We start from the raw sequence: 72,089 nt of genomic DNA on the forward strand, positions 1-72,089 counted from the left end.
TTTTCTGTGCCAACTTCCACACGGTGATGAGAAAGAAGAAGATGTTAACCTGGAAGAATAACAACGTTTTGAACAGAAATGGTTTGGTTCCCAAAATAATTTTTAAGTAAACAATTCATTCGTTTTTTTGGTGATACTTACAATAATGATGACACAGGCAGGGCCAAAGAAAACCAAATGGAATCCAAGTTTAGCCAGCAACTGGAATGCAAAATGAGAGTTTATTGAGAAGACCGTAGGTTAATGTGATCTGAGTTTAAAGCATGGTTACAAAATTGGGGAAAAAAATGAAAATAGAGTAATATTAGCTGATAGAACAAGAAAACTCACTATTTGCAGTCCCGTATCCATTTGCATTAACCAATGCGGTGATAGCAACAATTACTGCTGGGACTCCGTAGCCCCCTGCCATCATGTAGACAGTTCTGAAGTTGGTGTTGAAGACCAGACTACCATCCTGAAGGCTGATTCCCTCCAGACACATCCAGCAGAATGCAGCCAGGTAGAATAAGTGCAGCAGCCCAGCCACTACTGCACAGCCAACCTATTGGAGATGAAGCTCAGCATGTGAAACGAGACAAGGCATAACGTTTCAAGGCAGGCTCAAGATACAGGGAAAGCGCACTTGAATCTGTTAAGGACTAAAAACACAAATAACCTCGGTATAATTCAATACTTGCTTCTCTGGTGTTTTTTTTAAAGTTGCAAAAACCTTCAAGACATTTTTTTTTGCAAACAACAACAAGTGAAAGCATTTACCCTGTTCTGTGTCTGAGAGATCCCTACGAGAAAGATGAGGGTCGCAATAAAGAGGCTGATGCAGGAGGTGCAGGTGAATGTTGTTCTTGGGCTTTTGATGGACCGAATCATCGAGAATGTCAGTATGCAGAGGAACAGACAGGTCAGTGAAAAGGGATAGGCCTACCCCAGGAGAGATCAGCTGCAACTCAAAATGGCCCTGTACGGAGACAGAATGGGAGCAACAGACAAGTAAAGGACGTCAAGATGAAGCTCTGCATTCTGGAGTGTTAGTCGCTTTATGTTTTTAATCACTGTGTATAGTTAGGGATGTATAACCTCTATCTCATAGAGTGCCATGAGCACAGCAAAGCTGCTCAGGTGGTTACAGGAACACACGGTGTATTTTGGGTTGGAATCCACAACGCTGCAGCCACGAGCTGACCATGCACCTCCTTCCTTAGAGGCATCCCAGAACACGCAATGCTGGGTAGCTTGACTTGACTGTAAAACAGATACATGCCATGCTTTATCAATTATCCTAACAAAGTGAATGTTATGGGAAAAAAAAGAGATTTTTCTCTTTACCTGATCAAGGTGGTACAAAGTTATGTTGACTGGTTGTTTGAGGTGTTCTGTGTCTCTGTTACTGACGCTGATAGTCACAACTTTGGAGTTCAGCTTAAAGCTCTGGTTCTCTGTCTTTTCCATCCCACTGAAGAAATGATCTGCAAATTCTTCCAGGTTTGAATAGCTCAGCAGTGAAACCGTTGTAAATCCTTTGATGAGAGGACAAAACGGGGTCAGCGTTTCATATGGATGTGCTTTAAATGTGTTATTTATAGACATCATTGTTACCTGGATAAGATGAGGGATCTCCTGCAGCTTCCTCCAACTTCATGTCCAGTTTGGCATGCTTTGATGACAAAGTATGCAGTCCTTGGGGTATAGACATCCCGGTATGCACCAGCAGGTCCATCTCTGGTGGAAAATTGTTATTTAACTCAAATTACTTGTGCTAAAGTAAAAATCAGCAGGTAGAAAGTAACACTGAAATTTGGACTTTGAAGAAGCAGGTTGATGCAATAAATAATAAAAAGGAAGTCTAAGGAGTATTCATTTCTGTTTTACCTGTGTGACTGGTGGATCTATTCGTCCCTGGTGTTTTAATAAAAGGTCCTATGACCCTTAGACTTTGCTCCACCAAATCCAGAAAGATGGAGATTTTACTGTTATCATTGAGGAATCCAGTGGACAAGAGCTTGTCGATCAAAGAGAGCAGACTCTACAGTCAGAAGAGGAAAGAAAAGGAAACAACATGCATGTATGAAAAGCTGAAACAAAAAGAAAAGTCAGACTAAGTCAGCTTGCTGAACACTTCCTGACAGCATGCAGAGGAGAGGACTTCCTCTCGTCTTTTTCTTGTCACATAAACTAAAACTATTTGTACCTTTAGTAAGCCTTCTCCATTGAGCTCTGCTGGATCCTCATTTTCTATGAGATTCATACAGCTATCACTCAATTCCTTCACATGATCCTGTACGCTGTAAATGTTCTGAAAACAAGCAAACAAACAAATAAAAAATGGGCAGTTGACAAAAATGTCCAATGATAACAAAAATTTAAGGAAGATCGCATTTAGAAAACAACAAACAGTTTTTGCTGTGAATTTACCTCTGTTAGAGTTTTTACATCTTTGAAAACTCCACAGTCCAGGGCTAAACAAAAAAGAGAAAGATTTCTATGACTTTCTAAAAATCATTTTATAGGTGCTTTGTTTATCATCAACAAAAAATACATTTTAGTATTGGCCGTTCAGAAAAAGTAAAAGCTGCTCTATGCTTACCAGTACAGCGAGATGTTTTGTTGCCGTAGTTAGTAAACCCTGCAAAGCATGCACAGTAATGTCCACTGGGTCTCTGATGACAGGACCCATTTCCACAGATTGTCTTATCAAGCTTACATTTGCCTGAAATGGAAACAAATCAAAGACGGAAAAATTATTACAGTGTGATACACTCAGTGTTCAACTAATATGTCTGATTTCAATGTAATTCTTGAATAGTTGATTTGGCTAAACAATTTTTAATATATCATTTCCTATTATGTCATAGTCATCACCTTCACATTGCTCTCCTTTCCCTGTAAAGTTTGGTTTTCCAGATTTCAGTTCATAGCCAGCCTCGCAGATGCAATAATACAGTCCTTGTGTGTTCATGCATGTTGCATTCGGACCACAAATATTTTCCTCTTTACACTCGTCTATGTCTGTATGCGCAAAAGGGGAAGGGATGTAAAAGATACTTGAGAAAACAAACTGACACGGAGCCATCAGCCTAAATGCAGAGCAACGCAAACTAAACCCACTGTACAGGAAGTGACTGTGTTACCTATGCATGTAACGTTGTCTTTGCCATGAAATGTTTCTACTCCAGTAGAAGAGGCAAATCCCTGTTTACAGGTGCAATTGTAGTTGGGAATTGTGTTGGTACAAATGGCATTTGGTCCACAGACGTCTCGGTTCTCCAGACATTCATTGATATCTTTGTTTTAACAGGTAAGAAAAGAACAATGATGCATGAGTAAATGACAGATGAACTCAGATTGTCTGTTATGTCTAATTAAAAACTATTTACCATTACACTCTGCAGGTTGTCCCAGTGTAAAATTCACAGTTGTTGTTGACCTGAAACCATCATTGCACTGGCAGTAGTGGCTGCCAACTGTGTTGAAACATCTTGAATTTTCACCGCATCCTTCATCGTACTCTTCACATTCATTTACATCTTTGTAAAGGAAAGACAATTGTGAAAAGTTATGTTAGGAAGAAATTATTCTTGGCCTAATATTTATTCGAAACTGATGACAAGAAAAATAACAAGGAAATGGTAAAAAAAACAACAACAACAATAATTTCAATATATCAACTGTTAGGTAGAATTTTTTTTAATAAAGATTGAACACTATGAGTATGATAAAGAACAATTAAGTATATTTTATGTTTAAAAGAAAGTTGCATTATGCTAAATTTATATCTGTCACTTTAAAAAAGTTTATGCTTTTTTACATACCAACACAGCCTTTTGCCAAACTACTTTCAAACCCCTCAGAGCAGTCTTGTTCTGCTTGAGCAGTGAAAAGAGGACTGATCAAAGCTGTAAAATAAACAGAAAGTGTCACTGTTTTCTGCACCCTATTACATTTTGGCCAATAATCTGTTATGAATGATTATTAAAATCAATAAAAGATACAGGCTATTTGTATTGCATGGTTACAATATTGAATGGTTGTTTGTCCTGTCTGTCTCTGTGTCGCCCTTTGACAGCTGGAGATAGGAACCAGCACCCCTCGCGACCCCAGCAGGGATAAGTGTGTCGGAAAATGGATAGATGGATGGTTATAATATTCGATAAGCCAAATTATTAAAGCCAGAGATATAATGAACTTTGAGAAGAGCCTGCTTAAAAAAACCCTCAAAAACAAATATTTAGTTTTTATAGTCTAGATTGTGTTGCCACCATATGTAATGTAATTCACAAAAATCACCACGAGTGTCTGGTAAAACCATATTTAGAACGATCAGCTGGTGTTAAAGTAAGAGTAGCACTATAAACATCTAGGCTCAGACTGTGGATCTCCTGAAAACGTTCAGTGGTTTTCAGAAGTCAGGATGTGTCAGTGTTGTTTCTTGTTGCTAGTAGCAGAAAAACAGAGCGTTTCTACTGAGGTCAGCTGACGACCCGTGTGGTTAGTCAGTGGTAAGAACTAATGTGGGTGCAGGCAGATGAGGTCATAGCGTATAAATATTGCCTTTAAGTCAAATTAACAATATACAGATTGTTCACAAAATGTGTTTTGAGCTCTTTTCCAAACTAAAGCTGTGATGGAACTCTGACATAATTAAAATACAGATACCAAATCAAATGTATAGTTTACAGGTTATTTTTCCAGTGAGAGGTGGATAATTAAATGAAAAAATAAATAAAAATACGGCTGAACTGATTTGAAGATAACTCATTAATCCCATTATGCATGAATAAATAGCTAATCACAAAAGTTACAGCACTGGCATATAAATTAGGTTTCTTTTAACAAACCATTAGAATACATATATTTTTTCAAATTATTTTTTCCACTCATTTTTTAATTAATGACAGATGTGACTCACCCAGTAACAGGAGAGTCGACTTGGCTCTCATGGCGCAGAGGCAAGCAATGTCCAGATCAGTATTCAAAAAGTAAAAAAAACCAAAACTTTCTTCCACATTCAAATGGTCTGGCGCTCTTCTCTGTGTTCCCACAAGCCTTGCGAACTGGAAAAAAAATGAAAAAAAGGTCTTAAGTGTACAAGTTAATGTCTATCACAAAAGCAGAGTTGCTAGCTTTTATGCCAGCTCTGTTTCTGTGAGTTTATCGATGCCTCATTGTTTAAAACTGCATCTTGATTTAGTCTCTCTTCTACGCCTAGCCTGATCTCTCTCTGTTGATGTGAGCTGCCAGGGATTACTAGACCTTCAAAAAACTCTCTCTCTCTCTCTCTCTCTCTCTCTCTCTCTCTCTCTCTCTCTCTCTCTCTCTCTCTCTCTCTCTCTCTCTCTCTTTCAAATCCCGCCTCTGACAAACTCTGGGGTTTGTACAACCAGCAAGTTTTCAGGAACTAATGTACTTGTTGGGGTGGGGTGGCTGAGACAGGATGTAGCTATGACAGCTTACTGACATTTTAATACCAGATAACAAAGACCTCACCTAAAAGTGTGTGTGCACAGATCATTTCTATCTGTCTTTGTCTGGAACTCTCTTCCCTCTTTGCCGATGTGGACTCTGATTAGGGGACACACAGGGTTAAAAAAGCTGATACTTTCACACGGTTCATTGTTTTATGGAGCCCAGCTGTCTGACTTAATCTCCCAAAGGCACACAGCCTCCTGACTATGATGATGACACGTATATGGCTCTTGCCTTAAAGTACTTCTGATTTAGACAAAGAAACAGCAAAAATAAAGAAAAAAAAGAAAAAGATGTACACATCTGTGTTCCCCGCATCGTGGGAATTCTCCGTTCCTTACAGAATAAAACACACCAACAACTTGTGTAATCACAAGCTGCGTATATCTCACTTGACTTCAGTTTATGAGGTTTTTATACGCCTAAGTGATCATTGCAAACTGGTCTTGTTGATTGGCTTCAGATGAAATATTGATACAATAAAGTTTGAATAAGAAGAAAGTTGATGTGATAAATGTTGTGTTGCATGAATGACCAATGAAATCAAACTCAAAGAGGTTTTAAAACAAACAGAAGAGAAGCAAATAATATGTGACAAAGATTGGTTGTATGTGGTCACTATAAAATGATACGGAGAATTTTAGGACACAGTAAATCTCTATTAATGTTTAAACTATAGGTTTCCTTGTTTGGTGTTTTGCTACAGATAGCATTAGTATTATTTGAAATATTGTTTTCTTTTTGCGCTGTCCACTGTGGCTACGCTCTCTTTCAGGAGATGTGAATGCTCCAGGTCAATGACCCAATGCAATCCGCTAGGCTTCCTTAGATACAGCACTTTTTAACCAATCTGTCTGTATGACTTGAATTAATTGTGTTGTGAATTGGTGCTATATAAATAAAACTGGATTTAATAAAATTTCATTTATATTCTTAAATATCACTTGACAACAAACTTTTTCTCTTTGGGTTTTAACATAATGTGGGTCTGATATTGATTGCACTCTTGCGTCTGATTAGTGTACCACGTTGATACGTTTAGGATTTAAATTGTTTTTCTTTGTGTCTCATGTGCTATATAAAACAAAAATGCTATGCTATTGCAACTATAATTCAACTTGGCATAAAATAGCATGTTAACACCATCAAGGTGAGATTCACAAGGAGCTCTTAGCTTAAAACATGATCAACTAAAGGATGGTGGACAGCTTAGGTTTTCTTCAAGACAAGACTTTAGGATACGGTTAGATTATTCTCAGATACTTTCAGATTTGATGTACATACACTGCTCACAAAATTAAAGGGAACACTAAAATAATATCCTAGATCTGTCATGTTTGTCTATGTGAACCCGTACAGAGCACACACACACATAGTTTGTTCTATTGCAGTTTATTGAAAGTAATGAGTAGGATGATGATCAGAGTTAATAACCGGACTGGAGATGATGGGTGCAGGAGCAGGCTGACTGGAAAAGACTGGAGAGAGTTCTAGGATTGCAGGACTGCTATCAGACCAGAGATGCAGAGTGAGACAGTTCTAGGGAGAGCAGGGCTGCTGGAGTACAGGGGCACAGGAGATCCAGGCAACAAAGCAGCGAGCAAAGTTGGAGCACAGGGGTGGCAGGAAATCCAACAGTTAGCAGAGGCCTTACTTGAGGCACAGAGGAGGCAGAAAATCCAGCAGCTAGCAGAGGCTTTACCTGGAGCTGAGTGGTAGCAGGAGATCCAGCAACTAAACAGGGAGCAAACTAGGCTGACAGACATGGAGTGAGTGGAGACTGATGAAAACAGGACTAGACAGGCGTGGTGTTGGTAGAGACTGAAGACAAGCCAGCAGGGAAGAGAAAACTGAGGGAGGCTTATGTAGGGAGGCTGGCAGGTGGAGTAAATTCTGACTAATTAGTGCCTAACAAGTGTGACTGATTGCTGAGGGAGTGGAGGGTAAGCAGAGTGAGAGGAGGAGGAACTGAAAAATTACAGGGAAAAAAGCCAGACTGAAACTAAACCATGACACGATCTCAATTAATTTAAAATTCTCATTGAAAATTTTTATCATTAACACAGTGGGAATGATTGAGATGAAAATAACACAAACATTATGAATGTAAATTTAAATTATTGCACAGTGGAGATCTGGATTTTGATTCAGACTCAATGTGAAAGTGGAAAATAACATATTTCTCCAATTTTAGCTTCCCTTCATTGGCTTCCTGTTAAATCAAAAATAGAATTTAAAAATTTCCTTCTCACGTATAAAGCCTTTAATAATGAAGCTCCATCATATATCAGTGCACTGATTACATCGTATGTTTCTTACAGAGCACTTCACTCTCAGACTGCAGGTCTACTTGTGGTTCCTAGAGTCTCTAAAAGTAGAATGGGAGGCAGATCCTTTAGTTATCAGGCTCCTCTCCTGTGGAACCAACTCCCAGTTTTAGTCCGGTCGGCAGACAACCCGTCTACTTTTCAGACTAGGCTTAAAACTTTCCTTTTTGACAAAGCTTATAGTTAGAGTGGCTTATGTTACCCTGAGCTATCTCTGTAGTTATGCTGATATAGGCTTAGGCTACTGGAGGACATCAGGGTCTATTTTTCTCACTCTGCTGAGTTATCCTACTGTTCTCCAATATGCATTGCTTAATTGTTATTTCATCTTTTACCTTTTTGTAATTTTTTTTCACCTGCACCTGGTCTGGCGTTCTGTTACCTGTGACATCATCTAGGGAAAATAGATCACCCGCTATTACCATCTAATGTAGAAAAGATTCCTTGATCAATGTGTGCTTCTGTGCTTTTTTGTCTCTCTTATTGTGTGTCTGCTCTGTCTTTCCTAACCCCCAGTTGGTCGAGGCAGAGGACTGTTCATACTGAGCCTGGTTCTGCTGGAGGTTTTTCCTTCCCGTTAAAGGGGAGTTTTCCTCTCCGCTGTCGCTTCATGCTTGCTCAGTATGAGGGATTGCTGCAAAGCCATCAACAATGCAGACGACTCTCCCTGTGGCTCTACGCTCTTTCAGGGGGAGTGAATGCTGTTTGTCAACACTTGATGCAATCTGCTGGGTTTCCTTAGATAGGAAACCTTTTGACCAATCTTTATAATCTGATTGAAATTGACTTTGGAAAGTGCCTTGAGATGACATGTATCATGAATTGCTGCTATATAAATAAAATTTAATTGAAATTTTAATTGAAAATGACAGGCTGATTCAACATCAGTGAATATTCCTCAAGACAAGTTTATGAAGCTCAATAGTGTGTGTGGCCTCCACATGCCTGTAGAACCTCCTGACCATGCCTGGGCATGCTCCTGATGAGACAGCGGATGTTCTCCTGAGGGATCTCTCCCTATACCTGTATTTGAGCATCAGTTAGCTCCTCAACAGTCTGTGCTGGCGTTGGTGGATTGACCGAAACATGATGTCCCAGATGTGCTCAATTGGTTTCAGGTCTTGGGAATAGGCGGGCCAGTCCATCAATGCCCTCATCATGCAGGGACTGCTGACACATTTCAGCCGCATGAGGCCTAGCATTGTCATACATAAGAAGTAACCCAGGGCCTACTCATATGGTCTCAAAACGGGGTCTAAGGATCTCATACCGGTACCTTATGGCAGTCAGGACACCTGGAGGACTGTGTGGCCATACAAAGAAATGCTTCCGCACATCATGAATGACCCACCACAAAACCGGTCACGCTGGAGCATGTTGCAGGCAGCATAACATTCTTCACGGTGTCTCCAGACTCTGTCACATCGGTCACATGTGCTCAGTGTGAACCTGCTTTCATCTGAGTACAGGGTGCCAATGGCGAGACTGCCAATTTTGGTGTTCCCTAGCAAACGACAATCGTCCTGCACTCTGTTGTGCTGTAAGCGCAGGCCCCATATATGGATGTCGGGCCCTCGTAACACCCTCATGGAGTCTGTTTCTGACCAATTTAGTAGAAACACACACATTTGTGGCCTGTTGGAGGTCATTTTTACAGGGCTCTGGCAGTGGACCTCTTGTTCCTCCTTGCACAAAGGAAAAGCGGTCCTGCTGCTGGGTTGTCGCCCTCCTACGACCCCCTCCATGTCTCCTGGTTTACTGGCCTGTCTCCTGGTACCTATTCCATGCTTTGGACCGCCTGCAGAATCACTATTTTGTAGAGGTTGTCTTGCTAATTGCCTCTCATTTCCATCTGTTGTATGTTCCATTTGCACAGCAGCAGGTGAAATTGATTCACAATAAGTGTTACAACCTAAGTTGTGACAATTCCACAAATGTGTAAGTGATTTGGAGTTACATTACTTTGTTGAGGTATTCCCTTTATCTATTTGAGCAGTGTAGTTCTTTAGGCCTCACCCATCTGCTTATATTTCTCCCTTTTCCATTTCCTCTTTTAAAGAGAAGACAACACAGTGTGCGATCATGTTTGAGTTGAAAGACTGCATAGAAAAATATAAACCTTTACCAGACAGAAAGTTTGAAGACCTATTGATTGAGACTACTGAAAATGATCACAAGGAAAAAAGACTAATAGCCAGAACAAACATTCAGTTAGTAAAAAAAAAAGAAAAGCAAAACACTGTGTAAGGAAAGATACACTTTGCTTTACTTCACAGCTCACCTTAGTTATTTAAAATCCGAAAATAGGAGAATGCTGCTCTTTAGGAATCCTTAGATTCTGTGGCCCACAATGTATTTTCACACCCTTTTACATTGCTTCACAGAAAAATTATCCATACCAAAATAGCTGTTTAACTTTACTCCATTTAAAGAGCAAAGCACTACTGCAGTGTGGTTAAAATGCTAGCGCAAGCGTGCTCAGTGCCCGTGAGAACCGCACAGAGGTGAGAAAAAAATGTTTCTATACTCGTCCTTAATCTGAAACCAGAATTCAAATTGGCTGAAGAAACATCTGAGGATTTAGGCAGTAAAAGTGCATGGCTAACTTGTTTTTACAATGCGTGACAAAAAGCAGAACGCACTAAAAGCTGAAAATGGTGAACAGATAAAATGGGGGGGGGGGCACTCTCTCTTTCCAGCTGTAAACCGTTGAATATCCTCATGGTGGGTTTACACAGCTGAGCAGCCACAGTAACATTGCATGCCCTGCAAAAAGGCAAATGATGTATCCTGGTTGAGTATAATAAAAATTATACATATATCTGTCTCCTTAAAAAAGTTTGTAAATGCTTTTTTACATACTATGCAAACTCAACCCATCAGAAAGTTTCACTCTTTACCGCTGCTTATGAGCTTTTGATCATTTAAGATATTACTCCTGATTGCTACAATCATTAAAAGTTCCAGGGTGCTTGTTTTCTAAGTTACAGGATTCAGTATGTCAAATTAGTAAAGCCCGAGATATGAATTTTTTAGAAGGCTCTGCTGAAAAAGCAAACCCAAACATTTTGTTTTCATTTTTTTAAATTGTATTGCCAACTTGTGTAATGTAAGGACTGTGTTTGGAAAGATCAGCTGGTGTTAAAAGTACAGAATGCCATTAGATGAATAAAGGCTCTGACTGTGCATTATCAATTCGATTCAATTAAATTTTATTTATATAGTGCCAATTCACAACACGTAATCTCAAGGCACTTTTCAAAGTCAAATTCAATCAATTTGTGTTGCTAAGCTGGAGTTCAGTTTAGCAACACTTTTTTTACCCTTTCCATTCCTTTGATAGCAGTCCAGCTGTACATCTGCTTAGAGGAAGCTAACCCACTGAGTATTAAAGGAAACTGAAGACAAAAAAGTAACAATGATGGGCCTCATGGTTTCAATAGATTAGTATGAGTAATTCTAGGAGGACCGTCATTGTTTATTGTGTTGTAAATGCGGGCATGCTTTGTTTGATTCACTGCGGCTGGATACGTTTTTACATATGGGCCCATTTTTTATTTTTTTCTTGATTGGTGGGAATATTTGCCCATGCTTGTTCTGTGTGGATGTAAGTAGATTAAAAACTAAATAATGTAAGGGAATTTAAATTAGGGAGACATGAAGATGAGCTCTGGTTGAGTGAGCTAAAAGATGAATTATTTGAGATGAGTTGAGACTGGAAACCAGTTTCTACATGATTGCATCTAAAGAGCAAATAAACATCTACAAAAGTTGGTAAGTCCCATTTTAGTAAAAATTATGTATTCAGCTGGCTTGTTTTTCTCAGTTTTTATGCAATGTAGCTTATTTGCAGCATCATTCTCGGCCACTCTACCTGCTGAGGAAAGAATGTGTCCTGAGGAGATTAACTCATCTTGCAGACCCAGAGAGTCAATCACATGTCAGCATGCTGTTTACTAAAATACCATGGGGTTATTTTATTTTCTATTCCAAGCAAAGGCTAGCATGACAAGATCTACACTGGATGGAGATGCTGGTGCAGACAGTTTTTTTTTTATTTTATTTGCAAGGATGCCCCTCATTTCTGTGTAAATATAAAGACATTTCATAATGGAAAATACCATTAATATTTGAAAAATATCAAAATGTATCTGGGTAAGATCTTTGACAGCTCCCTGAAGGATGCAGCGGCATTGCAGCAAACCAAGAGTGACTTGTCATCCTGGCTCACAGCCATTGACAAATCAGATCTCCCAGGAAAGTACAAGGCCTGGATGTACCAGCACGGAGTCCTGCCTAGAATACTCTGGCCCCTGTTAGTCTACGAGGTACCAGTGACAACGGTAGAAGCACTAGAGAAGACCATTAGCCAGTTTCTCAGAAGATGGCTTGGGCTCCCTCGGTCCTTGAGCAGCATTGCCCTGTATGGCCATTCCACCAAGCTGCACTTCCCTTTCAGTGGACTAATGGAGGAGTTCAAAGTCACCCGCTCAAGAGAGGTGATGATGTACAGGGACTTGGCGGACGCTAAAGTGGCATCGGCAGGAATCCTTGTCAAGACTGGAAGGAAGTGGCAGGCACAAGAAGCTGTCAGTAGAGCGGAGGCAAGGCTGAGGCATAAAACCTTGGTCGGAGCCGTGGCAGTGGGGAGGGCAGGCCTGGGTAGCTCTCCCAAGCTGCGCTAAGACCGTGCCAGCGGAAAGGAGAAGCGCCAACTGGTCCAAGATGAGATCCGTGCAGAGGTAGAGGAAGAACGTCACATCAAGATGGTTGGCATGTCCAAGCAAGGGGCATGGACTAGGTGGGAGCATGTGGACCCTCGTAAATGCACGTGGGCAGAGCTCTGGAAAGCCGAACCTCTTCGCACAAAGTTCCTTATACAATCTGTTTGCGATGTCCTCCCAAGTCCGGCCAACCTTCACACCTGGGGCCTGGAGGATAGTCCAGAGTGTAAACTGTGCCAGAGAAGGGGCACCATAGAGCACATTCTGAGCTGCTGCCCGAAGGCTTTAGGAGAGGGGCGGTATCGTTGGCGCCACGACCAGGTTCTAAAATCCTTGGCGGATTCACTCAGCACAGCGATACAGAACAGCAAGACCCAGGTTGCTCCGAAGCAGTCAATCACCTTTGTTAGAGCGGGGCAAAAGGCAAACCACCAGCCCAATTCCTCAGGGTGGCTCCTCGTTACCGCCCGTGACTGGCAGCTCCAAGTTGACCTAGGACGGCAACTCAAGTTCCCAGTTAACATAGCTACCACTTCACTCCGCCCAGATTTGGTGTTAACATCGGAGAGCACCAGGCAAGTGGTCTTACTGGAACTGACTGTACCATGGGAGGACCGTATTGAGGAGGCTAACGAGCACAAGAGGGCTAAATACTCGGAGCTCACCACAGAGTGCCGGAGCAATGGCTGGAAGGCCCGCTGTGAACCTGTCGAAGTCGGTGCTGAGGTTTTGCAGGTCACTCATTACAGAGAGTGTTCAAACTCCTTGGTGTTAGAGGACTGCAGTTGAGGAAAGCCACCAAGAACATTCCTGAGGCCGCAGAAAAGGCCTTTGCGGTGGCTGTGGGGGGGGGGGGGGGGGGGAGATCCGTGGTGCCCTACTTGGACACAAGCCGGGTAGTGATCGTCCCCAGCTGGGTCGCCCGGGTGAGGGTGTCTGATTATTAAAGACCCGAAACACCCCGTAACCCCGGGTAAATCACAGATGACGTGACGTATTATAGTTCCGTTCTGTCGTTCATTTAACTTGGACTTAGACAAACTTTATTGTCATTTTGTATGCACAGAGTGCGTACAGAACGAAATTTAGTTTGCACACAGCTTGAGAATTTCAGTGAATTGCAGTGGATTTCAGAATAAAGTAACTTTGCAGGATAGTTACAGGATAAAGTGCAGCAGTGATTTAACAGTACAACAATTGAAATGTAAATAATGCAGGACACATGTGGTACAAAGTCCAGTTATAGCTGTCAGTCTGATGGCCACTGGGAAAAAGCTTTTACAGAACCTGGTGGACCTGCAGCGAATGCTGCAGAACCTCTTCCCAGAAGGTAGCAGGGAGAACAGTCCATAGTGGGGGTGTGTGGGGTCTCTGATGATGTTATGGGCTCAGGACACACGTCGCTGTGATGAAAGGTCCTTAATGGAGGGAAGAAGAGCCCCGATGAGCCCTTCTGCTGTCCTCACCACTCTCCTCATGTTCTTTCAGTGGGCGGCACTGCAGCCTAACACTAAATGACCGACATCCCCACCTCTTCCCCTTTCATATTCACTGCCACCGCCGCTAGAAGCAGATGGTTTTGAATACTTATATAAAGTTGCACAAGGTCAAAGGAAATGTTTAACCTGAGTGTGAACTCACTGGCCAAAGCTCTTTGGCATGGAGGCAGCTTGCAAAAACATTTCACACTTTAAAAACAATGCATTAGACTTTTGGCTTTGTGATTATAGTTAAATGGAGGTGACAGATCACAGGCCCTTGGGGCTGTGTGGTGAACAGGGCAGGGCAACAGAGATAAAAAACAACAACAAAAAACGCTGAATAAGTGTTATATGAATAAGCTCTTTAGCATAAACAGCAGATATTTCATAAATATGATGTGATCAACCTGGGTTTTAGAAATTTGAGAAAGTAAAAAACCAGTAAAAGCCCCTGGCCTATTAAAAACAATTCACCTCTGAAACCTAAAAGAACATTCAGTCTCGGTGCATGCGTTGAATCGTACAGTTTTTATACAGGAGATTTTTAATGAATGACATAATCACTTGTAAGTTTGGAGCAGAAGCTTTATAACACATACTCAGAGATTAAGTGCAAATAGCACGAAACCTAAGCTGTTTTATAGAAGTGGCTTTGAATAGAACCATGCATCTTACTTTATCGCCAGTCAGCAGTGACCATCTTTATACAAACAGTGTTTTTGTACTGAGCAAAACAAAAAGAGGAACTCTAGTTTGCCCATGAGGTTTCAGCTTTTCACAGGAACATAAGAACTTGCTGCACAATGCGCACCAAGCTAAACAGGCTGTCATTTCTATATTTTGTTCTCTGGCGGCTCCCTTAGGTGAGAAGAAAATCCAAAAATAAAGAACAATATCTGCACTACCTCAGTTTTAATTCATTCGTTAATTTCCTAGTACTTTTAACTTGTGATTTTTCTGCTCGATTCTTCTGTTCGTCTACCCAGAACCAGCTTTCTAATACTAGGTAACATCTTTCACTTGTAAACACTTGTGGGGAGGTCTTGCTTTGTCTCCTACTTACTAAAGAACAGATTCTTACAAATATGGAAACATTTGTTTAACTGTTTACAACAGAATGGACTTGAATAGAATACAATAGAAATGTGCTTTATTGTCCCACAGTGAGGAAATTCTGGTGTATGAGCAGCAAAATGAAAGGGTAAAATCTATAAAAAAATCAACAGTAAGAATAAGAGACTAAACAGTAAGGGCAAATTTACAACAAATTAAACATAGCATACCTAGGTAAAGAAATGTGCAACTGTGGGGTGTGGATTAAAAAAATCATGTATGTATGTTTATGTACAAAAACAACAATAGACATTAAAAAAGGGCTCTGACATTAACGCTTACGTTTATTGGGAGGATTGATGGTTCCAAAGTCTAACAGCTGGATGGAGGCAGGATCTGTGATAGCGCTCCTTAGTACACCTAGGATGTAGCAGTCTGTCACTGAAGAAGCTCTCCAGCTCCGTAACAACTTCATGCATGGGCTGGGAGATGTCCGACAGTGATGTTCATTTTACTAGAGTTTGTCTCCCACCACCTGCACTGGGTTGAGGGGGAGTCCTAATAGGACACCGCTGATGAGCTTACTGAATTTAATCGCTTCCTCTCAGTTGTAATTAAGATGCTGCTCCAACAAACCACACGATATAAGATGGGTGATGCCACCACAGAGTCAAAAAAGATCTTAAGGAGCATCACCTGCACTCCAAAAGACCTCAGTGTCCGTAGCAGGTAGAGTCATGTTTGACCCTTCCTGTAAAAGTCATCAGTGTTTTGACTCCAGGCCAGTTTATTGTTTTGGTGAACACCCAGGTACTATGGCAGAGTCATCTGAGACCTTTTGAGGAAGGCCAACTCGGGTGTTGATGGGGAGTTAACTTCTTCAGATTCACGTTGGGACTCTGGTTGCGCCACACCAAACTATCAATGGTAGTTTCAGTCAGGGACTGCTCAGTGTTCCCTTGCTGCAAGAATCTTTGTAGAATAAGTGTTGTTATATTTGGAGGGTGCTGTTCGTGGGTGAAAAGGAAACAAATAACCTGAGTTCAAATCCGGGCGTGGGAGAGTGCATGTTCTCCACATATATACGTATGTGTCATCTATGACTAGTAAAGTTTCCTCTCACAATCCCTAAACATAAATCAGCATATTTGTTTTTTCTCTGGAATGGACTGGGAACCTGTCCATGACCCTGCAAGGACAAGCGGGCATTGACAAGTGATGGATAGACTGTCAGTCAGGAGAAAAATATTGTTAAAACTAAGATTACTTTAAATTTGAATCATCATGAACATTTTAGGAATAACTAGGTAATTTCCAGCATTGTGCAACCTTTCGCACAGTGTGACCAAAAAGCTCCTCATCTCTACCTGCTGCCTGGACCAACCTAGGACTGAACTCTCCACTATGGGAGACAGGGCCTTCCAGGCAGTCGCCCTACGTACATGGAATGCCCTCCCGGAGATCCTGAGGGCCCCACAAACTGTGGGGGTGTTTAAAAAGCACCTAAATACATTCTTATTTCAAATGGAATTTTAATACTTATGATTTCAATTTTGCTTTTTTGGTGTTTATTATTGTGTTTCTGTTTTTATTATACTTTGGGAGCTGTTTTTAACCCCCTGCTATTGTAGCACTTTGAGATTTTATTTGAAATGTAAAGGCCATTATAATTAAAATGTGTTATGATTATGATTATGATTATGATTATGATTATGATTATTATTATTATTATTATTATTATTATTATTATTATTATTATTATTAATGCAGCTATTTTCTAATTGCTATTTTTCAAAAACAATACCCCTTGTGTATTGTGTTCTTATTTTTTAGGAGATGCCTGTGTCACTTTCAATCACATACACAATTCTGATTAAAATAACTTTAGATCGTTATATACATATATTTAAATGTCCTGTCTCAGCATGTCAGACATACTGCCTGCTGCTTACATGAGCCAGCACATGTGCTCCACTAAAAAGTAGATCTCAATATGGTACCTTAAAAGCATGACTGACTATTAAAATAAGACTGCATCAAAGTAGAAGTGGAAAGATGCTTCATGCACATGACAGCATTGTCATACAGGCTGTCCAAGTTTTACTCTTTCAGGTTATCTTATTTGAAAAGATAACTCAATGGTTTTTATTTTGTATTTTGTTTTTACACATTTAGCTAGATTTTATTATCTCGTTTTTTCCTCAGTTTTGTTTAGTAATGCTCCGCCATGTTTTATTTCTGAGCACATTTCAGTCTGCTTCCTCTCTCCTTGCCTTTAACCTCTTAAGACCTGAGAATCTGGTCCAAACATAGGCTTAGGCCTGTGCCAATTTCCATATTAGACATATTTTAGACATTTCTGTACCTCAACTCATAAACTCTCTACAAAGTAATGAGGTCAGACCAAAAACACCAATAATCGTTTTTTTCTTTTTGTACATTAGGTTAATTAATATGTTTTATTTGATCATGTTGTCTATCATATTACAGCTTAGTTCACTTCAAAAAAAGCAACTTCCAGCCTGATCGTGGCAGGCCTCCAGGACATATCCTGTTATCTTACAACTTTCTTCCTGATCAAACCAAGATAGTGTACACAGAGTTTTGGTGTTTTGTGCCGCCCCGGTTGTTTCCTTTTTATAGTTTCTTTCAGAGATCTCAAACAATAAGGAGGGACATGGATGTAGCCTTGCTGTCTCAACAACTTCCTGTAGAATCCAAAACACAAAGGTCAAAACAGCGTCTTGTCTGACTGCTCTATATCGGTTTGCACACAGATGACTGAACTCAGTTATTATTTTTCTGTTTCCTGTTCTGAGGCGGCTCATGCCCAGACCTGGTTATTATTGCCTCTGCTTTGGAAATGGTGCTAATTTCTTATATACTCAAATTCATGTAGTACCTATTTCTCAGCAATAATATTAACTTTTGTTTAAAAGTACCACTAGAAGTGGGGTTTTCAATGGGATCTGTTGGAAAGTGCTGGCCATTCACCCCATATGTGAATCATTCCCTGTACAGGAGTTGGCTTGTGGTTTACCAAACTGCTAGCTTCTTAGTTTACGAGCCAGAAAGGAATATTGCTGACAGAGCTATAAGAGCTCAGAGACCGTGTGTGTGTTTTTTGGATTAGTGAGGCGGGAGGGTAACAAAAAGCAAAGCAGTAATACAGTTAAACTCAAAGTTATTCATACTTCAGACATATTTAGAGTTACAGGTCTTATCATTCAACCCAGAAATTAGCTTTAGACTGGAAAAAAATGCACAGGGATGTCCCAAAAGATAATAAGACAACACACAAGATCTGGCACCACCACCACTACTACTACTACTACTACTACTACTACTACTTCTTCTACTACTACTTCTACTACTTCTACTTCTTCTTCTACTACTACTACTACTACTACTACTACTACTACTGCTACTGTTACTACTACTAATTTCCATGTTTTCATTAACATTCTTACAATACAGTCTTGTTAAAATACTTCAGTTTTACTTCCAGTGAGAAGAAAGATGTTGGTAAAATTACAGGACTACTTGAAGAATATATCTGTCAAGGGTATGAATAATTCTAGGCTTAACTGTGTATATTTGTTTTCTTTTCTGTTTTTTTCAATGAGAAACATTTCATTTCATAGAGGCTCCAGACCAAAATGCATTGCCTTGTGTTTTTCTAAACCGACACTTTAGACCTGTCTTCTAATGACAGGTAGATTCACACATTTAGTGACTAATGTCTGTGTTTTAGCAATTCTAACATTTGCAGCATGTTTTTGTCACTTAGACTACATTACATTTTTTAGTAAATCATGATTTGCTAAAGTTTTCTTTGTGAACCCTTTGAAATATATTTTTTTCTATTCATATTCTTAGTTTAACTAAGAGTGGCCATTTTAGTGAACAACTTTGATATTTTGAATGTTTATGGAGTCACAAAAGTTCATGGCTTTTTTGTTCTCAGTCAACATAGGCTCCCAGTTTTTGTTGATCAAAATTGTAAATGTAACACATTTTTTCTCTTTCATAAAATCATGGTCTGTTTCTTTCAAAGTATCTAAAAGTATGACAAGAAGGGCTCTGCGCATTTATAAGACACGAAAATGCCTTTTACGGTTCGTTAAACAGGCATTCAGCATGCTGCCTGTGCTGAACGTTGTTTCACTGTGTGTCAAAAGAGCATTTCCTTTATATAGCTGTCACAAAATAGCTCTCGAATATACAGGAAATGTGTAGTCTCCGTTTGTCACACTTTGAAAATTCTGCTGAAGTCACAATGGAAAAAAACACTCTTGTGTTTGTGCTTGAAATGTGCTGCTAGGCGATGTAATTATATGTTAGATATTATCTGTATGAGAAATATTTTCTGTGGTATGAGTAATATATTTTATTAAAGAAAGCATTCAAGATTATTATTTTTTATTTTTTTTCATTCAGGGTGTGAAACGGAAATGTGTTAATGTCCGAAGGAAGTTGCAGTTTATTGAGCACACTTCTTCTTTTTCTTTCAGTGGTTTGAAATAGGCCTCTGATATGTGTAATAACGTTTACAACAAACACTATACAGAACAATGGACAAGACATATTGCTCTAAGCTTAAGTCAAACGTCCTGTTATATTTACATTCTTTTAGAAAATAAGTTGCAAACAAGAGTTTTCCTCCACTGGATCAATCAATTTTGATTATCAGTAGTCATTTAAAGAGTGTTTTTTACAGTCAGTGTCTACAATACTGCAAAGATTTTACTTTGGCACGAAATAGAACCGTGTTCGTATTTCATCAAAGGTTGAGCATGGAAAAATTGCATGACCTAGTGGACAATAATGTTATTACATTAGCGGTTTGTAAAATTTTAATTAATTCAGTGATTTATTCATTCACTTCAAAGCTAATTGTAATGCTGGTAAAGCCTGAGGAGACATTATCTATCTATCTATCTATCTATCTATCTATCTATCTATCTATCTATCTATCTATCTATCTATCTATCTATCTATCTATCTATCTATCTATCTATCTATCTATCTATCTATCTATCTATCTATCTATCTATCTATCTATCTATCTATCTATCTATCTATCTATCTATCTATCTATCTATCTATCTATCTATCTATCTATCTATCTATCTATCTATCTATCTAAAGGTGAGAATTTATATTTTGCAATTTTCTTGGTAATGCTGAGCAAGGTCATCAGTGTGAATTTCACAATTTTTACTGCTAAAAATGAGTCTGCTTAGATGCAATATAGAACAAGAATTACCTCATGTTATTGGCTTCGAAATTTCAAGCGGAACCACAAACTCAGCAATTTTTGTAAGTTTGAGGGAAACTCCTAAAGATGCTGATATAAGCCCTCTAAGTGGCCTTTTTGCGCGTTTTCATGTACACCACTGAACCCAGAGGGCTGCTTTTGGCTAAATGATCAAATATGTTTCATGTTAGCAGCAAAATATTTTCACTGCACACCATCTTTTATCCCTAAGGTTTAAAAAGAGATGGTATAGTGTTGAATGCAACCCACTACTAGATAAAACATAATCTTAGATTTTACATGATAATCCCCATGATGTTTCCGATACATTTAATAATTTATAACATGTATATAAAATCGAAAGAAAAAACAACAATATTTTAGCTATTAATCAAAAAGTCACATAAATCATGTTGTTCTTGGAGGTTTCATTCATTAAGATGTTATCTTAGTCATGTTTGTACACTTTTTAGGTTTTGAAAAAGACAATGGGTTAGCCACTTTCTGTGATTAAATATACTCCTTGAGATGATTGGTTTCAGGCATTTGTAAAACATGCATACATAACATCATGTTTTTAAAATTTTTATTTACTGAACCTTTAATTCAAGAGTTTTTTTTCTACTAATAGACTAATGTTTTTTTTATGTATCCTTTATTTCACTCGGTTGTTCCATTGAGATTAAATATATTTTATTAGAGAGACCTGGCCAGGAAGGCAGCAGAACAGTTACATTTCTATAAACAATAGGGAAATACAATTTACAATGAAAACATTGGTCATACAAAACACTTGCACAAACAAATGTGGCGGACTGCAATGATCTTTAATCTTTCTGTGTGCCTGTTCCTTTTAAAACATTACTTTTAATGCAGTCAATCTTAGGGCTTTTGAAAATGTATCTCAGTTGAGAAATTTTTACATTGCTTGCTCACAGAAAGAAGGAAATGAGCATACTGTATCTAAGTTTCCCCAAAGCTGATTTCCTCCCTCTTAAAACGTGTGTATGTGTGTATTTTGTGTGACAGTGCAGTCCTTGCTTGATTGAGGATTCACCATGATAATCTGGAGACTTACTGCAGTTTATTGTCCCTAAATAGTGTGGGGTGTTATAACACCCCACCAAACGGCATCATAACAAGAAATATTGAGCTCATTCGTAGTCATAATACAGAAGGGAGGTACTCCCGGAACAATGCAAATAAAGGTTGTGCTAATAAGCCATCTAATTTGAGTGCTATTGCATTTTTCAGATTTGCGGCATCCACTACACTATTTCTATTGTTTTTTTTTTTGGGCATTCTGCTTTGGTCTGAAAGTTATTTCCAGCAAGTTAAGGCATCAAAGTATGCTTTTAAAATCTGAAAAATCAGGTCTTTGCATCCAAAGAAGTGAATTATGAAATAAATGTTTTATCGACTGATTGATCTATTACATAATATTCCTGGATGTAATAATATCTGATAAAATATTAGCCGCATGATCTAACAGACTTTGATGCCCTATAAAACCTGTTTGATCCACAGTGGTTAATGTTGTTAATAGGAATTGGGAAAGTTATTGTTTTACTGGACCAGCAAATATTTTGCCAGACATTTTATTCAAGTAAGAGTAACACTATTTTTTTTAAATAACATCACTCAAGTACAAGTTAAAAGTGCAGTGCAGTAAAACTACTCCTAAAAGCACATTTTGTTCAAAACGTTACTCAAGTAAATGTAACTGAGTAAAGGTAACCAGTTACTACTAGAAGTTAAATGATACATCGGCTGGCCGAAATTAGCATTTTTTTTTCTGTATCTGCATTGGCTGATACATGCATCTGTTCGCCGATCAATTATATAAAAACCCACGTCTGATCTCCAGCTGGTTAGCAGCCAAGCTGCCATCGCTGTGTATGTGTTTGTTCCCATGAAGAACCATGTATGCACATGAAAACTATTACCAATCACTATGTGTACAGCATCTAACTATAAATCAAATAATGTCCGTACACTGCAACTGTGGTCAGTGTTTTTTTTTCTCCTTCTCGCCACTGAACTAAAGAAGCGCTTTTGTCGCTTTTACACATTCATTAACTATGAGCAATGCGCTGCTCCAACAGTGGTGATGCAGGTTTATTTTGGTGTGCCTTTCAAACTGCGGTCTGAAGCTGGTTGTTAATATTAGCTGGTTTAAATACAGGTTTGGACACTTGTGTAACACTTGTTATCATGTGTCAATACCGGCTTCAAGAATCGTCCCCCAAAAAATCGGCAGCGCATATCGGGTTTTGGTTAGACTGATGTCGAATAGAATCGGCTTTGGCCTTCAAAAAATTCTGTATTGGTCGATCTCTATATACTATCGACCTCTGAGTTTAAGCGTTCACTGCTGTAAAACTCAATAATGTGTTTGTCTTAAATTTAACCTATCTGGATCAATTTAACAACACTGAGTTGATAATTATTGATAGGTCTCCTGCATACTGCATGAATCACATGCAGTATGAAAAATATAAAGTGGATTCTGGTCCCTAAAGAGAACAAAATCCAAAAAGCTGCAGGTTTGTTGAAGTTATCTTCTACATGATAATGTAATAACATCAGGATCATTGCACTAGCTGCCCTGACTTGTGTTTACCTTACCCCCTCCCATAGACATTATAGAAATGTAAAAAGGAAAAGCTGCACCCTCAGGACATTCAGGAGTCATAAATGCAAAAGTGTTAAGATCGACAAGAGTGCTCAGGCTAAAAATTTCTGCTTGTGCCATGAAAACTGAAGTAAGAAGTTAAAGTAGGCTAAAAATGTGTGAGAAAACGGAACTTACTGCCTATGTGCACGAACCAGTTCATAGGTTTGTTTTTTATTTAGTACAAAAGAAAAAACATTTTTTCTTTTTAACATTTTAAAAATATTTTGTTACAAAATTGTATATTTCTAGTGTTTGACCAGGATTTTTTATTTTACACGCAGATACTCCCAAATCCCTGTGCTCAGCTGGAAACTTTGTTAACGAACTGTCAGAGTTAGCATTTTATACATTTTCTGCACATCAATGCGAGTTTATGGTTATTTGTTTATAGCTTACACTTTGCACATTCATCTCCACTGTGTTTCAACTGCTGTGTGGAGAACTGTGCGTACTTGTCTGCAAGAAAATAATTAATTAATCATGGATGTTTCATTCAGACTTCACATTTAACGCAAGGAAATCAAAAAAGAACAATAAAAGCTGTGACTCCTCCACGAGGGAGGTTCTCTTTGGTGTGAAAAGCACTCACATGGTTCAAGCAAGTTTTGAAGCTGCAAAACTCTACAAGGCATTGATCGGATAGGAAATCACAAAAAAAAAGCTTCAGAGTTTTATTAGTCCTGCTCAAAATCAGTCCGTGAGGAGCTCAAGTTTAGTGTCAACTAGGGCAAAGTTAGCAAAGTGCTAGAGCTGTAAACGAGAATCCTAAAGCAGAAGTTTATCACCTGACCATAGCAGTGAAGGATGTGAAACATGTTGTGCTCTTGTTCAGCCAGCAGGATGCACTGCAGCCCCATCATCACCAGCTTTGATGTCAGGACAAAGGGAAACTATCAAGCTGAAAAGCATCATTACGCTGGCTCCGAGACGAATATTTGTGTATGTGGGAAAATTAATACCATTTTTCACATAAATGAATATCTGCACTCAAATTAGCGGCTGGAGAAATGGCTGGAGATTATCTGGTTTCTTAATACTTAATTGAAGCCAGCTTCTAATTAGCTTGCCATTATCATCCAACTTAGAAACAATTCCTGATTTCTAAAACTTTTCAGGGCAATGAGAATAGAAGCTGGCCCCTAGAAATAAAAATTTAAAGATACTGCATAGAGCAAGATAGTAAATTGTGTCCTCTTGTCACAGCCTCACTCACTGCGACCTCTTTTTAATTGTCATCCCACTCAACATTAATTTAGCTAAGAGCACAACCTCTGAATTAATGTTCCTTTATCCCTTTCTCTTACTGAGTCACTCTCATTACATGGTGTGTGAGTTCTGGGTATATTAGCCCCTTACAGGCCAAATAGAAGTTCAGTATGTTCAACCTAAAGCAAATTTCCTCCGCTTTAATTCTGAAGCCTGAGCCGACCGAGAAAAAAAAATTACCCCGTGTTTTCTGTGCAGAATGGAGATGTGCTTTGAGTGTTGGGACTCTGAACGGCCCCCACGTGGTTATTGTAAGGGCATAATTCCTTTGCTTGTGTCCCCACCGCAGGCTGGCGGCAGCTTTGATTGTGGCCTAACTGAGTCGCTGCCAGTCTGAATGAATTGTTCCAAAGTGATGTCCTGCATAGAGAGCGTACCTGGGAACAAAGCCTGGTGGTGGCGGATTTCGTTGGTCGGTAATTGGCCCGGAAATTCTGCCTCTGGTCCACAAGTGTTGGCACACCTGCATGCTGTAGACTGGCATGTCTGACATCCAAACTCACACCAGTGGCGCTGAAGAGGGTTGACAAATTAGAATTTGTGGGCAAGCAGCAGTGAACCCCCCCCCCCCCCCCACGCACACACACACATACACACACACACATACACACCCTAGCGATCTCAGATTTTCTAAATACATGTCTGCCAGAAGCTCTGCTCCTGTCACCTTCTTCCCGTGTACGTTCTCTTTTTCCACCTTCCTTTGAATTATTGAACTCTTTCTTTCAAGCGGACCAGTTCCCCTCATCAGATTTGTAGGCCATCAAGTTTGCTTCACCGCTCCTTCACCCGAGGCTGCAGCAGCCACCATGTTGCCTCATGACATTGAAGAAATCACTCACAAGTCCCTCACTTACATCTCAATGACTCCAGTGCTTGTTCCTTCTCAATCTTTTTTTTCCCCCCTCTCTCACAGCCTGCCCTCCTAACCCTGACTTTAAAATGTTCCCTTTTGGCTCTACAATCTCTATTTCTCTTTTTCTGCAATGTTCTCCACTCTATTTCCTTCCGTGCAGCCTCCCTCTTTCTGCCCTCTCCCTCTCCCTGTTTTTCTGTAATGTCACGGCCCACTGCTGGGTGTCACCGAATTGATGGAGGGAAAAAAAATGAAAGCTGAGGTAGGGGAGGGGTTTTGTAAGGGTGCAGAGATGTCTTGGTATGTGAGATGGGAAGTATGAAAGGCAGACAGGCAGGTAGGCAGAGTGACAGACATTATGCCTACAAGTGTGTTTCCTGTAAAATGTTCTGTCCCAATGAAATGCATTACACAGTAAGAGCTTCACCATTTGCAATAAAGCCATGCAGCTTGATGCTTGTCACACCTTTAATGGTATGCCATTACAGTTTTTCTTAGGCGCTCTTTCCGTACATACAGTGAATGTACTTTCAGTTTACCTGAAGCCATTTTCATTGTCTGGTGCTGATGTGTACACTCTGAAAATGTATTTATCAACATGACCTGCTCGGATTGTTTTCAAAGGAAGTTCTTTGAAATTAAAATTGGCAATGGTTCCTAAAGCTGTTTTAGAAAGATGTCAAGTCACTGTGAGCTTTTGGAAAAGTAAGTACATCCTCAGACGAGAAATTAGGACATTTTGGTTGACATCCCAAAAAATTTCCAACGAACAGAACAAATATAGCTGTTTGTTCTGCTCAGGGGTTTCATTTCTCGTTACACAGTATGTGTTTTTTTTTTTTTTCCTTTTCTTTTTTGTTCAACATCTCTAGACAGGGCCAGACACTAGAAAGGGCTTATTTAGGCAACAGCCCAGGGCCCCTCGTGTTTGACGCCCCCACCCCCTCAAAAAGGTTCAAAAACTAAACCCATGTTTTGCAAACATTGTTCATTATATAAAACTCATAGGCCCATAGATTATGTTTTCTAAATCATTGTATTTTTATGAATACAAGCAACACGAATATTTGAAAATGACTAGTTCATAACAACAGCAACATTTAAAGCTGCAGAAGGGAGTTTTGAGACAACCGTGGACTTAGCCTGACATATGAACAAACACACCTTACAGGTTCCCCCCTCTTGCTCTCTGCTGTGTTACCGCCGTCCCCTCCACAGCTTCTCCCCCACAGTGGAGCCTGCCGTGCTGCTCCAGTGTTCACCGACTTTGTTTTCTGTGCAGGTGCCACTCCAGAAACTGTCAGTTTTCCTGTAAAGCAGGTTGTTTCTTCACACTTTCTCTGTGCACCTGTGGCCAGCAATACTGAGCTCAATTAATGGTAGCACTGTGCGAGGGAGGGGGTGCGAATAGGGTGCACAAGAGTGACTGACACTGCTAACAACCAATCAGAGCCAGACATTCCTCATGGCTCTGATTGGTTGTTTCTGACCGGGGAGCGGTGAATTTCTGCAAATTAAAAGATCATGACAGTTTTAATCAAATTTTTTTTGGAACAAGATGAAGCTGTCTGTTAGGGGCCATTCGTACTGCCAGTGCATCAGTTCTTAGCCACTGACGCTGAGGCCCACTTGACCATCGGTCTACTGTAATTTCCATGAGTAAAAGCGATTTGTGTGGGGTAGGACACTAGAAACTGACTTCAGCACAGGGACCCACGTCTTTCTAAGTCTGTCTGTGTCTCCAGGACATAAGTTGGCCAAAGCACAGCATTTTGTAAAGGAACCTAATTTTCTGACCATCACATTGCAGGACCAAAGTGATGTGTGCCTGCCTACTTACACTTCATTGTGAATTCTGATGATAAGATTTGTGAGCTAAATTAAAAGATGAGCAAACCTCTATGAATCCTCGCATCTTTGACCCTCAACTGACAATATCATCAAGTAAATGCAGATGTTGGGATCTGCCAGTTATACAGACAGATACTTCTTCTTTTTTTGGTTTTTGCTCAGTTCCTTATTCCTTCCCCCGCTACCTTTTTAAATCTCTTTCTTTAAGCCTCTGTCTTTGTCACTCTGTGTACATCACTTGTGCCACTACAGTTGGTGTCTTTGGAGTGTCTGCCTCTCTCTCTCTTTGCGTTTCAAAACTTGACCCCTGTCTGCATGGCCTGCACAGAGCCGGTCAGGAGTGGCTAAAGATTTGGTTCCCTCTGAAGGGAGTTGGGCTGCATGTCACAAGACAAAAACGCAAAGGCAACCTCAACAGCATCTCCATGTCAATTTACCCCTTCGCCAATTTGTACCCTCAGTTTGTGCCTTTGGCTTCCTTCCACTTTGTGCTTGAAAATAAACCATTGGACACACACATATAATTTTACCATCGCTTAACTTTCTGTTATAATTGAGTAATTGCATGACCCATGGTGATGCCTGGGTATAAAAATGCTCATATCTCTTCTGAAAATGGATTGTAACACCTGATGTGGCCAAAACAACAATAAATCTGCTTTTGATGGTAGATATTATTTTGGTTTCATATATGCTCAACTGCTTACTGTAAAGTTTGAGTAAAATGTAGAAGAATGCTTGAAACAATGGTCAAAGGTGGTGAAAAGATGTATCCTGGCATATATATGAATTGACACATTGTTGGTGTGCCATGTCCCATAGTAAACTGTGCAGTTTAGTATCATTAAAAATAGGTTAACCAAGACTTCCACGGTACAAATGGTGAAGGGGTAAAATTATCAGAATAATCTCTTTGTTAATGATGATATTGTTGTCAAGAGTGAATTGTTCAGGTAAAAGGGGACACATTTCCCAAAATCTACTTTTTTTTTAGCACTAAATACATTTTGATGTGTACTTGGAGTCTCTAGGAGTGCAGATAATTCAAACATAGTCTATCCAGGTGCTATGTAGATATCTTTATATTCTGTTTGAGTTCCATTCAGTTTTCTCTATTCTCTATTTTGTTTTTTTTTATTTTTTAACAATTATGTCACATCATTTGCTGCAGAGCTGCTAAACAAGGTCACGAGCATCCAGTTAACCAAATCCGCCATTTTAATTTTCTTCGTCTTGATTTTAAACTCCTTGTTAAAGGATGCCGAAGGTACAAGTGAATACGTGAAAATGTTTGGTTGTGGGATGTATTAACCCCACACAATTGATTACCCCATCCCCATGCATACTACAAAAATGGCTGAACAGGTTGGAGTGGAACAGTCTGCAACCTGGAGGGGGACGCCTGTGAAGTTACTCATTTTCATTTAAAGAGGCCGCACCAAAACGAGTTGCTCTCAGATGCACATAAGAACAGGGGCAAATGAGGGGCTTTGTGGAGCAACAATAAAGATGAATTCAGACCAAAGCATTGCAGTTCCACTTTATATAGACCACAACCGAACAATTTAAAGATAAAAAGGAAGGCATTGAAAAGCATGATATCTTCCCTTTAAGAGCAACAAAACAACTATCACAGCCTTTAATACAGTTTTTTTTTAAAGTTTTTCACACAAAGACAACCTTAAAAAAACATGATTATCCAAAACTTGATGGGTGGAGGTACAGCTGACAAAATCACTACCAGTAGACCACCAACAGGTATCTAAGAGTTAATATTGTCAAGCATTCTTACGACATTAACCCTGATATCTGGGTAGGATTGAAACATCCCTACGTTTAACTAATAATGAAGAAAACAATTACATTTTATTCTATTGTGATTACAAATCTCAATCATCTTTTCTTCTCCATGACCAAGATGTCCACAAAGTGCTCCAGGACTTTTTTCATCTAAGACACTAAAATCAGTGTCAAGTGTGGCACAGTCTAAAACCTGATTGAAACTCCTCACACATGTCATGAGTTTTGAAAAAACATTTGGAGTTGATTAAACACCCCTTTCTCCAATACTTTGGAGAGAAAAGATGGTTTGGATATGGGCCTGTAGTTGGAGGAGATTGCTGGGTCGTGGTCTTTCTTTTTCAAAAGAGGGTGCACACCAGCATGTTTAAAATCCAAAGGAACACAGCCTGATAATAGAGACTTGTAAATCAAAGCAAGGACACATTGGGTGGTAAAATATCATATTGGTATGCAGTTTAAATTTATACTTGAAATGTAGCAGCATACCAATTAATGCATTGAAATAGTTCAATGTGACGTTAATATTGCACACGTTAAAACAGCGATTGTGCAACTCTGTTACAAAAGTTACCAAGTCGTGCACACCTTTCTGTGTGATAGAAGTGCGTCATAGCAAGAGTTAAAAGGACCTTATGGGGTTTTAAAATATTCTCATGCGTCATCATTCTTAATCACTTAGATCAGTCAACAGAACTGGTCCAATCCACAGCAAAGTCAAAACAACAAACAGGGAAATAAATCACCCATTCAGTGGCAAACACATTTCTCACTGACAGCAGCAAACATCTCACACCCTGCGTCACACATACATGGACGGCGGCCGTTTACTAAACAAAGACTTAGGAGTTGGGGTTTGAAGGTGTTTTGGCGCAGAGGATCTGGACCGTGAATTTGGGTGTAAATTCTGTTTGAGTAAGAGACAGATGTGTGCTCAGTCACCAAGACAGTAAATTCAGTGGGAAGTGCTGTTGGAAAGCCCTCTGCAGCTATTCAAACAGATTAACAGAAATAAACAGCCAAACAAAGCACAGTAAAACCCTCACAGTGGAAGATTGCCAGCTGACCAGTGGCAACAGTTGATTTATACTTGATGGGCTGCGTCATAGGAGAAGGTTAAGAGGTCTGCACAAAAATAACTGGGCCTTTTGTGTGGATCTGCGTGGTTCTATCTGTGGGATTAGGGTTGAGAAAGGTCTCTGGCATGAGTGGGTGGTAAAATGCCTCGACTCCTGTGATACGTGATGATCTGAAGAGGAAGTGGGAAGTGGCTGATCCGGTCCATGTTATTAGTCGAGCTCCGATAGACCATGTAATAGCCTCAAAGCGCAACAGGGAGTCGCTGTTCCGAGAGCCAGCTCTGCCCAGTATGACATCCCGATATGGAAGGTATTCATAACAGCATTACAGCAAAACTCCTTGGATGGCTGTGTTCGAGCGTTTGTGTGTATGCTGGTGTGTGTGACGCGCTCCTCAGAGTGTTTGCATAAGTGCTGAATCTGCTCTTCCCAACCCTTCAACTCTGCATTTTTTTACACTGTGTCCCCCCTCTGCTGTGCCCTCATCTCCACTGTTCTCTTCATCGACACACAGCTTGCCTCCCCAACCTATCCCTCAATTCGTCACACTAACCTTTTTCATTACTCCTTCTGCCCCTACCTACCTTGCCAAAAGAAAGAAAAAAAGGAAGTTGTGACTTGTTACCAGAAAGGTTGGGAGGGGAAATCAAGGAAAAGCCTACAGAAAAGTTAGAACTAGATATTTATGAGACATCTATGAGACACAATGACGCTGAACAGAATAATAAATATGCTGTGAGAATGGATCGCAGTATAAGTTACTGGAGTCAAATGATAAAAAAAAAATGTTTTATATAGGATGAAAACAAAACACATTAAGAGGTGACATGCAGTTCTACAGTTTAACTTAAATTGAAAATGGTTCTGTATAACGGGCAGCAGTAAAAAACAATGTGAGCAGATTTTGTTTATGACTCAGATCGGGTTTTACCCAGAGCTCAAAATACTATTAAGTTAATTTCTTCTAAATGTGGAAGTGAAAAATACTTTCTTTGCATTGGAAAATACCTACCTACAGATACTTAAAACTTACAGTGCTGTACAAATGATCAATTCCATATTTTCCTGTTTATGAGTTTTGGTCACACTTGAATGTTTCAGATCAATAAAAAAAATTGTATATCTGACAAAGATGAACTGAGTTAATGCAGCTTTAAAATGAGACCTTGGCAGCAACAACTGCCAGCAACTATTAACAGTGACAGGCAATGAGAGTGTTTAAGGTCACGCCACAGCATCTGAGTCAGATTTAATTTTTAACCACAGCTAAGCCAGTCCAAAACCTTTATTTATTTATTTAAAGAGTGATTCAGAGATGGACTTGGAGGAGTGCTCTGGTTTCTTGTCTTCCTGAATAACTCAAGTGAGCTTGTGACCAGTGCACAGGCAATTTTTTTATTTAAGTTTAAACAAGACTCACAAGCAGAGGTGGGTAGAATAGCCAGAAATTTTTCTGAAAAGTAGCACCACTTCAACACATTTTTAATCAAGTCAAAGTAAAAAGTACCCAACCAAGAAATTACTCGAGTAAAAAAAGTATTTGATAAGGATACTCAAGTACTGAGTAAATATTTATAACAACTGATTTAATTTTTTAAAATTATGTAATCAGGCAGGCAAAAATATTAAATTAAGAACAAACTGTAATAGTTTAATAACTAACAACAAATTTACAGACAAAGAAAATGACTAATTCAGGCTGCTTAACCAAGCAGTTAACATATATACCGTAAATTAGGACAGTGCAAAGTACTCCCAATAACAATATCTACTGTTTAATGTATGGTTTCTTGACCTGTAATTGGCTGGATGAGCTCAGCAGATAGAAAATACAATTAAAACAACAAAGCTTGTGTACAAACAAAACACATCACCCAAATATAAACTGTAGATGTTCCTCTGTGGTGCGTTTTTGGTTGAAACAAGTTGGTACTTTATTCAGGGAAGTTACTCACAGTGGATAGTGTAGCCAGAAATTTTACTCAAGTCTGAGTAGTGATACTTCTTTATGATATTTACTGTATTTAAAGTAAGAAGTACAGTGCAGTAAAACTACTCCTAGAAATATATTTTGTTCAAAAAGTTACTCAAGTAAATGTAACTGAGTAAATGTAACTAGCTACTACCCACCTCTGCCCACAAGTAATGTCTGACAAAAAGAGTAAGCAAGTGGAATATCTCATTTGAATTTTAAGCATTTGTTTTGCTAACAACAGGATTGCAACACAATCAATGTTATGGAGAAAAATGAAATGAGGAGGCTCCTGATGTAGATTGTATGCATGACACTGGCATTGCTGCTGCATGACACCTCTTACCATCCCACAATGGCGAGTGCTTTGTTTTTAAACCAACAGCTGTGCAGGAAATGTTAATCCATTGGCGATCAGTTTTGTAGGTTTCTGACAGAAATAATTTGGGAATGAAGCTAATGACTTTTTCCATCACTCATGAAAAATAGTAATTATGTTTTTATTTTTATTTTATTTTTTTAGATATTTTCTATTAAATAGAATATAGTTCAATTCAGTTTTATGTATATAGCGCCAATTCATAACACATGTCATCTCAAGGCACTTTACAAAGTCAAATTCAATCAATCATAAAGATTGGTCAAAAAGCTTCCAATCTAAGGCAACCCAGTAGATTGCATTGAGTCTTGACAAACAGTATTCACTCCTCCTGAAAGAGCGTAGAGTCACAGTGGACAGTCGTCTGCATTGTCGATGGCTATGCAGCAATCCCTCATACTGAGCATGCATTAAGTGGCAGTAGAGAAGAAAACTGTCCTTTGACAGGAAGGAAAACCTCCAGCAGAACCAGGCTCAGTGTGAACGATCACCTGCCTCAACCAGCTAGGAGTTAGAGAAGACAGAGCAGAGACACAAAAAGCACAGAAGCACACATCGATCCAGGAATTCTTTCTATCTTAGAGGGTAATGGCAGGTGATCTACCCCCCTGGATGACGTCACAGCTGACAGAACATCAGACCAGGTGTACCTACTATCAATTAAAAAAGAGATAGAACATAAGGTTAAAAGATGAGATAACAACTAACAATGTAAATTGGAGAACAGGAGAACTCAGCAGAGTGAGAAATATATGACCCCGATGTCCTCCAGCAGCCTAAGCCTATAGCAGCATAACTACAGAGATAGCTCAGGTTAACCTAAGCTGCTAAAACTAAGCTTTATCAAAAAGGAAAGTTTTTAGCCTGGTCTTAAAAGTAGACAGGGTGTCTGCCTCACAGACCAAAACTGGGAGTTGGTTCCACATGAGAGGAGCCTGATAGGAGCCTGATAGGAGCCTGATAGGAGCCTCCCATTCTACTTTTAGAGAGTCTAGGAACCACCAGCAGACCTGCAGTCTGAGCGTGAATTGCTCTGTAAGAAACATACGGGGTAATCAGAGCTCTGATATATGATGGAGCTTGATTATTAAAGGCTTTGTAAGTGAGAAGGAGCATTTTAAGTTCTATCCTTGATTTAACAAGAAGCCAAAGGAGGGAAGCTAAAATTGGAGAAATATGTTCATTCTTGTTGATTTTCAACGGAACGCTTGCTGCAGGAAGAATCAAGACTCTTTATTGTCATTACGGAACCATTATGAAATTTTGGTGGTCCACCGGCTCAGAATACACACATAACACAGAGACACAACAAAGGCATTATGTATAATGTATAAATAGTTGAATGCTCCGACAACACTTTCCGAGAACCTAAAAGCTTTAGCTTCTGATGAGACTTAAATGTTCAGGTCAAAAAATGACAGATAGCGGTCCCTTTATAGAACAATGCAAATTATTGTGCAATTGCATAAATGTATCAGAAAAAAAACATCAAGCTCAAGTAAAAAAAACAACAAGTTAAGACATGTGCACATAGACAAGTTCTATTTATGGAAATAACAACCTGAAGATTTGAGATACAAAATCTATTTGGGGGTGCCCTCGACATACCCTGGCTCCTTTAGATCCAGAGATGAGCTTCAACCAAGCCATATACACTCATATTCTCTCTCTGTCTCTTTCACCAAAGATTATGGTCATGCATTCATGCAGCATATTTAACTAAGTAATACAGCATTGTTTATAGCGAGAGAAGACAACAAATCCATCAATACACAACCCTTCTGCCAGGGCATTTTACAGGGCATCTGTTTTCCATTCTTTTATTCGGCCCAAAGAGCTGGCAGGCCACTGCGCCGCTGTGGCCAATCACTTTAAGCCAGAGCAAAGGTATGCAATGTGCACTGGGCTCTTTTTCATTGGAGCATACATCGTCCTAGCTGAGCATCTGCTTGTCCATTCCCAGGAATTGATCTACATCCGTCAGGACAAAGAAAAAAAAGATGCTGATCTTTGCTGGAGATGAGTAATGTACTGTTTAATGAGTTGTGCATTATTGTGTATTTTCATTTTTCTCTCTTTGATCTCTTTTTAATTTGTTGCACCTTAGCTAACGTTTGGATCCATGGCCCTTCTTCTCGCCCTTTTATTTGCTTGCCTGCATCCTCTTTTCTTTTTCTCGCGGTAAGCTATTGGAGTACCACTGGGATCTCATTAAGCCTCTAACTTCAAATAAATAAGACAAACTGCTGAAACAAAATGAGGGATCTATATATTATAAAAATCTGAGCTGTAATGAGCCTCCTTCTCCCTGTTCTGACACCTCCCTGACATTCTCTCCTCCCTAAGTGTTACTGGCTACCTCTGTCAGTTAAATTAATTTCCAGTAGGCTTTATTGGCAAAACCGAGGCATTCTGATTGCGCCAAGGCTTTAGAGGAAAACAGAGAAATAACATGCGGGATTATATCCGCCCATCTTCATTGCTTCCCAGTCTTAGTGCATCCCAATTCTTCCTCTGCCAGAGTGCAGTCAGCAGCAGCCAGCAGAAAACACAAATCATCTCCAGCGTTTTTTTTTCAGACACAGGAAATTAGGAATTGCTTGGTTATATTTCGTCTAATGTCCATCTGCAGGATCACTGAAACAGAGAAATTTAATTTGTTTGTACCTTTAAAGGTGGAAATATGCCAGTATGGATAGATCACATGCTGTCCGTCTCTGGCTGCTTTTTTCTGTATACCCTCTTTTCTTCTTTTTCTCTCTCTCATTACATCTCTCTCCTGTTGTCTTTGTCTGTCCAGTTAACATATTTACACGTATCTGTTAAGCACCGTAAGTCGGAGTATTTTACCCCCATCTGTGATAATCATTCCCAGCTCATCATCGCTGCGGTTTTCTTTATCCTTGGGCAATGAAAGATCTGGTACTGATCCAGGAAGTCCTCTCAAGCACTGGAAGAGGAGACTCTTGACCCGCTTTTGCGAGGGTTGGCATTGTTACACACAGAGGAACTAAGGAATGAAAATGCGTGGGTCGTGGAGCCAAGATGAGCATCTTGGGAAAATATCTTATTATTTTAATCGATCAACCTCAGAGGATATCACCAGTGGTCTGGTGCTCCAAAGACTTCCACCAAGATCAAGAAGCTCCTGATGTCGATTGTGAAAGTGGAGGAGGGGGGGACAGAGAGATGGGAGAAGGCAACAGAGGTAAAAAAAAAAAAATAGAAGGATAAAAGAAATCTTGATTTTGTCTGAGAGAGTATTGATTTTTTCCTCTGGGTTGGCCATGTGCGCATAGCCTGTTATTAGTTCAGAAACAGGGAAAAAAAGGAATAACCGACTAGTGTGTGTGTTTGTGTGTGTGTGTGTGTGTGTGTGTGTGTTGGTGTGTGCATACACATGTGTGCTAGCTGCAGAGTTTGATGGCGCGTTCGCTCAGTTTAAGTTCATGCGACCTAGGTAATATCGCATGTGTACGCACAAGTATTTTTTGTTGTGTATGTGTGTGTGTGTGTACCAACTATTTGAGGGGAGGCCTAGTTTTTGGACAGCACCTCACCCCCGTGTGCTTTGGAGGCCCTGGCTAGTTTGTGATGTTGAGATTAGAGGGAGATTAAAGCGATGATTACACAATGTCTTCGCTCTAATGATCCCAACTGTTTGTTCATCTTATCAGCTGTGGTGCACTGGATTCCACGACTGCCGCTGATATGAGATAACACACAGATTAAGGCCCATACCTCTCTGGCCTTCCAGTCCCTCATCTCCAACCAGCACACCAGTCAGAGAGAGGGCAAACAAACCCTCTGGGGGAAACGGGAAAGAGATGGACATACAGTGTAGGAAATACACAGACGGAAAAAGTGACTCACGGGGCTGACCTCCCGAGTCCACAGAAGCATTAGCCAGAGTGCTCATTGTTCACCGAGACAATACACTGACCCCCCGGAGAGCCCTCGGTCTGCAGTACAATGTACCCGCACAGCCACAGCATATTAACCGAGGTAGCAGTGGGTGGAAGCAGTGATAAGGCATCCAATGTGCTGTGGTGTACTTTGTGGTGCAAGTGTACATTTTGTGGCTATTGGGGAGAAGTATGAGGTCATTAGTGTCAATGTGTGTGTGTAAGACTGTTTGAGTGTGTGTGGTATATATTTCCTTCAAAAGGAAAATCTTGTACTTGGTTTCAAGTGGTGCGGTGTTCTATGAAATAAAATATCCCATGTCATTATGGTTTTATGTTTTTGATAAAGTGAGGATGCAAAGATTTTTTAAGCTTAAGTGTGCTTGCCTGAATATGACACTGTGCACAAGAGAACACAGTTTAAGTGTGTATCAGCATGCATGTGTGTGTGTGTATGTGTGCACTTCTCTCTGTGCTTGCATGCCACCCTGATCTCCCCATTACAAGGTCGATTAAGTCACTAATCCCCAAAATACACGCGTCCAACAGCATGACACTGAAAAAAAATTGCCTCCAAGGGGGGAAAAAAATGGCTGCATCTTCCCTTCCTTGTTACTCGTAGCTTAAGCTACACACCAGTGCAGTCTGCTACAGAGCATGAGCACGGAAATGTGTTTTACCTCTATAACCACACAGGCAGGGGATTAACAGGAACCTTAAACCCTGGAAAAGCAACTACTTTTACAGTCCCATGGCTTCATAGGGGGAAAAAAATGACGCAGCAGGATGCTGCCACAGTGACACAGCAGGATCCTGAATGCTGTATGTCAGATAGTTTTATGTTCATTGAAATTCATAAGTAAACTGGTTTTTAGAAATACTTTAGCATTATAAGTGTAAAATGGGAAGCTGAGAAAACAAGATTAGGATGTAGGCATGAGCTCAACATAAAGAAATTCAAACAGCCATGTCCATGTCTTCTTTCCATCAACATATTAGCACGGATGATCAATACCTTTCATATTTTATTCTCACACTGAAACCCAGTAATTACAGTGGCTCTTTAGTTTTGTATCCCTGATGTCCTGCCCTGCTCTCTGGATGAAATGTGAAGGCATCTGCATAACATTAATTAGAGAAATGAACCAGAGCATAGTAGCAGAGACCCTCAGAGCCATCCTTATTCCACCATCTCCTGCTTCATTTGACCTGATTTCAGCTGGGACATTGCTCTAGCCCTCAAGTCTAAGGTGGCTTCACTCTTATCTGTCCTTCCCCCATAACTAGAGCTGGCTTTGAATGGCAAAGCCATATTTTCCTCACAGTTTGAATTGAGGTTAAATTATCACTTTAGGTTTTATGACAAGACTCGCAATCTAATTTTACTTGAAAAAAACCTTTCAGCCTGCAACCCGCAAAATAATGCATAATAGTCATAAAATCACGAGAATAAAGTCACATTTTAGTGAGAAATATAAGAAGTACAGGAAATACTATATCTTTTTTAGTACATTGATTCATTTCTCGACCACCCGGGGGTTCCTGACCCCCACTTTGGGTATCCCTGAGTAAGAGGACCTCAATGCAAGACAATAAAGCAGGCTTATGATTGGAAGAGTTTTACAAGTTGCTGGTGAAGTCTTTTGAAGTCTTTTGAAAAAGTTTTACGACCAAACTGAAAGAGAAGAAGGAGCATAATAAAGACAACTAGACCTAACGCAAGCGCTACACGATTTACTAACATGGTAGTAGGCAATGGCATAAATCAAAACTAAAACTTCTTCTGTTATCAGGTTATTTGGACACACAAGTTTAACATTTAATTATCTGGACACCATAACTGGAGGACGTGTTTGGCATAAACCATATACATTCACAATCTTTTTATCTGATCTAATTAATGCCTAAAACTTAACAAGAGCTTTGTCAGATGGGTTTTTACAACCTACTTCTTAGAACATAATAGGATTGGACCATGATTTGGAAACAGCCTTGAAAAGTCTCTCTGTCTCTGAGCATCACCAGAACTGGCACACAAGAACTGGAAAGAGTACCTTACTGTCTGAGGGCCTCAGACCTGAGCTATTTAATTCTCATAGAAGTTGCTTGCATTTCTGGTCAGAAGTTGCCACCTACACAGCTCTCTTGGCTTCAAATGTAATCGCATTTCTACCCCAACACTCACTTCCACACAGCTGTGTGCAGGTTGGTGAGTCTCTCTTCGCTGCTGTCTTGCTAGGTGTGACAGGGAGGTGTGGCCCCCCGCAGCTGTAGCTCATCAGGACCAATCAGGAGGAGCTTAAAGAGGAGCAGATACCATGAGGCGGATGCCAGATTGTTTCCTCACACATCACAGTAATCAGGTTTACCTCCTGTGTGTTACTGTTTTCTTCTGGTTCTGACTCTAACCAGAGTTTGTCCTTCTCGTTTAGGACCCAGCTCCCTCATTCCAGTGCTCAGCTTCCTTGCTTCTTTGATCATTAGAAAAATCCTCTCAAGATAACCACAGATAATTCGTCTCCGGTCCTCCTGGTACCTGCCGCTCACTTCACTCAGCTACTTACCTCGCGCTTATCTTCCTCTCCACCACCCAAGGCCTCTCTTTCGCATGCCATTTCCTGGAAGGATGTAAACGATAACAGTGTCCTTTGTTTTACTGATATTCAACAATAGGTAATGTTCAATATCCATTCTGGACCTCTCCATTCTGCAGCAGACTGACCCTGAGAGTATGGAAACATGACACCAACTGCAGTTGTATCTGTAAAAGGTTATTCTCAGAATGGCAGGTGGTAGAGGGCTCTTCTTGTGCTGGGCCTTTGGAAGTCTGGAGGTTCCCTTCTTTGGATCATGTAAAAGGAAAAACATAAAAAAATCATGCTGGGCACAAAATTATCATCATAGTGTGTTATGCAAACAAGAAGCAATCAACACAACTGAATTCCTAACGGTTAATCAGTCTTTCCTGACATGGTTGCACAAGTCTTCTCTTTTGATTTTGAAGTTCTGCCTGTCTTAGAACATCAGATTATTCTAAGGAACGCTTATGAGGGTATGAGATGTCAGATCTCACAAGAGAAGGAAAGTTTTATTATGAGGGTATAATCAACAAATCAGAAGTAGGCTCGGGGCCAAGTAAGCCCTTCAGCAGATTCTCACTTGCACAAATGTCATCTAGGATCTCTACTCGTGAAAGAGGGTGTTACCACATTTAACCATTTTAAACATGCAAGCATTTGGTAAAAAAAATAATTTTTTGCATGCATATTTGCAATCAGTATTGAAATTTACAGTTAATTATGAATTTCTTTACAACTGTTAATTCAACACAGCAACATTATCAATACTGCTGATCTTTTTTTTCTTTTTTTCTTTTTCGCCTCTTTTCGCTCCCATTCATAGCTTTTTAGCTAACATGTCCTTTCCAGCAGTGTAGCGCTCAGAATTATTATCTGAGTGCCATGGAGAAGCGCACCAGATTTACTTTCAGAAGTGGAGCTTTATGGCTTCCGCTGCAATGCTCCACATGATATAATGTACAAAAACTTTATTAGAAATTGCTTTGGAATTATTTCAATTCCAATGGACATGGACATGGAAATGAGGGGGTGGGGGGTTGGGGGGGGGAGAGAAAGGGAGAGAGGTGGGGTAAAAAGTTACATGGGAGAAAAGAACAGAGAAGAGAAAGAAATACAAAGAGAATACAAGACAGCACCCAAGAAGGTCACCCCTGCAGAATGAGAGAAATAAAGAGAGAAAAAAACGGCAACAAACAATTAATGCATACGTAAGCAACAAAAAAATCACTAAGAAGTACACTTTTCTGATTAGTAAAATTTAGTGGCAAGCCCAGCTCTAAATAGAGTATGTCTGTATATTTTGAGTATTTGTAAGCACATTAATCCAAACACTTGTGTATGTCTGAGCATGCATGCGTACATTTTATTTGTCATCGCAATCGTACATTCCAATGAAATTTGTCTTCTGCATTTAACCCATCCCTTAGGGAACAGTGGGTGGCTATCACAGCACCAAGGGAGCAATCTTGCTCAGGGACCCACAGTTGCAGTCTGTGGGGATTGAACTGTGTACCTGCAACCTTCTTAGAGTGCAAGTGTGCTGCTCTAAACACCTTTATTGTCATTGTCAATGCAACATACATTCCAATTAAATTTGTGCTCTGTATGTAACAGATGAGGGCAGTGGACTGCCACTGTGCCGCACCTAGGGAGCATTCTTAACCTAAGATTTATGCATGGTGCTCTAACCACTAAGCCACCACTCTGCCAAAATTCAGAGTTTATCAACAAGGATGGGATTCAAACCCATGCATGCAGAGCACAACTGATTAGCAGTCCATCGCCTCAACCACTCAGCCACCTCGTCACTGTGAAGAGTCAAAGACCTGCCCCCAACATTCTATCAAACCTTTAAAATTTGACTATTTTTGTATAATAAACAACAAACTGTAAATTCTATTGTGTGTTTTGATCTAAATCTAAATCTAAATTAAATTAAAATCTAAGAAATTTCTTAATCAGGCTTTAAAACCCTGGCATTGACAAAAGGTGTATTTTTATAGTGTCTCTATAGAGAGATTTGTGTTCTCCTCATTGCCAGTGACTTATTGCACCTTGCTACTTAGCTTCCGTTTGGATGTTTTATCCCATGGAGGAAGTAGTGTCTTTCTCAGGGTATTCGTTTGATTGGAAAAGACTGAGATGTAAAGGTTCATTAATAGACCTTAGAGATTTCTCCTTGAAAGAGATACATAGAGACATTTGGTCCAGGTCAATATCCAGTAATTATTGTTTGTCATCATCCTCAAAGCTGTTGTCGTTTTCTTCCTGTGTCCTAATGATCCTATTCGATTCATACTAACCATGTATGCCTCCAGATGTAGGTGAAAAGTGAAAGATTTGTACCAATGCTGCTTTTTTTCCTTTAAAAATCAAGAAAGATGAAAAATGTTTGTCTCCTATCTTCTGGAATATTTACTAACTAGACTATCAAATACAGTAGGTTTGCTCCGCCTCATAAACGTCTAGATCCCTAATAAAACACATTTGATGTCAATGATTTTCCATTTACTTTATTTGACACAACAATGTTGCAGGTATTACGTCACAAAAAAGAATAACCGCACTGCGTGGTGAGAGCATTACTGCTGTAATTGCATTTTATTAAGGTCAATGTATGTCAAACCTTTATGTATTTATGGAAATAGATGGCTGCTGTAAGTATGTGCACGCTGAAGCCATTTAAAGAACAGGAGATCTCCCTAATCAGTTACCTGACTTAACTCAATTGAGTTTTTTTTTATTTAACGCTGGCTTGTTTATAGCAAATTTCATGAACTATAGTATAATTTCATCACAATGCTGACCTGACCACTCATTGTATGTATTGCGTCCTCGCAGCGTATTTCTCTAACTTAACTCGGGAAGTGCCTGCAGTCGTAGGCCATGACATCTTTTTGTGTTTTGTTTTGCCATGGTGTTTGCTGTACTCCTCGAGTGTTGTCACAGCTGGTGGTCTCGCAGCCTGCCTGTGGGGTACAAATCTGTTCTCCCCTTCTCGGATCCAGTTAACACGGCTGACCTCCGTCTCTGCTGGTTGTGTGCTCTTAAAAATTTCTGTCTGGGTCTGTCTGATTTGTTTTACCTGAAGGACCTGCTCAGGGGAAGCATTTTCGTGGCCCAAGCTCAATTCAGTTTGACTGAATTAGAACTCTATTTTTTTATTATTTTTATTCTTTATGCTTTCCAAACGTGCCTATCGGTTACTACCAGTAGGTGAGATCAGTGAGTTCTTGCACCTTATTGGCAAGTAGAATTTGATTATCAAATTAACAAGTTTTGTGATGAAATAAAACTAATCATATGGGTGTTATCATACTAATTAACATCTTACTAAGGTAATTAGTAAGAAATTCAAGCACTGTCAGTTAATTTGTCTTGCTTACCAGGCTGTAATTAGCCATGTGAGTGGCACATGTAATGAAGTGGAGCTGTACAGGCCAACTGTTATTATTAGAGGTTTGTTACCTTTTGAAACTATTTTTACAAAGTGAGAAAAGACACCAAAGGTTTAATAGCATTAAAATTAAGTCCCATGCAAACAACGTTACTCACAAATTTTGTTTGTCCTCCAAAGTAAAAAAGGAAACAATACACTGTGACTGATGTGTTTGAAAGGAAAGCGAGCAAAGTCACACTGTTGACATCAGTTCTTACAACTCTACTAAGGTAAGTTAAAATTGTTAAATATACTGTATATCCATAGCCATTTCATTAAGACTGAATGTCTTGCATGCTCAACGGGAGCATTTGCTACAAAGTTAGTGACTTGATGCAATCAACCCTCCGCTGTAGCCACATGCTTGCTTAGGGTAAAGAATTGCTGTAAAGTCAATGCCTCAATACAGTTGACTGGGCTACCATAAATAACCTTTTTTTCCCAACTGGGATCACAATTGACTGAATTATACACTGCCCTTCCATACAAAAAAAGTCACACACTCAAACTTTTTGTTGGAGCTATGATTAGGGAATGCCTTCCCTGTGGCATCATCTTGATGAGGCTCTGCAATGTTGCAACATTCATTTAATTCCAGCGATGCATTTATTTTTCGGCAAGATCTTTTAGAGAAGATAGGAGAGTTGGACCTCTCCGCCAGTTTCTTATCAGCATTTTCAAAAGACTCCCAGTTTGGTTTGGACTCTGTGGTGGCCAATCTAATTGTAAAATTATGTCTCATGCACTTTGAAACAACTGTTAAGCAATTTGGGATGAATCATGGCTTTGTAATGTATTGTGCCATCAGGGAAGAAGAAATTCAATGACGTAATAACCTGGTCAATCAGTTTATTTAAGTTGTCAACTGAGCTCATTCGTTTGGCTCATTTGTAACATAGCCGAACCTAGACTTGACCAAATGCAAAAACCCCAGATCACGGCTTTATCCTTACAGACTTGTATATTAGGCACTTGGCATGATGTGTTTATCACTTTGTTCAGTGCATTTCTAGTACTGATGGACCCAACACTGTGGAACTGGAACCACAAGGTCTTCTTCGATTGATCCAGAGTCCAATTTTATGCTCCTCAGCAAAGTGAAAACTTTTTATCGATTAGCCTCACTGATCAGTGGTTTTCTTAAGGCTACATCGGTGTTAGTCCCAATCCTGTTTATTTTCACATTGAACATGTAAAAACACTCTTACTTTCTCTATTGAACATGGCCTTGAGTTCTCCTGTTGCTTTTTTTATGATTTGAGTTCCCCTAATGTTTATAAGATGTCATCAGTCATGATCACTCATTTTTTTCTGACCACTTTTATTATGAGAAGAAGACGGTTCCCCAATATCCTTCTAGTTTTTGATAATGGATTAGACAGTTTTTAACCCTTTAGATGTGTTATTTGACAACATAAAACAACTGCATGCGCGAAAAGATTTTTTTTGGCAATACATCTCCATCAAAAACAAATACTTATTGTTAAGAAAATATTAAAAAACAGATGACCAAATAAACATTTATGCTCCAATAAGAAGCATCATGATAACATTGACCGCAGCAGAATAAAACTCAGAAAATTCTAATCTGGAAAATTTGAGAATTTAATTCAATCCAAAAGCCTGACTGTTGTGAACCTTTAGAGGAAATGAAACCGAAAAATCAAAATGGCACATGATCATCACTTTAACTCAAAGGTTGAGCTGTAGGTTAAACTTCCTATTTTCACATGGTTATGGTCCAACTCAAGGCAGGAAACATTCAATGAAATCCTTAATGAAATCCACGGGTATTTACTGGCTACATAATTAAGTTATGGCTACTGTTTAATTGCATTTCCAAAATGCTTTTTAGTTGATTGGTAACTTTTTACTTTCTTGAAACCGGATAGAGTGGAAAAAGCTGTTCCATCCTGTGTCATTTCTGATTAATATTCATTGCGTCTCTACTTTTAATTATTTGTGCCATTATGATTTTCTTGCCCTGGCACACCCACACGTAGACAGCCTCAATGGTCTGTGTTTTGTAAACGGACTATTAAATAACTGTAATCTAAATTTGAAACACTCTGATTGAACATGGCTTGGGTCACGCTGTCAGTCTGCTGTTGTGCGGCTCAAACTGCTTCGGAATAAGACTCATTAAAGCTGGTGTGCTTTACTCCGTTTGCACTCAGCATTTAAACATCAAAGAACATGCAACTGGCACATTACACATTTTTGAAGGCGTGTGTGTGTGTGTGTGTGTGTGTGTGTGTGGGGGGGGTGAACAGGTCCCCCCCAGGAACATGTCAAAGCTATAGCTGATAATCCTGTTCAGAAATGCCCATTTGTTATACAGGGTAAAATTGTCCTTTCATCCTGAAAGTAGTCAATACATTATGTATTCACAAAAAGGAGGTTAAAAAATTGATCTCTATGGGAGCTGCAGGCCTGTAAAAACAAATCCTTCAGACCAAACAGCAGCGATTGGTTAGAAGTTTTGTTCCTTCTATCACCCCCTTCTGTCCCTCATATATCCCCTTATCTATTGATTGTCCCACATGCCAATCATTCTGACGGGCTCACGTAACGCCACTGTCCGTGCACGTTCCTTGTCAGTTTCCGCTTGCTGACTTCTAGTGTTTATGTATCCAGTTAGCTTAGTGATTAGCTTCGGTGTTAGCTGATCATTGTAGCGCCGCTGCGCTCACCGTATACTTTGAACATGGCTGAGAGTCACAGGAAGCGAACGACGTTCATCTTTATGAGAAGTAGAGGAAGGCCTCAGTAGAAGGACCAGAGTGGATTTGGGAGATTTTTTTTATGTGATCCCTTGAGGAACGGAAGAGCAGGGTAAGATGGTCTTGCACAGTTATTCAAAAAGGGAGTTGGGGAAAGTTCTGGAAAAATCAGCGACTCTACCTTTAAGCGAACAGTTCTTTAGTGTGTAGGTGTCCAGTGTCCCTTTGTAAAATCGGCCCTTGCTTCTATAGCAACACGCCTCTATGGCTCCTCACTTCAATGTGCAAACTTGGCTCTGCATGTTTTCTGATGGCCTCAATCTTCAAGTGTTTGCACACTTTTTAAAGTGAAATAACACTCCACTCCATTGTGCCTGAGGTGCTACCACACCACAGTCACTTTATTCTAGTGGTGCTCATGCAACAGCTAATTTGGACTGTTTTTATCTCTTCTACCTTAATTTGCTTTTACATTAAAAACCCATACTAACAAAAAATAAACTGATGTAAAGTGCAGCATTTAGGAAAAGGTTTTCCTCTCAGACGATGGGAGTCTGATTCAAATACCTTCCAAACAAACTATACTGTCTATTGACTACCACTACATTATAAAATCCCATTCTTTCCAACACATTTAACAGACTTCATCCACCAAAGTGCTCCTACTCCTTTGATTCACAGTGACCTAACAACAATGGAACAACCAAACTACATAATATAATGACAAGATAAATAAGGTGAACACTTAGACTGGAGACACAACAGAAAGGGGCCTGTATATATGTAATGCATAATCCCACTTATATATATATAAAATAATGGTGCCTTGTAATTTGCTTTTTGGGATTCAGTGCAGAAATTTTCAGCAATTGTTGCTGAAACAAAAAATAAAGACAACATTTAAAAAAATGTCTCTTTGCTTTTGGCTTCATTCTCCTTCATTATGCAGGCAAAATGTATGTCTGATCATGGACCTGTAATGGAAACTTGCATTTTAAAAGATGATATGTTGTGAAAAGGCTGAGCAACATTTGAAACAACAAAGGCAGTCATTGTTAAGTCAGTATTGATCAAAAACATTTGTAATATGCAACTCAAGCCAGGTGTAAAACTGGCACAACGTTTTAGGAAGAAAGCATCATGGCGGCAGTCAAACAATAAGTAGTGTTATGATGGTCTGGAGGCTGGTTTGCTACTTCAGGACCTGAATGAATAATTGATGGAACAAATTACTCTGCTCTTTTCCAGAAAATCCTGAAGGAGACTGTCCTGCCATAAATGTGTGAACTTAAGCTCACATTCACCTGGGTTTTGCAACAGGACAATGATTCAAAGTCCCCAGAAGGCATTGGCCTCTCATAAGCTCAATAAATAATGAAGAGTTTGAAATGTTGTAGTTAAAGTCTGGACTTCAATCTGATTCAGATGCAGTGGCATGACCATAAAAAAGACTATTCATGCTTGCAAAATCTGAAACACAACACAACAATTCTACAGATAAGAGTAGGTCCAAATTCCTCTGCTGTGATGTAAATACTTATTGCCAGTTACAACACTTACTAGATGGATGTTGTTGCTTCAATGAACAACGCAAGTATTAGGTTTAGGGGACAAAGACCTTTTCTCATAATGGCCTACCTTGTCTAGATAGCTTTTTTCCTTAAATGAAATCATGTGAAAATTGCTTTTTGTATTTACTCTTGCTGTCTCTGTCTGATAAGAAAACATAGATGATCTTAAACATGTTAGACATAACAAAAAAGAAAACAGATATCAGTTCAATCTGAAAAACTCACACAGAAAGAAAAGGCAATTAGAAGAATTTTATTGATCCAATATTTTAAGAGTTTGGCGCTCAGACCTCGACAGGAAAAAATTCACGCTGAATTATACTTCAATATGCATAAGCAGACGTATGAGAATAGGGATGTTTGCCCCCGGGCCTGAAACTGGTGGTGGAGTGGAGATAAATAAAGTTTGTTCAGTCCATATGATGATCTGTTTGAGCTAGATGTCCAACTTGGATAAACACAGGTTTGCATGAACTGTCCATGATGAGCAAGCATGAAGCGACTGTGGAGAGGAAAAACTCCCCTATGGGAAGAAACCTCTGGCAGAACCAGGCTCAACATGGCGGTCTTCTGCCAGACCGTTTTAAGGAGTGACGGGGAAATCCATAAGAGTCTAGGAGGAATCACAATCTGATAGGGACGAGGTTGAAGCAGCACCATAGGAAAGCCAGGCGGAGCTTGCTACGATGGTGGAGAAGGGGATGGAGGTGGGTTGAATCCAGTCATCAGAGTCCAAACCAGACACGGTGCAGCCACCGCTTGCTCGCTGAGCAGAAGGCCGAGACGAGGATGTGGAGTTCTTTTAAGATGAACCCAGGATGCTGATTGGCTTCGAGGAGGAGCAGTTCAAAGCTGATTGGCTTGCGTCGGAGGCGGATGAGTCTCTGATTGATGGAGGTAGGCAATAGAGTTTGTTCAGTCTGAACTTTCGCTTAAGCTCCATCTGCGAGGAGGGAAATATTTCTTTTTCACACGTCGCACATCCAGTTGCGGTGAGGCACTGAGTCCTCTGGAGTCGCATATACATATCTGAACCTAGAAAAGAAAACCTAGAAAAGAAGCTTATATTTCAATTTTGACTTTTATTTATGTTTTAATCTGTTGTGTTTCAACATTTAAATACCTTCTTAACAAATGACCCGCCGCTTTGACTTTTTTCAATCAGGTTTCTGAGACCGCCCTTGTTAAGGTGCTCAATGACATCTTTATAAATGCAGATTGTGGAAGAACCACAGTGCTGGCATTATTGGACCCAAGTGCAGCATTTGACATAGTTGATCACTCTATTCTTATGCTCCACGTGTCTGGAGCAAACTACCAGAAGAGTGGAAAAGTGCTGAAATCCTGAGTTCCTTTAAATATGGGTTAAAAATATATTAATTTAGAATTGCATTTGAATGTTAATGTTCAATTTAAACTATTGTCATTAACTGAAACACCATTACATTAATTTTGTAAGCCCAACTTATCTTGGTTGTCCTGCAATGTGCTTTCCTGTGTATGTTCAGTTCATGTAAAGCGCTTTGAATTAGCCAAATTACATGGAAAAAAGTAATTGGAATAAAGGGCCGATCAGAATAAAAATGTATCATGTAAACAAGTCAATCGGAATACTGTGATTGGATTAAGCTGAATCTTAATGAAATTGTATTCCAAATGAAAGGGGTGGTTTATGCCAATTGATAATCCTAGGTAGGTAGCTAGGTGCATGTACACGCACATTATGATTGGATTAAATGATTGTGTACCCATATAAACGGTACAATCCAATAATCTTTTGTTTTTAATCCAAATATATTTCAATACGATCATGACATTTTGTGCATGTAGATATAAATAATGTCTTGTTACTGAAATGTGCTATATGAATAAACTTGTCTTGCTTTGCCTTAAACAATTCCATACTATTCAACACTACAATAACAAAAGGAAAAACCTATTTATTGTAAGATCAAATTTGATTTATTTTTAAATATCAGTGTTTTTTGGCTAATTTTCCTTTTTTTTATAAAATTGTGCGTGATTTTGTCTTACTTTGTATATAAAGTCTACAGAAGCAAGTTGGATTAATCAGGTCTTTTAAAATCTTCCAGTTCTCCTTCACCTTCACTTTGTCGAAGCTGATGTTCAGTCTGTGATTCTCATTCAATGCCAAGGCAATCCATTTAGCTCCAAACGTCTTCAATGATATCTCTCTTTGAATGCGAGTAGCCAATCTTTTATGTTTGCTTAGACCTCCTGGTAAATTAGTTCACAATAGCCTGCATTAGACAGACACTGAAAGCAGAAAAGGCTGCCTTTTGTAGCACAGCCACACAGCCAGTCTATTTTGGTGTACCGCTCTGGTTGAAAAGAGCAGGTTACCTGTTTCCCCACTTGTTTAAACCAAATCTCTCAGTACTAGAGTTGGCCTTCGTCTCTCTAATATCTCCTGTTTCGACTGAAATCCAGATAAGAAAAATCCGTCTGGTTTCAGATGTAATCTTGCATTATGTCTGAAGAAATTTAAATGAGTATACAGTTACAGACCACACCCCTGCCCTCTGTGTAGAAGAAGAGAACATAGCGATTAGCACCTGTTACCCATTGCTGCCATGGAGAGGTACTTTTGCCTCACCCTGTGCATTTTTGCTGAACATTTTTGGTGGATCAAAAAGACTAAATATATCACACTCATATTAACATTCATTAAATATTTTAAAAGACTGTGGGACATCAACATGTATAGTACATGTGTAATAAAATGTTTATACTTTGCAAAAATGAATGGTAAGATCATTGTAGGATGGAGAGTTTTGAAATGTCTATGTAGGTTTGTGGTGGTCACTTTTGGGCGTCACTCATAGTTATACTACACAGAAACGTAATGCACTCACATTCTCCTCACCACTATGTGCTGTTTCACATCCAATAGAGCATCTGCCCACCTCTATGTTGTCACAGAATGGTATGATCCTATATCCTCATGACTGCCATGCTGGCCAATCAAAACAAAGTTCTTCTGTGAGCAGAGCTGAGGCTGGGTACTGTAACAGCTTAGCAGCGAAAGCAAAACCCTGAGAGTGGGCTCTCACCTGAGGCGAGCCGACTCTTCTGACTCCTCACTACGAAGTATCGGCTCTCAGAGTCACATGTTTTCACACATCACTGATGTGACACAGTGCTATCAGAGTTGGGGCACAGCTTCATCACGGCCTCACTTTGCCCCTTCTATTCGAACATGTTGACATCATGCAGAAAACAAATTTATAGAACAGTCTAGTGGAAGATTTGATTTTCTCTTATCATTGTTGGTGTATTACTTGTCATGATGACTGCACTCCCCTGACTGCACGCCACTGGTGACTGCAGTACACCCACATACTGTTCATTCACACTCAGAAAGACATTGCCAAGCCTGTTCTTTGGGCTACAAAAGAGGTCAGATTAATCTACATTGCTTTCAGTGTTAGCTGCTTTTCATCAGCTTCCACGGGGGCTCCGGGACTGCCGCTGTGTCAGAGCAACTGGATTCTTCTAATACAGACAGCTTTAACATTAAAGACCAACAGGTTGGGGATATACAACACACACATTTACTATGAATTCAATCTGGCTCATTCCTCTCAGAAGGCGACGAGACAATAAAAGGTTTTGATCATAATATTCAATGAAAGAAGATTCCTGTGGCTTTCATAATTAATTGTTCTTGGAGAATTTTAACACAGATTTTTTTTTTGTTCAATTAAGTGCAAAACAATAAAGACAAGCTTACCTCAAGCCTGCTTTCTGTTGCAAGCAAGCACATTTTTTTTTTTTGCTTTTTTTCCCCCTCTTCCCAGGAATCAATTCTCAATGGTAGACTTCAGTAAGCTCATTAGGTTTTCACTAGGCACCGACTCCATTACAGCTGCATAATTACCAGAGTTCTGCCTTCATCCTTTCCTCTGAAGGAAACACCTCCATTCTGGGCCTGACAGTGATTATTGTTGTGATACATCATTTGGGAGTCGAAGGCTGGAAACACTCTTTGCACAACCACGGGTTTGTTTACTTTAGTCATGTATAATATGCTAGAATAACAAGCCTCTCAAAAATCTAAATTTGTTTTTGCATTTGACTCATGCATTTTTTTTTTCTTCAGCTGTGGAAAGCATATTATGGTTTGTATTCATTGTACTACAAAAAGTCACACATTCACAAGGTTTTCCTGCACACATGAAATAGAAGATTCTAGCTCTTAATCTGATTATAAATGTCGTTTTGCACTTGTGATTAGTGATTTCTGATAATTGTGTGCCTTTGTTGCTATTTCCACTACTTGTGTGTCTTTTGTGTGTAAAGTGTGCGAATAAATGCACAGATGGGATTTGAATGGCTAGAGGAGGAAGGGCTGCTGAGGGTAGCAGATATGCTTTGCCTGCCTTCCTTCTCACAAGCAGTGCAGATGAAGTGCTCCACCACACGAAGACAGTTAAAAATAAAATAAGAAAAGCAAAACTGATAGGTTTGTATTTAAAAATGTATTGCTCCCGGTAGAACGGCTGGGTCAGGAATCGACATGATTCTGTTCATTCTGAATTTAAACTGGACCCTGCAGCTGGCCTCAAGGTAGAACAGGCCTCTTAGAGAGCTGATATTTCATTACGCCCTCCATAGCACTGATTGTGTCCCCACCCTACTCCATCTTCAGCATGCTCCACCTTTGCAGCTCTGACTTGATTTGGAACAGCCTCATCTAAAGTCAGACCCTCCCCTGTGGAAAAGCAACCTAGCTATCTCGACTGGAAAATGTCATTTTTGAGTCAAGCACATGCTCCTCCAGTATATATATATATATATATATATATATATATATATATATATATATATATATATGTGTGTGTGTGTGTGTGTGTGTGTGTGTGTGTGTGTGTGTGTGTGCAAATATAACTAAACAGTGCTTGGCAATCTTGAATCAGAGAAAGGTGAACTATTAAAAACTAAAGTAATTGACAAAGGAATGTATGTTGTTTTGATGAGGACGTAAACAAATTTGGTCATGTTCCCTTTGTGTGCACATCCAAAGGGAACTGTTGTGTACACGCCGGCCGTTGGACTCCCTGACAGCATTGAATTGGCTATGATAACAGCTGTAACAACAGAATATGTGATCTAATAGAAGCTCGGTTGCTTGCAAGCGAATGTATTTCTTGAGGGGATGATTAAATGAGAACATTGCAGAGGAGGTGATAGATGAAAAAAGAGAGGGAGATGTGCAGATAAGTGGGATGGCAACAGATAGTGAGGGAAGGAGAATGGCAGAAAGAAGTGGAAATTAGCAGGTGGGAGGAGAATAGTTGGGGAAAAAAAATAGCAAGGCCAGTTGAAAGTAATAGACAAATCATGAAGCGGGAGGGAGGAGAAGACAAGAAAAATCTGATTGCTTGGTAGACAAGACAAATATTAGCAGTTTCATTACATAGAGCAAAAGAGCCTCGATCCTTTCACCCAGAAAGAAGGGAGCATCTTCTCAAAGAGAGTTGGGGACAACAAGGACAACACATATCCAAAGAATGGACTTTTTTTGTGTTATCTAAATTCCTGCCCCTATTCAGAATCTGAGCAGAGTCACTCTAAACCCTGAGAGTTGGCTTGATGTTAACTTACATCCGAGTATATTGTCTTTGAGACGGCACTTTACGCAGGACGTATTGTAAATAAAGCATTGTAAATGCTGGATGTAAATAAAGTGCTTTTAAAATATTTTGCACGTTGATAAAGAGGGCAGAGATTATACAGGAGAAAGCATTGATAGTGTGCTGTCTTTCCTAAACATCTTCTTGACGTTAGGAATGGTGTTCTCATGCGTAAAAGCTGACCTCCTTTCCCATTTAAATGTAATTTTGGTCGTTACTGGAAAACACTTTTTGTCTCATGAGACTTCGGACCTGTCTCCATAAATTCAGGTCTTTATCCCTTGGTATATTTGCTAACAATCTTGCTTCTTTGTTGCTGTTTTATTCAGGGTTTGATTCAACATGGAGAACAAGACTCTCTTACCAGCCTTAGCAGGTCTCTCCACAATGTTTTTTTTTCTTTTGGGGCTAATATACGTTTTGACCTAAAACATGTTTACATGTTAGAAAACAAAACCTCTCTCGTCCGAGTCATATGATAGCTGGACATGCCCGTACTGTTTATGCTTGCATATGATTGCCTGAACAGAGATGCATGGTACATTGAGGCTTTTGAAAACTGTATCAAGGATGAACTAGACTTAGAGGTGTACAAGTCGTTCCTGGTGTCTTGGCTAATTTCTTTAGATTTTTCCCCCTCAATATGTCACACAATGATGGCTGCGGAGTTGGTAGCACTGTTACCTTTCAGCAAGTAGGTCTTGGTTCGAATCCTGAGTTCGGCCTCGGGTCTTTCTGCATAGAGTTTTTATGTTCTCCCTGTGTAAGCGCTGGTTCTCTCTTGGTACTCTGTTTTCCTCCCACAGTTCAAAAACATGCTTGTTAGGTTAATTGGTGTCTCTGAACTTCCCTTAGGTGTGAGTGTGTGCGAATGCGTGGTTGTTTGTCCTACGTGTCTCTGTGTTGCCCTGTGACGGACTGCCGACCAGGGTGTGCCCCGCCTCTCGACCAATGACCGTTGGAGTTTGGCACCAGCTCCCCATGCGCCCATACACGGATAAGCGGGTATAGAAAGTGAATGGATGGTTGTCACACAATTAAATTCAATTAGTGTGAGATGTTGCCTTGAAATCCATCTGCAGGTGTCCCTCTATGTAACTCAAATGTTGTTAATTAGCATAACAGAAATGTTTAAAATATCATTATAGGAGATTCCCATAATCACGTAAAGCATATACATTTTAGTGTATGAAACATCATAATTTAACGAAAACAATAAAAAAGATCTCTCACTCATTATTGTGGCTTGTCCCAAACAAAAATACGTTTGACAATCCAAAGTCTCATTTGATCTGACTTGATGTGGGACGATGATAAACAAAAGGCCATTTTGCCTTTTCTATGGAATGTACGCAAAGATCTGGTTTCAACTGTAAATGTTTCCAGTTTTGCTTAATCTGTGAAAGAAAGCAACAGCAGAGCGCCACGTGACTTCATCAGTCATGACGAGTGGGTTCCGTCAGTGTGACGGCCTCGTCACCGGCCCATATTAAACACATTAAACACTGGGCCGAGCTCCTCATTAATCAGCCCACAGGGATGACAGCCAGCTCTGCTATCCGCCCCATACATCCACGCATGCCCACAGCTGTCGGGGGCCCCAGTTAATATACCCCTTCCTCTGAGATAACGCAGTGATAGATTGACTGCAGGCATTTCGATTGGGGTTTGCAATTGTAATACTACCTTGTCTGGCTTTATCAGAAAAGACCACTGAGCAGCCGCGACAGATCATCTTTTACAAAGCGCCGTGTTTCAGCTGATTTTTGACTGGGGAGGTGTGACGTTATTATCATGTCGGCTGATTTAGCATCACACGTTTAAGTTGAGGCAAGTTAAGGTACAATCTGAAGATAAGCGACACCCAAATCATTTTAAAGAAAATAACACCCCGCTGAATTTCAACAGCGTTATTAAGCATCCAGTGGAAAAGGTACTTGTCTCAGAGCTGTTAGAGATTAATTTGTGCGGTTTTCATTCTGTTTATGGTTATAGATTAAGACCCTGAAATTGCTTTGCACTAAAAAAAAAATAAAATAAACAAAAACATAACCCTGAAATATTGTCTTATCTAAAACAGTATATCTGATGTGAAAAACAAGCAGTTTTGAGCCCGGCCATTACTAAGCATCTCCAAAACAATTTTCCACAATCATAGTTTAATCGATTTATAATTACCCTGTCTGCCTAAAGTGAGCTTTTTAATCATCCCTGGCCAGTAATTTGAGTCTTCCGTTTACCATGCACCGAAGTGATCGGCTACAAAAGCTGGCACCTCATCCGTTATTGTTTTTAGTTTTTCTTAACTGCCTTCCTTCTGTAGCTTGTGGTTTGATATGATTAATGTGGACCCAAGATAGAAGAACGCATGATGATGATGATGATGTGAGGTAAAGTTAGGAAAGACAGTCAGGTGTGTTCTGCACCACTAGGTGTCTCTCTTCATTTGGGTTATAGAACGTGGGTTTGGCATTGTCAGAGATGAAGAAAGGCTGAGAAAGGTCAGCCCTATAGAAAAATGTGGAGAGGAAGAGGAGAATAAATAAGCAAGGGCAACTCAGCTAGATAATCTGCTACTCCTCGTGCTCTTGCTTGCAGACTGAAGTGCCTGTTACCTTTGCCGACTTCAGGGCCATAAAGACTCTGAGCCTTGATGTCAAATTCCAACAGCTGCTTATCCAGAACAACCACTTGAGTCACACAGGTAAGCAGAGTGTAACTCGTGCGTGATGTAAAACAACACAATGCAAAAGTGCTACTGACAAATTCCTACAAAGACAAAATGTTTATAAAATTCTAAAAGAGGTGACTACTTTTCATGGCTTCATTTACTTTGCCTGTGTTTGTATTTATTATCATGTCTCGCCCCCCTCAGGGTCTTTTGTCCTTGCAAAATGCACCCCCCCCCTGCCTTTCTGGTTTGGGTGAGATATGCTACCAAGCCTTTCCTATTTGTCCTTTCCCGACTACGAAAGGAACTCACATATTTGCTCCGTGTTCTTTATTGTTTGCTTTCCTATTTTCTTGTATCGAGAACGGTCCTGAGTTGCATAGGTTATATCGCTTTGTATTGCAGGGTCAGAAGTTCAGCACTGAGCTCGCCCACGGACAGCTTATCTCAGCAATGCCATAAGACAAGATTCTAGCAAATCCCACTGAAGCAACGTAACACATACAATCTTGGCGAAATACAGTATTTGCAGAATGTCTGCAGACTAAAAACTACATCAGAAAAACTGTCCAGAGGCTTTCCATTGCCTCTCTGCCTGTTTGTTTTTATCGGGCCTATTCAAAAATGTGGCACCTTTTTCTGTGCTTTCTCTATTTGCAGGCCCTTAAACTGTGATTTTCAACAGCTTTGGAGATTGTGTCCAAACAGGAGCGCACATCATGTTGCCAATGCCTGCTGTGCTGCGAAAAAGAAATTGAGCCAGGGTAATCACCACTATTACCCGTTCTACCAAAACCAAGGCAAGCTTAACAAGGCAGAGAGGAAACTGGCTCATAATGGGGGCATATGAGTTCTGCCTCCCAACTTGCCGGTGCTGGCAAACGGACAGAGATTCAGGAAGTCCAAGGAACAAGAAAGGTGGTGAGATTAAACGAGATGTGGTGGGAGATAGGCATAACGTATCATGGGTTTCTATGCCTCCGCATGAGTCTGTGTTTTTCTTTTTCATGTTTCCAAAGAGAGCGGAGCCATGCAATTACGTTCTATCCCCAGCTTGTAATCAGCAGGCATGTCAGCAAACACTGTTAATGGGGGTGGACACTTTCTACCTTCACACCCGAGACCCCAGCAGTGGTTAATTGGAATAAATGCAACTCCATGCTTCACTTGCCCTCACCCTCCATTTCTTTTTGTGCCCCCTCCCCTAGTCTTCCTCCCTCTTTGCTTCTGCTTTAACCTCGTACACCCCCCCCCCTCTCTATCTGCCATTGCTCTCTCCGCTTGTTCTTCATGCTTGTTAATAGCTTCCCGCCTCATTGTTACTCCAGATGTTTTCTGTAATGAAAACATTAAAAAAACAGAGTGGACAAGATGCCGTCTCATCCACCACCGTTGATTGAAATGAGCTTTTTTTTCTTCCCCTGTTTGTGCTTTAACGTGGGGGGGGGGGGGGGAACTGTGTAGTGAAAAATTAAAAACTGAGTTACCGCAAATAAAAATCACATGCACATTATTTTCTGGGATTAGTATGCTCCCTTGCAATGATAAGAAGCTGTGCCTAAGATTATAGCGTATACCTCAGAGTGAAAGTTTAAAGCCTTGATTTGATAATCTTCATTAGGAGTTATAATTTTGTTGCTACCCCTGCTGTGCGTATATATGTGATGGTGTAATGTATGCACGGGTCCTGCAGCACCATCATTGCTTCTGTGATGTAATCTCTTTTCCCTTGGCTTAGGCCCCACCTGTGGGAGAAGGGGAGAGAGAGCTCTAAGTGCTTGTGTGATGTAAAATGCCTAATTTAGGGGGTGATTGATGGTTTAATATTGCAGCCTGCAACCTTGCTGCCCCCACCTACCCAATGAAGCTGCAGGCAGGTGTGAAACAGTAGCACTGTGTGAGTATTATGTCACTTTCGATTCTCACATTGAAACCCAGCCGGTGGAATTAAACCAATTCTGAGTTTGTTTGTTTCGCTGTGCGCGTGTCTTGATTGTGCGTGTCTTTGTGTGGCTATAATGTGGGCACGCTGCAGCATTTCGCCTCTCACGGAAACACTAAAATCCACTTAGATATATTGACTTGTGTGGTCCAGAGTCAGTGGTCAGTAATCACAGCCATTTCGGTTTTCCTCATTTTAACCAATACTTTGCAATTTCTTTCCATCTCCTGTTTTCTCCCATGAAATGTGGAAGAAATAATTTGTGTCACCATTATCTTAATGTCATGAATATCCTGCACTCATCTACATTTGTGCTCCCGCTCCCTCCTCTTCACTGTGGGTTACGCATCAATTATCACTCACTTAAACAAAATTAAACACACATTGATTTTTAAATAAGCTGCTTATATTGTTGTTTCCTGAAAATAGCAGCACTGATTATTATTTAAAAGCCTAAACTAAAGAAATGGCACAGTGTGAAGCCGCTCAATGGCTCCGGTTAGGTTGTTCTTTTGTAGCAACTGAATGTGCCTCTCAATAAGAATTTTATATTGTTTTTCCCAGATCAACCTTATCATGAAATAGGTTCAGCTCACGCAGTCAAAACGTATTTAACTCATGTTCATAGTTCATCTTCTTATTTTAAATTAAGCTTGCAGTCCCAGCAGTAACTTGTCATTGTTTATTCATTAATCTTTTTGTGAAATAAAGTCTTTAATAATATATAGATCATGACATCATGCATGAATTAGCATTTGCAGCCTGACCTTTGCCAGTTTGCCTGTTTTATTCTCTCCTGCTCTTTTTCTTCACACAAGCAGGAGTTTTGATGTAGCCAACAGCAAAACATTTTTTTTTGCATGTTTACATGTTTGTATGAAAGGAAATGTTTAAATACTGATAGAAAATTTGCCTATTAAGACTATTTGTGCAATTGCAGTTGCCCGCAAAGCAATGAGCAGCGGATGTTTCCCCGATAAAATATCAGCTGTCAAATGTTTCACATACGTACAGTTCACATCCCTGGCAGATTTAGATTTGAAATAATATTACCCACATGGTTCTTCTCACTAGAAATTATATCAACATTTTGGAGTGGTCCAGCTGGAGTCCCGACTTAAATCCGATAGCGAAGCTGTGGAGGGTTACTAAAGTTAGTGATGACAGGAAAGCTGTCTAATCTCAAAGACTGTTGCTTTTTGCAAATAAATGAATCAATAAAAACACCAGTGGAAACTAGCACAAAGGTGGTGAGCAATTCTAACACAAATATATTGCTTTAATTCCATAAAGATTTGTACTGATTATTGAGAAGGGTTTAAATAACCTTACACGTGCCATATTTTTATTAAAACGTTTATAAAATGTGATTGAAAAATCTGATACTACTTTTCAATTGTTCTGTTTTTTATCTTTTGAGAGATGTTTGTTATTTTTGGAGGACCCAAATTACAGCAGGAGAGCGGCAGATGTATAATGAAGGTAGTATTTAATTATTAAACACAATGACTTATAGAATCCACTGAGAACACACAGAAACCAGGACGGAAAGAACAGCAGAGAGACTTGAATACAAGGGAGTGTGATTACTGAACAAGGTTGATTAGAAACAGCGCGCAGCGGTAAGGGAAGGCATGTAACTGAAGCTGAACTGAGGAAATGGGAGAAATGGCTGAAATAACACACGGGAAAGCAGTTTAGCAAAGCCACAAACACCAGAATAGTGTACAAAGCCGAAACAGGACATGCCATGTCCTACGATTTAATCAAAGCTCAAACTAAAAGGTGACAAAGAAATTCAGAAACAGGAGCAACAGGAAACGTGAGATCATGGATTTGTTTGAATATAAAACAGGAACTAAGATCTACAAAAAAAACAACAACAAAAAACAAAATACTGACCAGAACTAAAGACTGCAACTAAGTCATTAAATACAAGTACAGAACAAAAACATGAGGAATCTTAAAACTAAGGCATGAACTGAATAACAACCTCAGCTGGCAAACACGAGAGGAAAGGGTTTGCGCCTGTTCCATCATCGTCTGCACTTTCCTCACAGACTCAGAGAGTTTGGTGTTTGTAAAGAGATCAAGAGGATTTTTTTACAGAGCAACTATTGAGTCTGTATCAAGGTATGGCATCACCTGTTGATAATTTAACAGCCAAATCAAGGGCTTAGATTTTAAATTTGACCAGCAGCAAAGATCATGGCTACAAAGCTCCTCTTACTCCCCAGTCACCTTTTGAAGAGTCGAACCCTCACAGGCAGACAGAAATTAATCAAATACCTCTCACATACTGCTCTCTGAATATACACAGCTAAACCCAGGAAGAAGGTACAGACTTTTCGTCTGTTAACACAACTGGTATAAAAATGTGTTCCTCCCATCATCAATTGATGAGCACTTAGTAGGAGATGAACAGACAGCCAGGTAACCTGTAAAGTAAGTCATCATGTAATTAATTTCTCAGTAACCTGTGATCGTGTATAAAAGCATGGGTTGTTGTAATCCTCTTTTAACCAGAAGAATACTACAGAATACTACTCAGTTTTCACTGTTGGTTAAAAAAGATTAATTAATCACATGTTTTTATTAAATAGCATTTCTTTAATGAATTACTGCTGTTTTTGTAAAGAATTGTTTTATTTGCAATGTATTTATTTATTTATTGATGTGAAGTTAGGGATGAGTGCAATGTGTGTCGATACAGTAAAACACTCAGTCCAAAGCAAATTTCTACCAAGAGAGATAAATCAACACACTATGAATTTGATAGCAAAGAGAAGAAAAAATCAAAATAAGCAAATACAGAAAATAAAAAAATAAACAAAGTCTGAAAGATTATCACAGGAGATGTCTCTCTGAAACAAACGTCTTGGTTAAAGGAAAATAATTTCAAATCTAAATCTGTCAGGTGTATGAATAATTTTGAGCTAGACTGTATAACCAAAATGTGTTATATTTGCAATGTTTAACTAAAGTTAGAAGTGGCTGTGTTAAACTATGACCTAATTCCTTTGTGTGGGTGCTGTACTTGAAAAGTGTCACCTACTTTCATTTAACACCTGAGCCGCTGCAACAGAAACTAGATACAGCTCAGATAGTTGGAGCACAAGCCATGGACAAAGGTGTTATAGTAAAGTTTAACTCTCGGGGAGAGGCATTCATAATCAATAACAGGTCCTACGAGAGACAGTTATCCTTGTGAAGCCAGCTGAACCGTCACATGGACACATGCACATAAACACACTCTTACCTTCAAGGAAAAAATGTAAACAGTCTTTTCTTCAAATAGAAGCTAAAGTTTGTCCTTTCTATGCGCATTAACATATTTTGTTCACTCCTAAACTGAGAGCGTTTACTGACATCAGGGAGAGCTGCGCTGTGTTCAAGTTCTTCATGCTTAAAACAATGTTAAGTTTAAAGTTCTCCAAACAGGAGACACTACTTATAAATTTGTTCATTTATATTAATATGAGATTAGAAAAGAAATCTCATTTTGTACAGTGGAGGGCAATGAAGGTATAGACTACACCAAACATCTATTATCAACATGATACTGTGGAGAGAAATGTTTTTTAAATTTGTAAAGAACTTCAGCAAAATGATCACCAGTCAATAACATACCCTTTCCATTGTTTGATAAAACCGCACAAGGAGTGTTGCTAACTCACATAACCCATAAAGCCGTGTGTGAGTGAGACTTAAAGTATTTCCTCACAGCTGTAGTGTTGCATAGCAAATGAAAGAGTTATGGTTTTATTACATTATTTTACTAATCAGCCAGTTACACAGGAACTGGATGTTGTACCCTGGATTTGAACCTGAATTATCAAACATAGAGTCACAATTCAAATGTGGACAAGAGGTTTGTTGCATTGAAGAAATAACACAAGCATTGATCAACAAATAGACAAGATTTAATCCACAATAATTAACATAAAAGGTAACAGAGTAAGAATTTATTTGAGCCCACTAAAATAAAATAATTATTGGGTTTTATCCGATCCTGCGTGGAAAAAACTGGTGCAAGGAAGAATGAAGGAAGAGGCTTCCTGCTGTAACATAAATATAATTTTCATCCCAAAAACAGGCTTTTCTCGGATGTGTTGCATCCAGTTGCCAAAGAACGTAAAGAGATATGAAGTTTCCTCTTAATCAGATGTAGAAGAATACGTGTAGGAGTAAATCACGAAGTTCTTTTTTTCATGACCTCTGCCACTAAAAAAAACAAACTTGAAGTGTTTGCTGTCACAAAGTTATTCACATTTGAAGACAGATTGGTGGGTTGCTTATTTATTCAAGTCTTTCTAACAAGGAAAGTTTGTTAAATTTTCCATCTTGTTGCACAACTATAGCGACTTGCAAATGGAGGTAAAGGGGTTGCATCAAGCTGAAATCATTACGGTACAACAATTCATGCAAGATGGTTGTAATTGGATGACTCTTGAAGCCTTTTGCTTTCTGTCAGTATTGATCTTTTTTTATTTTATTTTGCTTTCAATCTTTGAACAGTAACTGGTGTCTGTTCCTGCATCTTTCTCCCCCTCATCAGCTATTGCATATGTTGAAGGGATGTATATTACTTGAAGAACAGGTAGCAGGATGTTCTCAATACGCTTCAAAAGTTGCGAAAAGTTCATTCAGATCCTTCTGGATGTGCTAATTATCATGTAAACATAGTTTCATACACTCCAGCGGGGAAACAAATCGCAGTTTGATGCCTCTGAGTTATTTAGCCGTGCAGAAATTTTGATATCGTTATGTTGATATTTTGTCTTCTATTAACCATAAGGGGCGACTGCTCCTGGTGACGGAGAATGCATAATACTGGTAAGTGTGGACAAGTACTGAGAGTATTTTTTTCTGAATTTGAAATGCAGACACACACACACACACCACATGTGTATGCGTATTGACACAGTCTCAAATGGTTGTTGTGCTAATATGTTTTTAATGTCTTTTGGATGCAGTCAACATCTCTAATTTGTTTTTGTCTGAGCTGTGTGCTTATGTGGATGGGGACATCAAAACAGTAAAAATAGCATTTCTCATTAAGCATACTTTCCCTCTCATTTATTTTCCACATCCTCACACGCTGCCAGCTCGTCCACATGAGCTTTTTTCCTCTTTTTTTTTAGTCACAGTTTGTGAAGTTTTGAGGTGGAGTTAAAAAAAACAACACATAATGGGTTGACACTCTGTGTCCGATCCCTATGTTTCTCAGAAGGCTTTCATCAAAAAGACATCATCATTCCAAATATCAACTGCAAAAAAGCTTGCATAAAATTTGGTTACATAATGTCAATAAAACATTTATTTTTTGTTGTTCAAACTGATAGATGGCAGGGATTGGATTATATGTAAGACAAGCAAATTGCAGTTTTTCAGCAAGTGAGTTGACAAATGAGGTCTGAGTTTACTTCAGCAATGCCTGAAATACTTGATCCAAAAGTATCCTTTCGTTAAGACTTACCATAACCTTTATGACTTATCAAAAAACATATAAATTGATCGTATGTGGTATGCTAAGGTCTCTGTTTATATTGCACATAAGGAATATCAATAATTTTGTCACTGTTTTTTTATGTTTTATTTCGGAGTTTGACTTGAAAATGATTTTCGGGATTTCTTCTTTGTTTGCTTTTTTTTTTTTACTTTAAATTGCAGCCAATGATCAAATAAATGATATATCAGACATTGATAAGCTGAACAAATACAAAAAGCAGTTTTCAAATTATTTCATAATAGCTATTTAAACGAATCTGGCCTAATGTCAAAGTATTTGTCCCCTAAAAGTGATTGGTTGTGTCACACCTTTGGGTGCATCAACTTGGATCGTTTGCAATAACCGGCAAGATTTTGAGATTTTTATGGTCCTCCGGGGAGGACACTTTCCTTTGAATTGATCTGCTACAGAGCAGAATTTATGGGTCCATCAATTATATTAAGTTGTTCAGGTCCTAAAGGGACAAGACAGCCCCAGATCACCACTCTACCACTGCCATGTGTTATGTCCTTTTCTAAAATGATGTGTTAGTTTTATGCCAAATGTAGGTGGACGTATACCTTCTAAAATTTCTACTTTTGCCTCTCCCAAGGGTCTTTGGGATCATCTCAATGCTTTTTGCAACTAAAAAATGTCCCCTTGTGTTTTCTTTTTGGTCATCGGTAGTTTTCACCTTGGAACTCACCTATGGAGGCTGTTTCTGATCATAATTGATAACTGCAGTGCTTAACATATTATTATTGGTTATTTTGTGATCTTCTGAATAAGTTTTTAGATCTTTCCAGTAGTGGTGGGCCTACCAAAATTACTCTAAGAGCATATCAGTGCTGACCCATCGTGGTTTACTGGAGCCCCAAAGCCTTAGAAATAGCTTTGCAAGCCCTGTGAGAGAGTCAGATGTCAACAACTTCATGTTGTCAGCTTCTATTTTAAATATTATTTTTTTCCACTGATCAGGCAGTAGTCAAGCCTAAGGTTGGCTAGTGAAATTAAACAAAAATTTTGTTGATGAAAGTTAATTATAGTTTACAACCAAGGCAAATATCTTCTAACATTGGAGCAGGTTGGTTTGGATATCTTCCTTTGATTTTTTTTATTACAGCCTTTTTATTTAACCAGGCTACTTTTGTCTGCTAAGAAAATTAGTTTGAAATCTGAGGCATTAAACAAAAAAGGAATAAAAAAAAAACACTTTGTAAATAACAACACCTTTACACATATTTATAATTACAGCCTTTGTCTTTTAGAAAACACATTCGTTGTGAATTAGCATGTGGGACCTATTTCCCCCTCCCCAATAATGTTTAGAAATAACAGTTCATAAATCTTTTGTGGGAGGCTGGCAAATTTGAGTGTCTGCGTCTCTGTCACTTGAAAGCCTTTTGGCAAGGGAAGGAAAGTAAAACAATACGTGTATTAAGTTATTTGCCCAATTAGAGCAATTTCAAGAAGAACAAAGAGAGAGTGTTGTGCTCTGTTTAGTTTGAAGTAAAGGCAGACGAGCCTCAGGAGGATGGTAAACAAAGTAACATAATTTTAGCTAAAAAACAAAAAGGGTGCTGCAAGGCAGGACGTCCAAAAACATACATTCCAGCAAGACAGTGTAAGAATGAAAAGAATGTGAACTCAAGACTTGATGTTGTGGAAACTCATAAAACAAAAAAATGGGACAAGGAACTTATAAATCCCAGCTAAAATCCCAGGAAAGTTTTTACAGAGGAATAAGCTGCACCAGGGAGCTGTGGTAAGCAGAACATAAAGAAAAAGTAAATAAACATGAAAGCAGGTTGGTTTTAAGGTAAATCACTGTTTTGACCTCAACATGACTTCCGTGGGCCTTTTTTTTTATTAAAACAACCTATTTACTTCACATTGTATTAAATGTTTTAGGTGATATTTCCTTATGTAAATATGTACAGTAATTATGTAATTCACCCTTATTTATGCAGAAAAATCTCACTGAGAGATGGAAACTCGTTTTAAAGAGATATATCTTAAAAATGCTATTTAACTTTTTTACATCAGGTTAGATGGGTCAAAAAGATTTGCCTCAAATATTGAAGTTTTATTAATCACTAACAGACAAGATGGTGCATCAGAAGAAGCAGCAAAGTATGACCTCTGGCAATCAGAGATAAGGTTTTGTTGTCTTCAGTTGAATATGCATAAAATAAACCAACTATCAGGGTCACAGTTCACAAGGTCCAATTTTAAGAAATTCAGAGCATTCAATAAAAACGCATTTATTCACACACGGACAATACTTTCAATTCCAAGGACTCCAGAAGCCTGTAAAATGTCCATTTAATGTGCTTGTCACATGCCTGGCTTATATGCTGGCTGCTTTTTTCTGTTTTTAAAGGTTGCTTCACTGAACATCAGTAAAGGCATTCCCCTGCCCTGGTTCAAACAGGAGTCACAATAGGGAGTCAGATTTGGGGCAACAGTGGCGCAAGAGTTAGAAATTCCTCCTGCAATTGGCAGGTTGCCAGTTCGATCCCCTGGTTCAACCATCTTAGTCATTGTGTCCTTGGGCAAGACACTTCTCCCAAATTGCCCGCTGGCACTGGTCAGAGGGTCCAGTGGCGCCGATGTATGGTAGCCTTGCCTCTGTCAGTCTGCCCCAGGGCAGCTGTGGCTACTAACACTACCGTCTGTGTGTGAATGGATGAATGACTGATTGTAGTGTAAAGTGCTTTGAGGTTGTCAGACTAGTTAAAACGCCATAAAAGTACATTTATCAGTCTTTTAAATCAGAAAAAAATGTTCTCTTGTCCAGCTCCAGCCACTTTTGGGAGTCTTCAAGGGTAGATTCTTGAGGAAAATCCAGATTTTCCATCCGTATATACCACTATGGGGGTCTTATTAATCATTGTTTTTGTTTGTTTGTTTATTTAACATTTTTCCAGACAGCAAACAACACTTTTAATTGTTTTTGTAGATGACATCTTTATTTATTTGCCTCTTAAAGTGAACAGTATTTGCTCAGTGGAATCACAGCTAAAATGTATAACCAAAATCAAAACCTAGTTAACAAAAAAGATAAAGCATAAGTTATCTGCTTTGGAAACTAAACTTTGGTGACACTCCCAACAGCAACGGTCTCAACTGGAATCCTTGAGAGCTGTGTCCCTTGCCCTAAACACCTGAATCGCATGGAACTAACTGCCTGACAAGATTGTAGTCAAGCTCTACAGAGCTCTATTAATGAGCTAAAATTTGAGTCACATGTTTTCAAGCAGAGAGGCAACTAAAAGTTGCAGGACACTTACCTTTGAGTTTGAGACCGCTGCCTGGTCAGTTCTCCTGGGAGGAATTTAAAGTTTATTTTTATCAGCTCCTTTGAAATTAATAAGGAATAATAATGCTGTTGTTTGCTTTTAATTTGTTACCAACAAAAAAACCTTTGTTAACACGAAGCCATATATATAACAAAATTTGCTTTCAATCAAAAGACAAAAATATTGGCATTATGTTAAAAACTCGCATTTGTTTCTTAACTGGGAGTTGAAAGAAAAACAAAAGTCAAAGTAATAGAGGTGTCACTACAAAAAAGTTAATTTAAATGGAACTGGGACTGAATTCGGAGAGTTAGATGACTTTTCATAACTTAATGAAGAAAGGTTTTAAAATACAAAAAATGTAATTTCTATTGCGTTTATATGAACCCTGGGCTGGTCAGTGAATCTCTGCAGATTGTCCATCTGAAACCTCATTTCAAGCAAAGATGTTGTAATAATCACAGCGACAGCCCATCTTAATTTGCATTATTCTAATCTGATGAGTTCTGGTCCTACTTTGAAGGAGTGAAGTCTTATGCTGATGGTAAAACAGAACAGTATAGTGTTAATAATCTCCAGCGATAACAGAATAAATTATCATTTTTCAGTCGATGTTGCTGGGGAAACTGTTTTAGAATCAGTAGGTCTGCCAAGAGTGTACTGATTAATATGCCATTGTATGTCCTGTATGTACATATTTGTGAAGCTTGGCAAGCTATGTATATAATCAATTGAAATCCCACACCAGTCAGGAGCAGCTCGTGTTTAACGGACTGATTTGAAAAACAGATGAGCAGATTCACAGAGATTCATGGTGGGTGAGAAAGAAATGAAAAAGTAATGATGGAGAGAGAAGAAAGTGACAGATGATGATGTGGGGGTGTGGCGGCATACTAAAAGTGGCGAGGAACACACAGCCAAGGAGAGCATGAATACATTATGTGGCTCAAAAAAGGGGGAGAACACAAAGGCAAATAAAGAGAAAACTTGGAGTGTGTGAGAATGAAGTTGTGCCATGCATGTGCAGGATGCATGGATTTTTGTGGGGGCTCGTATTAAACCATCTCTGTGAGGTGCAATGAAGTGGATCTATTAATGAAAGTGTGAGAATCTGTGCGGTCATGGATTCAACACACACATGGAGGCACACACTGTGCTCCCTCTTCGGGCTCATATCATTACCCATCATTACACCCCCCATTTGGCATCAGCAGGCCTGATCGATCATGGCCGATAACTGTCTCACTCCAGGCCGTCCTATCTATCTCTATCTCACCCTCTCTCATATCTTGCTCTCTGTATCTCTCTTTTTTTTTCACACCATATCTCCTCGCTGCCTGTCTCAACCCCCTCACACAACTCTCCTCTGCCTACAAACCGTATCAGGTTCAGAATTACTTTAAATCACCCGCCTACCCCGTCCTCGTTGTTTTCAGCTCTGCTTTGTCCAAAGTATGTCCTCTCCATCTCCTGTCCACCAGCTTTCATCAGCATCTGACAATCTTAAACCGACTTCTCATTAAGCTTTGTAGTATGTTTTCCTTCCGCACATGTATCTCTACCTTTCACCGCTCTGACGGGCTCGCCAGTCACCTTGTACTTTCATTTGTCACTGACCTGCTTTCTGCTTCATCATAATGCACCTTTCCTTCTTCCTTTCATCTTTCCCTCAGTCTCTGTCACCCATCTTGCTTTCACTCAGGCAGCCCAGTCGCACCAGCTGTGTCTTTGCATGCAACTCACAGTCCCTTCCTCCGCCTTCTCCCTCTAAGTTTGTTCCACCATTTTCCTCCACTCTGCAAGGAGAAATTGGTGCTTACATCAAGACTGTGAAGGCTTATGGCAGGGCTTAGCAGTGGGTAAAAGAACTGAAAATAATTTGATGGGAGTCTGTATATCCTGCTTTTGCATAAAAATTGGAGAAAGCAGCAACATGCGCAAGCGGCGATAAACACTTAACAAATAGATTTTAAAAAGGACTCAAGCTGATCTCCTTTGATAGAATGCCCTGAAAACGAGGAGAGTAATCAGCCGCAGTTTGTTTCCTTCTCCTTCACCATCCCTCTCTTTGCTTACATCTCTTGATCTAATGATGCTCTTGCTTGTGTATGCTCCACATTGATCCTAATTCAATTTGGATGGAATGGGTCTTTCAGACAATTGTCTGCAGCGATGGCCCCAGATGGATTTTTAAGCTACTTCTGCAGGCATAAGAGATTAATGAGAGGAAGGCCACACTGGACAGAAGAGAGCAACAATCAATTTCACAATAATTCCATATTTACACATTCTCATGTAAGGAGGAATAAAGTCGGAAGAAAAAAAGAGGGAGATGAAGCCCCTTGAGAGGAGAGTGGCCATCTCCTGGGACAAAAGCATTGCGTCCAAGGAGGAAATTTATGCAACCAAACCAAGGTACCTACATTCTGCCGTCCTTTGTTCTCCTTTTTTGTGTACAAAAAAGATACTTTCAATCTATATATTGAGTTTCATAACATTATCTAGATTTATAATAAATAAAATCAACATGGTTTTGTTTGCATTTGCATAACCTCACCTTGAAAATGTGTGAAAAAATACTGATTTTAATTTGAACACATCTATTAGATGTTTTGTTTAGTTGGTGGTGTACCCATTATTAACCCCCATAGGTATAAAAAAATAGTAAAATAGTACATGATAACTAAAGTAACTAAAGATTTTTTAATTTATCTATTACTTATTTACTAAATGGTATGGACTGTTTAGGAACCTTACATCAGTAAATTCTGATTTCTTAATTTCTTGGGGTACAAGTATGACATATTACAGAGACCCATTTCTCTTAGCCACTCTCTAAAATGGGACAAACCATAGAGTGTATCATTCAAGTGAAGCATTTGTGTTTAAATCTCCATAAGTCAAGACATTGCTAGTAAAAACTTCTACTTGCCTCAGTTACCCAGATCTGCAGTCAGAGCAATTGCTGTGAAGTACAAAATGAGGTAAAATGTGACAAACATGGCAGGCAATGTTATCTAATTTGCATTGCATTGTTAGTTTAAATTTAAACTTTTTGTTCTCTGCCTTTTTTCTCTTCATAGTAGGTACACCAGGTATGGCGTTCTGTTAGCTGAGACACCATCGGGGGTGCAGATCACCTGCCATTACCATGTAACACAGAAAGGATTCCTGGTTCGATGTGTGCCTCTGTGCTTCTTTGTGTCTCTGCTCTGTCTTCTCTAACCCCCAGTCAGTCAAGATAGACGGCCGTTCACACTGAGCCTGGTTCTGCTGGAGGTTTTTCCTTCCTGTTAAAGTTGAGGTTTCCTCCCCACTGTCACTTCATGCATACTTAGTATGAGGGATTGTTGCAAAGCCATTGACAATGCAGACAACTGTGCCTGTGGCTCTACGCTCTTTCAGTAGGAGTGAATGCTGCTTGTTGGGACTTGATGCAATCTGCTGGGTTTCCTTGGATAGGAAACTTTTTGACCAATCTGTCTGGATGATGAGATTGAAACGTGCCTTGAGATGACATGTGTTGTGAATTGGCGCTATATAAATAACATTTTATTGAATGCTATCTTGCTGCCACGCACAATGAGGAGAAAGGTACAAAAGTTTAATAAAAAGCTCCCTGTTTGAGAACTAGAGCAGGAGAGGGCCTCCTGAGTTTACCAAGTGTCCATAACAATCATCATAGCTATCCACATGTTAACCAGGACGTCTTGCCAGAAAACATTGATTTTCTGTCCTACCTTGTGAAGTTTGCTTGAAGTTAGTGGGACTTTAACTGCAACTATGTGTTTTTTTTTTTTTTTGTCTTTGATCTTCTATGACAAAGATTAAGCTTTCTTGCAACAAACACTTGGTTTGGTATGAAAAAATCAATCAGTGGAAACATATCTCACAGCCATTTTATAGGATCTAGGATGTTGTGGGGCTGTTAATTTTTGTTTCCAAAACCTGTCAGAATGCATGGCATCATAAACCGTTTGACGTACCAGGACATTTTAAAATTAAATTGATGCTGACTATAATGTGTTACATCACTTTCTGTTTTCTTTTTTTTTCTTGACGGTGACACTTCTCAGTTATCAGCACCTAATCGTGTTAAGCACACTTGTTTTCTATTGCATCGCTCTTGGGAACCTTTCGGTGTTTGGTTGTGAAATAATTATACTCCTTTTGCGGCTTTGGAATAGGGCTGTCAAAAACTTGAGCAAAGCTTTGCGCTGCTTAAAACCCAAAAACACGGTATGAACTGAAATGAAAACCTGTGTGGTGAGCTGAAGAGAAGAGTGCATCAGGGTGAACCCAGAACTCTGAACTTTAAAGAGAGATTATGGAATAAGCCAGGACATCTGGATATTAGAGGAGAAGTGTAAGAGATGATCTATTGGCAAAAAAGAGTCAAACAAGGTAATGTAAGATGGGCTGTAATGATGTTGGTGCACATGGTTTCATTTAAAAATATATGTCTTATTAGGGTTTCTTTTTTATAGACACTGAAAAGTTATACTCATATTAAAGGCTATTTTGTAAATGGAAATGTTTTGAGGGTTCATACAAATTCTTACTGTAAGAGCCAATAATTGTGAAGGAATACACAGTATATCCAAAACCTTTTCATTTTTAAGTTTGTATTTCATCTGTAAAAATGCTGTGATTTTAGTAAGTATTGCATTGTACATGTTCAAGGTATCCATCTTCAAACTCTGTGATGTGTCACAAACGTGCCTCCTTTGAATATTTTTAATCCGTTGTGTGTGGTGCGAAAATGACATGGACACGCTCTCAGTAGGTAGGCAGGTGAAAACCTGATCAAGCGAAGCCAAAAATACTGGAGAGGTAGGATATCTGTGAAAATACACCTAGTCCAGAGTGAAAGCTAATCATCCGAGAGATAAAATTTGATGAAATAATCGGCAAGATAACAGAAAAGGGAGATGAGTTCTCAGAAAAGGGCAACCTGGAAGGATAAGTACTGAGGAAATTAATTGGAAACACAAAACAACAATGGTAAAAAGGACCAATTAACCAATAAAAAAAACCCTGCAGCACAAACAGTTAGATCAAAACAAATAAAGCAGATCAAACAAAAGACATAACCTAGAACTTCCTTACAGAATTTTGAAAATCACAGCAAAGAAATAACCCACAAAGTTAAAGAAAACTACAGACAGAAAACAGACTATGATACCTATACCGATATGTCATCAATGTACGCAAGATGTGTCTATTCATGGTTTGTTTACACCTTTCTGCTTTGAAACACTTGCCACAGGGAACTAAATACGTTTGTGTTGATTGAACCTGCGGGTTATCGAGCAGCACCGTTGTCCCAAGGTACACCACTCTACTAGATTGGGTTCAAGTCAAAACACCAGCGACGCTCCAGATGTGAGACGTGTGGAGATGTCATTTTAAGCCGCCTAAAGCAGTAGGCGTATACAGCGTAGCGTCTCAAGTCTGATCATGTCCCTGCCTCTGTGTAGTGGCTGTTGTTTTCTTGCTTTTCCAACTCTTTGAGCATCTGGCTGAGATGGTCTCTGGAGGCTGAGCTATAAGCCCCTGACTTGGTCCCAGTGGGCAGTCTCACTGACAGGAGATCAGACTACATCAGTATGGGCAAAAAGTACAGAGGGATCTCAGGGATGGATCTTATTTCAGCTGATCCAGCACACTGAGAAGTAGCTGCGAGCGACACAAAAAAAAAACTGATTTTGTGCACTTTTTTCTGTGTGTTGACATATGTGTCCCTAGATCTATATGACTTGAGCAGATTTTAGGAAAAGACAGCGGTGAAAGACACACATGAGCTGAGTGTGTGAGTGTGTGTGTGTGTGTGTATGCGTGTGTCAAAGAGAAAGAGAGAAAGATGGAAAATATGTTTGCCCTGTTCACACCGATCTGTTTGTGTGGGAGTGCATTAACATCTACGTGGGCTCGAAGGGAGGCTGAATATGCAAAACAGTTGGAACAAAGGCTAATAACTCTGGAGCGGTTGTGCAAAAATATGTTATATTCCCTTGAATTTTTATGCTATCTAAACCATGATTGTTTGGAAGCGAAACGCAGCTCAGTGGTATTTCAACGATTAGTGAGTTTTTTTTTTTAATAACAGAGAAGGTTGGACCCTCAGAGGCAGACATGTATCGTTGAAGTGTTAATGTCGAAACAACTGAAACTGTTTTTCAGTTTTGATAGTGAGAATGTTACCCGTTTCTACTATTGTCTAAAACCACGGCAATATAATTCTAATTTCCTTACCTGAGGAGTGTGTACCAAACGGGTGGCTTTTTGTATGTGTAAGCTAAAAATGTAAGGCTTAGGTTACATTTCGCGGCACACATTCTGCCTGCATGACAATCTCTGCATCTCTGATTGCAAGCTTGCTTGTAAATATGCAGTAGGGTGTAATGATTATCTTTTTAGTGAATGTGGGCCTCATCTTATTTCAGTAGTGGAAGGTTGCAGGCGGTAAGGGGATTTGAGAAGTGTGATTTTGAACTTCTTCATGTTAGAAGTCAGTTTGATCAATGTCTGCTGCAGCTCTCTCTTGCTTTAGGGCACAGTGAATCACTGATAGATGAGTCCTCTTTGTAGCACCTGGACTTATGTGTAGGTGTACACGGA

General features: G+C 39.5%; 2 pseudogenes; one reads left to right on the top strand and one right to left on the bottom strand.

The window, feature by feature from the left end:
• Window positions 1-5,189, bottom strand: LOC118558620 (annotated as a pseudogene).
• Window positions 5,190-11,926: 6,737 nt separating this feature from the next.
• LOC105932002 lies at window positions 11,927-13,454 on the top strand (annotated as a pseudogene).
• The last annotated feature ends 58,635 nt before the right edge of the window (window positions 13,455-72,089 follow it).

This window comes from Fundulus heteroclitus, unplaced genomic scaffold, assembly GCF_011125445.2.
Source record: "Fundulus heteroclitus isolate FHET01 unplaced genomic scaffold, MU-UCD_Fhet_4.1 scaffold_135, whole genome shotgun sequence".
NCBI classification, from domain to species: Eukaryota; Metazoa; Chordata; class Actinopteri; order Cyprinodontiformes; family Fundulidae; genus Fundulus; species Fundulus heteroclitus.